General features: G+C 45.2%; 1 protein-coding gene across 1 annotated transcript; it reads right to left on the bottom strand.

Moving 5' to 3' along the window:
- Positions 1–32,956: 32,956 nt before the first annotated feature.
- LOC136657388 (transcription factor E2F7-like) lies at positions 32,957–61,502 on the bottom strand. Its single transcript, XM_066634221.1, has 12 exons — positions 61,410–61,502; positions 55,578–55,856; positions 52,108–52,276; positions 48,383–48,670; positions 47,037–47,195; positions 46,371–46,508; positions 45,363–45,557; positions 43,834–43,900; positions 39,688–40,174; positions 37,293–37,554; positions 34,998–35,422; positions 32,957–33,133 (listed from the first exon to the last, which is right to left on the bottom strand). Exons 1-12 carry the CDS (start codon positions 61,500–61,502, stop codon positions 32,957–32,959), a joined length of 2,739 nt encoding a protein of 912 aa, XP_066490318.1.
- Positions 61,503–72,089: the final 10,587 nt, after the last annotated feature.

The raw sequence follows: 72,089 nt of genomic DNA, 5'->3' as shown, positions 1-72,089 counted from the left end.
ATGGGCCTTCCTTCTTTGCCTCTTAGCCTCCGTCTGTTGGCCAAGTGTCTCTTCAAACTGGGAAAGGTCATGCTGCACAGCTTGCCTCCAAGCGGGCCGCTCAGAGGCCAGGGTTTCCCACCTGTTGAGGTCCACTCCTAAGGCCTTCAGATCCCTCTTGCAGATGTCCTTGTATCGCAGCTGTGGTCTACCTGTAGGGCGCTTTCCTTGCACGAGTTCTCCATAGAGGAGATCCTTTGGGATCTGGCCATCATCCATTCTCACAACATGACCCAGCCAACGCAGGCATCTCTGTTTCAGCAGTGCATACATGATAAACCAATAAAATCACAGCTTGGAGAAAATCAGGATCAGCGTGGACTTTATTTGCTTACAAACAAGTCTCCATGTTTGAAATAAATAAGATTCTAATCTAACCATTCTGTCGGCACATGCTTCATCCTGAGGAAATAAATAACGTGGCATTGCCTGATTGATGGATAAATGCCAACTGGACAAATGATCTCTGACTCCCAAATCTCCTACTTTGAAAAAAAAAATGGTAAAGAAAAATTATTCTTGGGAAGCCAGGGCATTCCCTGCAGCAGACTGTATTTGTTTCAAGAAATTAGCAGATGCTTACTGGGCTGTGATCCTAGATTTGCTTACGGTCATGTAACCAGAACCAGTGATTCTTCAAGACAAGAGGCAGTGCGACTAGTGCTACTTGCAGCATGAATCACCAGCTTAGCCGCCCTTCCTTCCTTGCCTTTGGCCCTTTATGATCTTCAGAGAACGATACTTAATGGAGATAACTGAGAAAGCAACAAGACAGGTGGACATATGAAGTGAAAGGAAAAGGCCCTTGGAAAAAGGCCCGAGTGATGTGCATGGGGGCAGGGTGACATGACTCCTGGCCAAAATATTTTAAATCTTGGTATTTTCAAATTATACCTTCATGTTATATATCATTTGATGCATAATTTCATGCAGAATGCAGTGAAACAAACTGCGTTGAAATATCTCTATTGTATCAAATGTTATAGCCAAAAAACCAGCGGGCAGGGCGATTGTTGCAGCGCAATGCTACTTGGGAAGCACTCAGGGTTTAGAACCTTGGTGCCTGAGGGCGGGTGCTAAAAGCAGAAGCACTCTGAGGGTTTGAAAGTTAGAACTCGAGCAGCAAGAAGTCAGAGCAATGAGAGACACAGCAGACATTCAGAGGGTTGATGCAGGGAGAGCTAAGCCGGAAGTAGGACGGTATGAGATTGAGAGAGAAGTCCGTCCTCCCGGCTAGCTTCCTCAGACTTTTATTCATTCTCAAAACACATGATGACACTAGGGAAAATTACTGAAGGTTGCTGAAATCTGCACTGCTAAGAAACCTGCTGGCTCTGGCTTGACCGCAATACACATTCCTAAGATATGCGCTTCTTCATAACATTCTTTGTTTACAGGCTCTGGGCGAAGACTCAGCAACTGGCCCACTCTGGTGTGCCAGTGGGGGGGCAGCAGGTTTGCCTGCCTACCGGTTGCCATGTTACCAAGGCTAAGCTCAGCGCCTGTGTAGATAACCACTACAGGCGATGGTATAGCAAGGCAGGGCACTGGCCTCCCGTACAGGGTGAATCTAACCCTAGTGATGCCACTGCCTTATGTTTCACACTCCTGTTCTAAACTATCTAAACTAATATCATTCTCAGTTCAGCCTGATTTCTGAAAAAACCATCATCTGTGAAGTGGTGAGGAAATACAGGTCCTAACTATTGACCTTGCCATGCATTTTAGCAGAGCTTGAAATCTATTCTAGACTCGTAGTGGAATGACCTGTGCACCTTTCAAAGCAGAGTGATACAAAATCTAGAGTAATTAGAAGAACTCCAAGAAAAGCAGCGTGCTTCTGGAATGCAGCTTCTTGTATAAGCTTCCTTCAGTTTTGAGGATTTACTGCTAGCACCGCTACTTGATAAATTACACCTTCAACCTCTGTCACACAAAAAAGCGTCCCTTTCATTACAGGATTTAATGACTGCTAAGATTCATTAGCAAAGGTAATTTTGGCCTAATTAGCCTTCTAATGTATCTGTTATCCCTTGCAGGAATATGCCCTCAGAAATTAGTAAAATGGCTTATAATTTATGTTAATCACCTTAATCTGATTTGTCTTTAATTATACATTAAATGGGGGATCTAGTTAGAAAATGAAGGGTATTCTGGAAAGGTCCAAAACGCATGTAAATGAGGGTAGGAGGAGTATGTTTTCATTTTTCCAAAAAGGGATGCAAAATAACTTTGTCTTGAACTTTGCTAGGACTCTGGTTCACAAATATCATATGAAATACCTTAACATTTATATTGTAGGCATATTCAGAGTGTATATTATCTTGTAATAGAATAAACATTCTAGTGCTATTGAATATCTTAGTACAAATGTGTATGTGTAAAACACATTGATGTGTAATTAACATTATATTTTAGCAACTGAGTAGCAAATTCAACCTGAAAATGTGAATGAGGTAAGAGGTAGATAATCCCTGCTTTATTACTGAGCAAGAAGGACTTTAAAGGCAAGTCTGTTGCACAGTTACACATGAGGTTCCTTTGCATTTCTGAAAAATAACTGGGGCTGAGCTGATCGATTAAAGTGCCCGTAGTTCTTCCCTGGAATATGCACTGAATTGTCCCAGATTTACTTACTTACTTACTTACTTACTTCTTTATTTATTTATATTGGATTTGCCAGCTAGGAATGCTTTGAATGTGGCTAGATCAGTGTTTCTCAAACTGTGGGTCAGGACCTACTAGGTGGGTTGTGAGCCAATTTCAGATGGGTCCCCATTCATTTCAAAATTTTAGACTTGATGCTACCATGGTATGTGACTGCATCTGAAGAAATGTTACAGATCTGTACTTTTAACAGGCTACTATATATATATATGCTTTTAAAAACAATAGTAAATGGGACTGTAAATGGGTTACAAGCCATAACAGGTATGTGCAACCTCCGGATTTTAGAAATGGGCTACGTCAGAATGCCAGATGCAAGGGAGGGCACCAGGATGCAGGTCTCTTGTTGTCTTGTGTGCTCCCTGAGGCATTTGGTGGGCCACTGTGAGATACAGGAAGCTGGACTAGATGGGCCTATGGCCTGAGCCAGCGGGGCTGTTCTTATGTTCTTATGACTTTCTCCTGGGTAAGTGTGAGTAGGATTGCAGCCTGGGATTGTTAAAAATGTTCCTGCTTAATGATGTTACTTCCGGTCATGACATCCCTTCTGGTGAGTCCTGACAGATTCTCATTCTAAAAAATGGATCCTGTTGCTATAAGTTTGAGAACCACTGGTCTAGAATAGCTCATTACATGCTATCTGAGCATTGCCTAGATCAGGGGTGTCCAAACAGTTGCCCTCATGCTGAGAGAAGTTGCGTTGGGCCAGTGCGGGCTTCAACAAATCTCTGGAGGGCCAGAGGCTCATTGGAGAATGGGGGCTCCCTGAGGGCCGCATTGAGAGGCCTCAAGGGCCACAAGTGGCCCCCGGGCTGGGGTTTGGGCACCCCTGGCCTAGATAATATGAACTTTAGTCACCAACCTTAAAAAACAATGATTGGGTCTTACCCATTTTTTAAAAATCTCATTTTCACTTTGCATATAATGATCTTATTGAAGATTACTTATTAAAAAGTACCTCCAGTTATAGTTGTCATTAAAATTATAAAGACCTCTAGTTATAATGAGGTCTGAGTTGGGGAGGGAATCAGTGGGGCCTGGGCTTCCAGGGGGCCCGGGCCATGTCCAAACAAACTATACAGTAAAAAACAAAATTTATTACAAAATAAATGTGGGTATCTCAATCTCAGCCTATCCAGGGCTGTGTTTCCACTAGGGCTTTAATCCACTTTCAATGCCCTTCTATTACTGCAATATATTCAGAAGGGGAGAGCAATAATGCATCTTGGACCAGATTATAATATCAGCTGCCCTAGTTATAATATCTGTTGCAAGAGGTATTTCTCAGGTTTCGTTCTCTAGGTGTTTACTGTACTTCAGTATATCAAGGATTAGTTTGGTGTAAGAAAACTAGTGGCCGATTAAGGTGTGTCCCTCCCCCAAAAGGCAACGCCCCTAGTCATGTGAACAGAGCCTACAATTTATACATGCATTGGCTTATCTAGATATTCAACTGAGTGCATGGAGGTCAGGAGTGGGAATAGTGAGCGCGATCTGACATGCACACATTCATGGAACGTCTATATAGGGCACCAGAAAAAGGTATTAACAGTGTAATTGTAGGCATGTTTACACAGAAGTAAGTTCAACTGAGTTCTAGGTAAGTGTTCATAGGACTGCAGCCTGTAAGTCCTTGTAGAGTCTCAAATGATTCAAACTATTGCCATATTGGTGATGTGAAATGTTGCCAATATGAAAAGTGAAATTTTTCCCCCTAAGCACATGATTTTAAGTGCTGGAATCGGTAACAGTGATCCCAAATTGATTTAAGATTAAAATGTGGTGTTATGAACTTACGGAGTATTTTGGCCAAGGAAATATCCCTGCGATTGGTTGCTGCAAATTACAGAAAAGTAGCGTTTAGCGTTGAAGGTTGAATCAACCAGAGAAGTCTTTGCTGTGTTCATAGATGAATGGAAAGAACCTTTCGAATGAACTATATACACATAAAATAAGGAAGCTGAAGAGGTTACGATGTATTGTTTCCTTGGCCTTAAAGCTTTCAGAACTTGGCAGGACTCATTTTAAAGCTTTTTCACATGGTGCCCTTATTACTATAGCTCTCTCTGCAGTAACTGAAATGTTGTAATTATTTCTGCTTCAAGGCCGTGGTTCAATTTGCTCAATAATTTGTTGAAATGTCCCACCTTCCAAGTTGAAATTTTCCAGACCTTGTTTCTGCCTGAGGGCCTAAACAACAATGGTAAAAAGAAGGATTTTAGAGTTGGGGGGGGGAGGGAAAGATCCATCTTCCATCACAGCCTCTCACACTCATGCATGTAGATGTGTACATTTGTGGGAATTTTTGCCTTGAAAGAGGGTGTGTACAGCATGTAATGTAAGATCAGAAGATCATCAGGTGGATGAAGTGGTGTTGACAGTAATTCCATGTTTTGACAGCTGGTTGACAGCTCTGGGAAGAGCAGGGCTGGCTCCACAGCTGTAATCAATCAAGGCCAATGGAGACCCTGATGGACACCTGAGCTTCATTTGACCTTGATGGGACTTTGAATGGACATGGACTGAAGAGATGGCTCACCTGAGCCTAATTTGGACTTAATAGGACATGCAAGGATAAAAGGCAGCTACCTGACCAAGAGCTACCCTGACCCAGAGGGAGAGGCTACCTGACCAGAGGGACCCCAGACCAGATGCTACCTGACCCAGAGGGAACCTGACCAAGAGGCTACCTGACCCCAGACCTACAGGACAGACACACAGGAGTAGGGGACTGCCAGGACTCTGCTGGAGGACACAGAAGAGAGGACTGCCAGGACCCTGCTGGAGGAGACAGTCTGCTGGAGAGGACACAGAAGAGGGACTCTGCTGCAGAAGACTGGATTGGGAAGACTGGACTGTGCTTTGGAGATTAGACCGTGGACTTGGACTGGAGGCTTCAGACCTTTACCCACTGAGTTAAGTGGAGTTTGGGGGAGGGAAAGCCTCTGGACAAGAGGACTTGCAGGGAGTGTCTGTATTGGTAGCAATAAATTCTTGTTAATTGCTCAAGGAGTTCTGTTCATTTCTTTGCACACCACAGCTGTTGGTCCTAGAGATAAAGAGGGCGTTAATTAGCCAAAAAGTGGGCATTAGAAGGGAGTTGGAATATTTGGACGGGACAAATTGGCGTAGTCAGCAGGATTGCAAGACAAAGGGTTCCAGAAAAAGAGCCAGCTGGGAGGAGAGGTGCACTTCAGTATAACAGTGAAGGTAGCCAAGTCATGGGAAGGTCCACCATGATGACTTCCACATGCATGCTTTTTTTTTCCAAATTTTTTTTTTCAGTTATGCCTTTGGGGATATCTGGCCCTGCTGTATATCAATAATAGGCTGAATAACAAACCTAGCAGCAAATATAGTCCTTCGTTTTGGAGACTTTCTCAAGACTGTCAGAAAGATTTAGGGAGCGATGTGCATTAATCAATAAAGACAGCCCAAAAATTATAGTTGGGAGAACTGTCTGTGGACCACCTAACTAGCAGTCAGAGGGAAGATTCAGGCATCAGTTTTTTTTTCAAGAGCATTGTTGCCCAACAAGCTGAATTCTGAGTCTTGCAGGTTTCAAAAGAGCTCTGTCTCTTATGGTGTGCTGGTTATAGACAGAAATTTACATACATATATATTACAGGGAAGTTGCAACAACTTAGTTGCCTCCCATATCCCTGAATCCCATATCCAATGATTCACTTATATGCAAATTGGGTCCTTGGCTCCCCCTGGCACACCCCCTCCGGAGGTGAGAGGAGCTCTGTTCCTCTCACCTCTGGATGGTTATCTGAGCCTAGCAGAGGTAGCAGAATCTATCCACAGCCTCTGCTGGAATCAGACTGAGCCTGACAGTAAAAAAAAAACAACAACCCACTACTTCTGGTTTCTCCTTATAAGGCATTAGGAGGCCCAGGGAAGCCTGGTGGGGGAGGTATTCGCCCATATTTGTGGTTTCACTTAACCACAGGGGGTTCCAGAATGGAACCCCGCAGATATGGGGACACACCTGTATATTGGCTCTCCTATCCTAACACACGTGTTTAATCCCAGCGTAGGGAAATACACAGAAGCTTGAATTAACAGAGATTCCACATGAATGTATATTATAAAGCATGATGGTGAATATAGTGCAGTTATGGCTACCTTTTCAAAATATTGAAAATATTTCTGCATGAACTCATATAAATGCAATGTTGCTGTGATCGCTGCATCCAAAACGCATATTGAAGGAGAAGGAACAAAAATGGCCCTGCTCCCATATGCTTTTATTGAGGGAAATTTAGATGGTTTTCCCCATAGATTTCTTCTTTTATCAGGAAAAGCACTACCTGCTTAATTTCTGAATATGGACCATCTGTCAAAGGTACAGGAGCTGGATCAGCATAAATGCTGGCAACCCTAAAGGACAATTATCGTGTTTGCAATAAGTGTGTAGTTCCATAATAATTTCATTTTGAAATTGCTTCATAATAATTATATGAAGGCAGTTTCCTAATAATTATAGGAAGCATGTCTCTCCTTTGAAAAAGTGTGCAAATCCTATTTATTTAGTGACTTTGGGGCAGAATTCTTTCATTTATTTTTTGCTTTTTATATTAAGATGAAGTTTCATGTTTTGTAAAATGTTCTGAAACCTACTGATGAACAGCATTATATTCATTATATCCCAGTTCTCACAATAGCTCTGCCTTCCCCCTGCTAAGACTGATGCTTGTTTCAGAAAAGGCCGTTAAACCTGATATTCAGCCAGTTGTGGAACTGGCTATTTTGCTCCCTACATGCTCCTTGGGAAACCCACGTCTGTAGCTTCTCAGTGTGTACCTGGGAGTGAAATAGATGTTTATATGATTATTCTCAAGTTACACTTTACTGGTGACTTTTTATTTTTACATAAATCTTACATTTCAGTGATAGCAAAAGCGACCTATGAGCTGGTTCAAAATTAATGCGCTTCAATGTACGTAACTGTGAAACAGTTTGCCCAGGAGGTTTTCCTGAAGAGAACATTTTCCTGTGTTTAAAATGGAAAGTAATGAGATGAAGTAGATTGCGCAATGTGGTTGTGGCTGACTGATCAGTGGAAGCCAGGTTGAGCATTCTTCACAATGGTGTCATCAATCTTGCGTAATTGCAAACTGACAGAATCTTGGAAGTAATTTCTGCGCTGTTCTTTTTTTAATTATTCTGGCATGGTTATCATCATGCAACCTGCTTGTGCTCTGTGTGCACATAAGAGTGGAGCGTATTTTACATGAAAAAAAATCCAAATTCAGCTTAAAGTTTTCATTGTGGACTTTTGTAGAAATAACTTGGGGTTCAGTTCTGGTCTACTTACATGGAATGTTTGAGCTCTTGCCATCTTTGCAAAGTTTCTCAGATATACAGGAGAAGTAAGGAGGAGATATTGGGGAGGGGGAATGATTGATTTCATCAAGTGACTAAAGTAATGTATATTCTACCCATCGCATTATTTCTATCTATAGCAGAGATCAGTTTAAGGATGAACCGATTTATACATGCTTGTGGTTTGATGTCTTAGAGCCAGGCCAGCACTGGTCTCCTGCTCACTGCCCAGGAGATGGCTATCACAAAAGTGCCATAAGTCACTTCATAGCAGCCAGAGCAATGGAGGTTTCGGTGGGGAGGCCAGTGTGGGAGGGCGCTGCACCTTCGCGGGTGGGGGAGCCCTGGGAGCCATCGGTGGTAAGTATCCCACTGAGTGGCAGGGAGGCATTCCAGGGTGGGGGGAAGGTCTAGGAAGGCAGGGAGGGGGTAAATGCGCAGGGGAGGTGCAGGAAGGAAGGTGGTTCAGGCCCAAAATGGGGGTGGGAATGACGACAGAGGCTGCCACCACATCCTGTTCCCTCCTCCACTCCTGAAAGTGCTACGTGGATTGTCTCAGATCTGTGCCAGCAATTTGGCTGGTCCAGATCCCAACAGACCCATAGAGGCTGTTTGACTTAACACAAGGTGAGGGAACAAATATAAGAGGCTACTGCTGGTAGCTGGTATTTTACAACTGGTGAAAGAGAGCGAAGTGATAAGGGAGAGATTACCTTGTCTTTCAGATAAGACATTGCATCTTCAACAAGAGATTTTGTGGTAGGCATGTCTTAGGCCACCTCTATTGTGGCACCCGCACTGTAGATTTCTCTTCTGCAGGAGGTGCAATTGGCTCCCTCCTGCCTGGCTTTTCAAGGCACTAGCTGAAGAAGACTCATCTCCTGCTCAACAGTGGTTTGGCTTACAGTGCAAGTACCAGGACAGCCCAGAAACTCCTAGTGTAAAATGCTCCCCCCCTTAACTGAGAAAGTGCCAGCCTCTGCTCCTCTCACTTCATGGATTGGAAAGGAAAGGGAGGATGAAACAGAAGTCTGCAGGAGAAGAGAGCGGTGGGCTAGAGAGCCTGATGTTCTAGCCAACCACTCACCTCTTCTCAACACTTTCTCTTCCAATCCAAGAAGAGCAGTGGAGGCAAGTGTTTGGATGAAGGTGGGTGTCCCCACCGATCTGCTGCCAGAGGCAACTGTGTCATTCAGACTGAGGGGTGGGCTGGCCCTGGCAAGCGCAATGAGCAGAGGTGGGTCAGAACAGTTGTATCCTTTCGCGGGTTTCAGTGTTTTCCAAAGTTAGAACTGTGTTATATGTTTTTATTCAAAATTTACATTTTTACAGTAATTATACATTATAATCGCTTTAAAAGTGCCCTGGGTAGGTGACAGAGGTGGGATCATGTCAGCAGAGGTAGCCACATGCACGTAGGGGTGCTAGAGAATGGTTTCTCTATGGTTAGAGACTGGTTTCCATAAATGGGTTATGTCAGAATGCCAGATGCAAGGGAGGGCACCAGGATGAGGTCTCTTGTTATCTGGTGTGCTCCCTGGGGCATTTGGTGGGCCGCTGTGAGATACAGGAAGCTGGACTAGATGGGCCTATGGTCTGACCCAGCGGGGCTCTTCTGATGTTCTTATGTGCATCCTGTGGCATGGAGTTCCACAGACTAATTGCACCTATCACTCTGCAAGGGAGGGCACCAGGATGAGGTCTCTTGTTGTCTGGTGTGCTCCCTGGGGCATTTGGTGGGCCCCTGTGAGATACAGGAAGCTGGACTAGATGGGCCTTTGGCCTGACCCAGCGGGGCTGTTCTGATGTTCTTTTATTTTTTCACAGATTTTGCAGATTTGGGGGAGCTTTTTGTTTTTACAAAAATGAGAAATGCAGACAGCAGTGCTGTAAGCTTTTATTTTATCACTGAAAAAATCCACCTCTAACAATGAGACAATGGCAATTCAGGGGACACTTAAAGCTTCTTTGTGACATGGCTTGTGGGCGGGGAGCTGCTTTCACAAGCTCACATCAAATCCCACTTGGCAGGCACAAGTCCCTGAGTGCTCCTAAAGTAGCTCTCTGGATTGTGGCCATGGAGTTGAACCAGACTGAAATTGTGCTTCGGGTCTCTTTCCTTCACTTCTTCCATTTTTTTTTCTTTGCAGAAAAAAAAAAGAACACACACAAATGCTTTCTTGTCTAGTTTTGTGAGACAGGCTCTGCTCAGGAAGTCGGAAACCTGCAACCCTCCTCTGTAATGCTTCCTGCAGCTTGAAAAGATTTTAGGACCTTCTTCCTGTCTTTTCTATCTGGCAGTATGATTTTAACAGAGCTGCCTTTGTTGGCCTGTTCTCCTGTCTCGCTCATACAGGTATTCTGCGTCAAAAGAGCTGGACCTTTCCAGCACCTACAAGGCTCTGGTGTTCCAATTCAGTGACACTTCACACATTTCTAACAATGTGCTAAACATCTTTGCAATCTTCCTGCCACTTGGGATTCAGCTTCCAATTAGTCCTGTGGATTGTTGCTCCTCCTTTTCTGCAAAATGTTTGAGTTTCAAAGCATCATCGACCGGGGGCCCAATCCTATCCAATTTTACATTGCTGGTGTAGCCATACCAATGGGGCATGCACTGCATCCTGTGCTGAGGTCTCAGAGGCCTCCTCAAGGTATGGGAACATTTGTTCCCTTACCTCACGGCTGCATTGCGGTTGCACCAGTGCTGCAAAGTTAGATAGGATTGGGCCCTAAGGCTACAATCCTACACACATTTTCTGGGAGTAAGCCTCAGTGAGTACAGTGGAACCTTCTTTTGAGTAGACATGGCTAGGATTGTGCTGTGAATCACCTAACCAGCGTTTTTACCAATGCAGAGAAAGGCAGCCTTGCAAATAAACTCAGAGGTTAATAGTGACCCCTCACAGTGGTGTATCCAAAGACAGTAGTGCCTGGGGCTGTGATGTCACAGTATTGTGTAATGCCATGACGTCATGTGATGTGCTGATGTCTAATGTTCCATAAGGCAGTTGTGTTTCTGTTTTCTGGTTAATTGGCCCTAACTTTTGATAGAATACAGATATTCAAATAGGGTTTGTTTCATTGCATTCTGCTTTAAATTACCTTTCCAGTAATATACAACATGATGGTATTATTCGTACATACCAACTTTTTTTCACAATTTTGGCCACTGGTGTCAAGCTCAATTTATTGCCCCCCTAAAGCTTGTTGCCCAGTGTGACTGCTACCCCCTGCACCCCCTTAGCTATGCCACTGGGGCTGGGCAAAGGGGCACCCCTGTTGCCTGGCTATCGGTGGTCCCTGAGCAGGAGCTGGAAAGTTGGTTAGGATTAGGATTGCGCCCTAAACCTCATTAAACATCTGGGGGATTGCTTCTGTGTAAACATGTATAGGACTGTGCAGTTAGTCATGATGGCTGCAGTCCTTTACGCACTTTCCTGGGAGTAAGCCCCATTGAACACAATAGGACTTATTTCTAAGTATAGACGCATAGGATTGTGTCTTTAATTAGGCAATTAATTAACTATACACTGGAGCCCAACTTTTTAGTGTCTTATGTGAAATTGGCACCAAACTGTCATCTTGCATCATGTCAACTTGTTTTGATGTGTAACGGGGTAAGGATTTATTTAAGTCTGTAGTCAGTTCCCTATCAAAAGCCTGGGAATGACAATAGATCTGTAAGCAACCCAAACCAGACTGGGGTAGTTAAAATGTAACAGATGCAAAGTCTCACTGTGTTTAGTTAACCCTGGCAACCAAAAGCCAGACAAACAAACATCTTACAAATGTTCTGAAGCAGATTCAGGCTTCAGGATGTCTCTGGGGCAGGAAATTCTGCAGTGTCGGGGTGGAGGCCAGGACCCTGATTGACTGGCATTTTATATCCATTTCACTTTTGGCTTTGCAGATTGCAGTGCAGTGAATCACACTGAAGGAATATAACCATTAACAACTCATTCGGTATAAAGACTCAGTTTCCAGTGCCTGTATTTATTTACCACTTCACGTCAAGGGAATCTTGTCACCACAACTTTCATAGCCGTGAAGATTTACTTTATATTATGTTTCACACTCCCAAGCCAACCCAAATCTATCTCCCTGTGCTTTTCACACTATCACATAATAGAACAAAAAAATGTAAGAAAAGCCCCACTGGATCAGGCCAAAGGCCCATCTAGTCCAGCTTCCTGTATCTCACACTGGCCCACCAGATGCTTCAGCGAGCACACAAGACAACAAGACACAACCTGCATCCTGGTGCCCAACCTTGCAACTGGCATTCTGAGATAGCCTACCTCTAAAACCAGGAACTTGCACATACCCATCATGACCTGTAACCCGTGATGGACTTTTTCTCCAGAAATGTGTCCAATCCCCTCCTAAAGGCATCTAGACAAGGAGATGCTGTGGCAAAGAGTTCCACAGACTAATTGCATGCTGGGTAAAGAAATATTTTCTTTTGTCTATCCCGAGTTGTCCAAAGTTTTTGGCAGGAGGGCCACATCAGCTCTCTGACACAGTGTCAGAGAGGGCTGGGTGAAAAAAAGAATTAATTTACATTGAAAATTTGAATAAATTTACATAAGTTTACATAAATGAATATATTAAAGATGAACTTATATGAATGAATGAAGGTCTTGCAATAGCTCAATGCCTATAAAAGGCCTTGCACAAAGCAAGGCTGGCCTTTCCTTTGCTGCCGCTGCTGCATCACAGATGTGAAAGAGCAAGCAGTGGAGGGAGCTCTCATCCCACAGCTCACACAAGAGGTCAAACAGTCGCCCTCATGCTGAGAGAAGTTGCATTGGGCCAGTGCGGGCTTCAACAAATCTCCAGAGGGCCAGAGGCTCATTGGAGATTGGGGGCTCCCTGAGGGCCACATTGAGAGGCCTCGAGGGCCGCAAGTGGCCCCTGGGCTGGGGTTTGGGCACCCCTGGTCTATCCTAACTCTCCCAACACTCAATTTGGATGGAAGTCCCCTATCAATAGCCATAGATGCTCACAGGAGCAGGGAGGAATATGTGGGTGTTTTTCGGATTCTATGCACTGTTTTCATTTACAGGATATATGAAATTTCTGTGTTCTGATATCAAAATACACAATAGCTGAAGTTTACAAAATAGACACTTCCTTCATTTCTTTGCTTATACGTATATTGACATTCTTATTTTCTAAATGGCTCTTTGGTGATAGGATATCCTTCCTCTCTGCCTCTTTAATCTGTTTGTTTAACTTGGATGTGGAGTCTTGAAACACCAGACAAATGGTTCTGATCTCCCTTTTAACCCTCTTTTTGCCTCTGTACAAATTGTGTTCACCTATTTCTTGTACAAGGGCCCTACAATAGGATGCAATAAAACATGGGTGGCCCAAACAGCAGCTCGTGAGTCACATTCAGCTCTTTGTCATATAACGTACAGCTCACGGAAATATGTTGGATGAGTTTTTGCATCACGATTAATATAAAAGGCAAATAAAAAATGTTCAAGCTTTATAATTATTTTCCATCTAAAAACAGAGAGTCCACTGGATTCAAACATAAGTTTAATGTTCATGGTGAGTAAATATATTTAAGAACTGAAATGCTTCTTAAATATTGTGGCTCTCAATTGTCTCTCTTGTGGCTTTCAAACATCTGAAGTTTACTGTATGTGACTCTTAAGTTAAACAAGTTTGGCCACTCCTGCTATGAAAAGGTCCAAACACCATAGCCCATTGTAAAATTAATCTCAAGTACTTACCATACCAGTTTGACCTTAACATTTGTTTTCTCCTTTTCTGGGTTTATCCATTGTGCATAAGAACATACATAAGAACATAAGAACAGCCCCACTGGATCAGGCCGTAGGCCTATCTAGTCCAGTTTCCTGTATCTCACAGCGGCCCACCAAATGCCCCAGGGAGCACACCAGATAACAAGAGACCTCATTCTGGTGCCCTCCCTTGCATCTGGCATTCTGACATAGCCCATTTCTAAAATCAGGAGGTTGCGCATGCACATCATGGCTTATAACCCATAATGGATTTTTCCTCCAGAAACTTGTCCAATCCTTTTAACAGATGGTAGAAAATTATAATCAGGCACATACATAGATGAATATCTTGTGGGACTATGAAGTAATTCCTGTATTCCATATAGAAGTATCTTTCCACCTTCTTCCTCACCATCTCCCATGGAGTGCTCTTTTTAAAATCCCCAGCGATGTTTGTGTGTGTTTCAGCACATATTCTCTGAAGTGGAATGTTATTAAATATAATCAAATATTCTTAGGAAGCAGGATTTGCAGCTGTGATGGCATCGAACATAACTGAAGTGTTTTAAAATTAAATTTCAAAATTGAATTGTATTTCAGCAAAGTGTGATACTCTGCAAATTGAATAATGTTCCTGTCAACCTGAAACTCGATGCCATGTTGTTTAAAATCTGGCATCCAGTATCCTGTTTAGAGCCAAGAGTGTTTTCCTAGGGTTTGCATAAAGTCTTTTTAAAAGAAACAAACATCAATAGTCATGTTTCTATTAGTTTCACTGCAATACATATCTATTTACACTGCAATACATTATTATCTAATTATAGATCTTTGGCATGTCTGTTAGCTTCCAAGCAGTGCTAGGTAGTTTTTCATGCAGCAAGTCAATGAGAAGTTCATTTTCTCTCATGTGTGATAGTATAACATTTTATATACAATTTATATATTCCTGCCTACTAATTCCTACTACTAAAAAATTATATATTTACAAAACCTGCCTACTAAAGTAGAGCTCACAAATCACCACAAGTGTTTGTAACTGTCCACGCCATTGGTTGCCAGTGATTCCAGGGGTTGGTTTCTTGAGCCTTTGTGCTTTCCATCCCGTTTGTCTTGCTTGACAGCACCAGGAATAGCACCATGGCCAACCACAGCATAAAGACAGGAAAATCAATCTTTTCCACTGCCCGAGGCACTTCACTTAACAAAGTCATGCTCATTAATATCTGCTCTGTGACAAAGAACTTGTTATGATGTTATGTGCTTGATGATGAAAGTGCCAGGAGCAGTTCCCATTGAAGAGGCAGTAACAACAGAGGAAATAAATAAACTTCTGCTACTGGGCCACTCAGCACACCAGCAAGCAGCCTTTTATCACTATTCAGGTGGAGGGTGAGGCGTACTGTCTGGGGCACCACAAGGATTAGATACTATACTACATCTGATCCAGGTTGTGCTTGGGATCTGGCTGCCATTGTTCTCGTGACGCCTTTGCAACTTGAGAGTTACAACTTGAGAGTTACAACTTCTACAGCTCCTGAAGATGACTTGGATGCTGCACACCAGAAATCTCTGAATCTGCAATCAGTTCAAAATGCCATTGTGCTTTTCCTTGGGGAAGGCTGGTGATCGTACAGCACTCAGCATGCTTTGTGGTGCTTACAGTGGCCATTTACTCCTGTGTTTGATGGGCTGCAACTGCCTGCCCCAGAGATGTTAACACAGAATGGAGTAGAGAAAAATGATTGGAAAAGTACAGTGACTTACTGTTACCCTACACATGTCCAATCTCGTCTGATCTCGGAAGCTAAGCAGGGTCAGGCCTGGTTAGTACTTGGATGGGAGACCGCCTGGGAATACCGGGTGCTGTAGGCTTATACCATAGTCTTTCCAGACTGAAGGTTGCCAACCAACCATTGGGTCAAACTATCCTTGAAGGTGCAGGAGCAGAGCTACCCGAGTAACAAGTCCATTGATTTCAGATTAATGCAGTTATGGAACTGATTTTTACCTATGAAACCTTTTATAGCCTTGATTACCAAGTGCTTAGCAAGTGCTTCTGTTCATGTGAACTTTCCCAAACCATTCATAAATATCCACTAGCAAGGCTCTACTGGCACTGAATGCCATCTTTCAGATACAATTCAAGGTGCTGGTGATCCACTTTTAAAAGCCTAACTAACTTGGACCCAAAGTACCTTAGCAAATGCCTCCCTTCTGAAGTTTCTCAGAGTTGCAAATATTTCTATAATCTGAAAACATGACATATTCCATGGAGCCCAGTGAGCAATTTAGCAGCAACTATACTCAAATGAAAGTGTGTCCGTTCTTGTACAGTAACAAGAAAGGAATGTTTATCCGATTTCCTTCTCATAATATCTAGCCAAGCTGCAACCCAGTGGAAAGGAGGCAAGATCTACTGAGGCTGGAAGGAGCTATGGGTGAATCTCGGTTAAGACCCAACCATTGATTCTGTGCTCAAATTAATTTAGTGCTTCCGTCTAGACTACGAAGGTAATAGCACCTGCCTTGCCAGTATGTAGGGAAGACTGATGGATATCTGTGAAGAGCTTGGAAAACGTGAACTAATTTATTGATGTTTTATTTTATGGGAGTGAAAAGGCCAAGCTATCCTTTATAAAATAGTAAGTAGATAGGGTGGGGAGGGAGTGGGGTGTTATTAATGCACTACAGAAAAAGGATTTGAGCATATCGGATTCTTTCACTACTTGTTCAATCAATTTGTGACACAGCCCCCATAATTTTTTATGCCAGATTTTACCTCAGTTTTCTTAGTAATTGCAGCGATTAATTAAAGCAATAAATTACCTGGCTCTTTTTTTTTTTAATCAAGGAAAAAAAACCCAATGCTGAACATAAGCGGGAAGAGCTTCATACGTGTCTCAGCGTGATTTGCGAGAGATTGTTCCTATAGGAAATGATTCATGCATTCTGCAGAATTTAATTTCTCTGGCGACCAGCAAAATCCCATTTAGAACCGGGAACAACTATTAAAACAAAATCAGTTTCAAATGCATGCATTTATCTGGTGCTGAATCTGTGATGATATTGGCAAGAATTGTTATAAAAAGTCGATTGCTGGGCTTCGGCCTTGACGTTCCTTGGCGTGATTTACTCTGCGATTTAATATGCTACTCGTAGACTGTTCCGGCAGGGGAAGCAATAAGAAATCTTGTTGAGAGCTATTGAGCAGAGTAGAATTTCATGGTTGCTAAGTTCAGTGAGCAACTCATAAGAACATAAGAACAGCCCCACTGGATCAGGCCATAGGCCCGTCTAGTCCAGCTTCCTGTATCTCACAGCGGCCCACCAAATGCCCCAGGGAGCACACCAGATAACAAGAGACCTCATCCTGGTGCCCTCCCTTGCATCTGACATAGCCCATTTCTAAAATCAGGAGGTTGCACATGCACATCATGGCTTGTACCCCGTAATGGATTTTTCTCCAGAAACTTGTCCAATCCCCTTTTAAAGGCATCCAGGCCAGACGCCATCACCACATCCTGTGGCAAGGAGTTCCACAGACCAACCACACGCTGAGTAAAGAAGTATTTTCTTTTGTCCTAACTCTCCCAACATTCAATTTTAGTGGATTTCCCCTGGTTCTGGTGTTATGTGAGAGTGTAAAGAGCATCTCTCTATCCACTCTGTCCATCCCCTGCATAATTTTTTATGTCTCAATCATAATTACCCTATATTTGTAACAATGTGGTGCAAAAACATTGACATGCAAGTGAGGCAAGAGGCTAGGGTGTGTGTCACCCCCATGGTGGACCTCCTCCCATACCATACTATACAGAATAAGCTACAATAATATATGCACAACCTAAATGCAGTGACATCATTATGCCAGAATGGGGTGAAAACCCCATTCACTTTATTCATTTATTTAAATATATAGCAGTACAGGTGTGTCACCCAATGCAGTCTGCACCCCTCTGTACCCCCTAGAGATGCCACTGAGTGAGGCTGAAAGCAAGCACTGCAACAGCAGTTTCCAAGAGACTGAGAGTATGTTATGACCCGGAGACTAATGGAATGATGAAGACAACTTAAGGGTGGGCAATCTGTGATTGGTGGGACGTTATTGTTTTGGGCTGTCTCTAAAGAAATCTGTTGGCCTCCAGAGGAGCCAGATATAGTGGAGTTATAGGAGACATTTGAAAACATATAATGACTGGGAGAGACTGGTGAATTCAAGGTGTTTTTTTTCTCCCAAATATGTAGTATGTGCTATGTGAGTTTTGGAGAATGCAATAAAGAAGTTACCATAGAGATAATGCGTCATGTACCCAACTAGATAGAGTACACAGGCTAACCTGGGTGCCAATAACCTTCTCAGTAAAATGCAAGATGCCTTGACCTTTAAAGTCTTAAATGCTGAGATTGGCCTGAGGGCACTTTTAATACTGAGCAAACTGGAACTTGGTCAGAACTTGCCCATACATGTTACTAACTGAGGAGTCCTAGCCCAGCACTCTCCTCTCTTCTCTGCAATTACTCTTCCAGTGTGTTCCCTGCTTGCTTTTCAAATTCAGGGAACAAGAGAAGGAAAAATGGCAGGGGTGGCAAACACTAGATGAGGCAAAGAACGATACGGCATTGAGGTGGTGTGCAGCCTCAGGCACTGAGAGGCTGAGGGTCAACCCTGGACTTTGTGTTTAGCTACAAAAGAGATTCTTGATCATTTGAGATATATGAGATCAGCTGAGTTACTATTCTAGAACAGGGTTGTCCAAACTTTTTGGCAGAAGGGCCACATCATCTCTCTGACACTGTGTCGGGGGCCGAATTCGTTTCCATTTCAAGTTTGAATAAATTTGCATAAATGAATATATTAGAGATGGAACTTGTATGAATGAATGAAGGTCTTGCAATAGCTCAAGGCCTGTAAAAGTCCTTGCACAAAGCAAGGCTAGCCTTTCCTTCAAGGCCACTGCTGCATCACAGATGTGAAACAGCAAGCAGGGGAGGGAACCCTTGTCCCACAGCTCATGCAAGAGATCAAACAGTCATCTTCACACTGAGAGCAGTTATGTCAGGCCAGAATGGGTTCCAGCAAGTTTCCAGAGGGCCAGATGCTCATTGGAGACTGGGGGCTCCCCGCGGGCCAGATTGTGAGTCCCTTAGGGCCACAAGTGGCCCCCTGGGCCGGGGTTTGGGCACCCCTGTTCTAGAACGTTCTCTATTCCAATATTGATTTTAATTTTTGCTTCAAAGTACTGTTCTTGGGAAATACACCAGACTCAGCCAGACCAACGCTACTGCCACAGCCTGTTTCTCCCCACTTCTCCCCATTTGAACATTGCTGGATCCAGCTGGTAGTCTCTGTGGAGAAGTGGGGTTATAAGAAAGGTGGATCAGAGCTCGGCCCATGAGTGGGGGGTGCAGGGTATACATCACACCTGGGTCCAGGGTAAAAAAGGGGGCCTGGAATCCAAAGGAGGGAATCCAGTAATGTTGTGGGATGCAAAGGTCTCTCTTTCTATCTCTATGGGATCTGATATGGCGTATTGGATCTGCTCCCTTGTGTGTGTGTGTGTGGGGGGGGGGGTGCTCCTGCTTGCATCCCTTTGGGTTTTGCTTGCATTCTGTATTTGCAAGCAAGGCAAATCTCACATGATGGCCAGAGATCCTCACTGCTTTCACTACAGTACTCATCATCTCAACAGCAGGAATTAAAATAATTACTTTTCCAATTAGAAATAATACTGTGGCTGCATCTGCTGCCACTGTATCATTTCCCCAAATACAGTCATATACCGTGGGAGCGTCAAGTCTACTATATTAAAAATAAAATACACCTTGAAATGAATGTGGACCCACCTGAAATTGGCTCTCGACCCACCTAGTGGGTCCCGACCCACAGTTTGAGAAACACAGCTCTAGGGAATTTTTGGCCGTTTGTTTAAGAAATTGCACTGGACACCACGGAACTGCTCAGGACCTGCTGTTTTCAATTATGCCCAGGCTTCACTTTCAGAAGTATTGTGGGTGGGCCATAATCTATACAATATGTACAAACACCGGCTATCTTTAAAAAAGGAACTCTGAGATCAGCGTTCCTTTCTGAATATCTTCTGTCCAAGAACCCAAATTCAGAGACAGGATGAAATGGGCTTTCAAAGGCTCCCACACTTCATCACTTCATTGGAGAGGCTACAAACCAGAGACAGTGTTGTGAACCAGACATTAGAATATGATCTAATGAAAACCGCCCTGGGTCCCGTTAGGGAGAAGGGCGGGATAAAAATAAAGTTTTATTATTTATTATTTATTAAAACGTCTCCTGTGCAGGACTGATGGAACAGAATAGGATAAGCATTCCATGGCAAGATTCTTGCTCATGTCCAATTTAAATCATTTTTGCCCTCTCTTGTTGGCATCCTTCAGTCTCGGAAGACTATGGTGTCACGCTCTGAATGGTGGTTCTGGAACAGAGTGTCCTCTCCAGTGCACGAAGCCTGGGTAAAGTAGGTATGGAGGATAGGCTGTTACCCATGCAGCAAATCCCCCCTCTCCATGTCGCTGAAATGGTCCAATGGAAAGGCTGAAGCCAATACGGTTGGTTCCAGCGGCGTCGCAGGAGTTGCCAGAATGTGACTGTGTTCAGCCACGAACTGCCTCAGGGACTCCGGCTCCGGATTTTGCCTCGAGGTTGACTCCTGATGCCTTTTCCATAACTGGATGTAGCCACAAGGCAGTGGAGGTTTGGGATCAGAGTTTTCCTCCTCTCAGATGAGCTGCCTTCCCAGGCTGACGAGTCCCATCTACCCAGTTTTTGCCCAACGTTGCATATAAGCAACAGGGGTCAAATGTGCACACCTATGGGTTGGGCAGAAATGGGTTAACTGCAGTATGATTCCAGTTCATTGGGGGCTGCACACAGGGCCTTGGGGGGGGGTGCAGAGGTACCCACACATGGATAGCCCAACTCTACAAGTTTGGGCTACCAGCTGTAGCTCTTTGCGACTTCCGCTGTTGCAAAATGGCCTCCAATAGCATGCTGAGAACTCCATGGGCAGCCATTTTGGGAGTGCCGCCGCAAGAGGCCGCAGTGCACCCTGTTTGTGGCCACCACAGAAGCAACTGGAAGTGATTTCCAGGTTGGGGATGCTACTTCCAGTCACTTCTGCGGGCCATTCTGAGGTCTGTGGAGACAAATAAAGTGGGTCACTGGCCTAGTGCGAACTAGAACAGGTCTCCAGGGCTTCCTGAAACCATTCCAGCACTACCAGGAGCATTGTGTCGTGACCCACTGTGGAGGACGAGGTGGGTCATGGTGGTGAAAAGTTTGGAAGCCACTGCTGTATGATGTTTACTTCCCACCTTTCTTCAGTACCAGAACTCAAAATACATACAAGTACTGAACAAAGCTAGACCTGCTTTGCTTCAACAAGGTGGGTGCTTTACACGCCTTCAGGCAAGACCCTGGAACCAGGGGGGAGCCTGGGGATGAAGTCACTCAGCTCTTCTTTCCACATTATTAACTGGGGCATCACCTGGCAGGACAAAGTTCCAAACAACACAGTCCTGGAATGAGCTGGAATCCCTAGCATGTATGCACTGCTGAGACAGAGACGCCTGCGTTGGCTCGGTCATGTCGTGAGAATGGATGATGGCCAGATTCCAAAGGATCTCCTCTATGGAGAACTCGTGCAAGGAAAGCGCCCTACAGGTAGACCACAGCTGCGATACAAGGTCATCTGCAAGAGGAATCTGAAGGCCTTAGGAGTGGACCTCAACAGGTGGGAAACCCTGGCCTCTGAGCAGTCCGCTTGGAGGCAGGCTGTGCAGCATGGCCTTTCCCAGTTTGAAGAGACACTTGGCCAACAGACGGAGGCAAAGAGGCAAAGAAGGAAGGCCCATAGCCAGGGAGACAGACCAGGGACACACTACACTTGCTCCCAGTGTGGAAGGGATTGTCACTCCCGAATCGGCCTTTTCAGCCACACTAGACGCTGTTCCAGAACCACCATTCAGAGTGCGATACCAGAGTCTTCCGAGACTGAAGGTTGCCAACAATGATCGTTTACTGCATCCATAACTCCATGCCCAAATGTTTGCAAGCCCAGATTGGTCCATGCAATTATATCTCGGTGCACATAAATTAACGTCAAGGCTTATAACTGTAACAACTTGATTAGAGTGCATCAAGTTGTTAAACAACTAAAATGACATCAGTGGAGCTGATAAATAATTGCAGCTTCAAGCAAAAGACAGAAAGTTGGCCACCTTATACCTTGAATACGTTCCAAAGCCTTTCTATATTCTCCCTGTAACCCACACCAAAAGGCTCTGGGGAAAGTATGATGAATTCTTCTACTTTTGGAAACTTGAACGTGTTATCTTCAGGCTGCTCCCCATTCAAAAGACACTCTGTTGCTCCATGCTGAGCCTATTTATTACAGTTCTTTGGAGACTGATAGCCTTATAAAATATAAGCCTGTTCTTGGTGCTAGTATGTTTGCAATCAGAAACACTGATGCTTGCTGGAATAGTTTACTGCTGCAGAGACAGTGTTTAAGCTGCAAGGGCTTGGCAAGATGGCAAGACGGTGACATTCACATCAATTCACCTAGTCATACTCTGGAAAAATGCCTGAATGGAATCCGCTGGGTACGCAAAATAAGAATTGTTTCATACTCCGGATATTCACATACAACACTATATACACCATATACATAATCTAAGAACAACTTGGGGACGTGCGTTTTGTCTGCATTCCCAGGCAGACGAAGATCTCTCTGCCCCTGGAGGTTGCTGCGCAAGTGAAGACTGTGTTATCTTGAGAAGACACAACTCTCTATTTATAGGACTATGAATAGCCTGTTTCATACACAAGGTAGAGGGAGAAACTGTGAACATCTTGGAGATGATATTGGAGGCACAGGATGAAATAAGTGTTGCCCGGGGAGGGGGGCGTGGAATAGTCAGGAGAGGGCAGGCTGGTAGAAATATTTCAGCACAGAAATATATGCAATGGATTTTATTTGAAGAACTCGTGTTCCCAAGGTATTAATCACTACAGCTCTCCTTCCAAGTCATGTTCCCTTGTTCTTTGTGCTGATGTAAAAGGAGGAGATGCAAGTAAACAATAGACCCTAAAAGTTGGACATATTTACTACTGAAAGTCTTGTGTGAGATCAGGCAGCCAGAATAACCATTTGCCAAGATAGGTCGTCCCCAGATATGTTCATCTATTGCTCAAATGCTGGGCTTTATTTCAGAAATCTGGGCAGTGGCATTGCTAGTGGGGTGCAGGGAGTGCAGATTCCACTGGGGTGTGTGTATGACACCACTACTGGTCAATATTGTGAAATGTTGGCATTTTTTTGAATTGGCACACATTATATATCATTCATTGTGTAATTTAATGCAGAATGCAATGAAACAAACCGCGTTTAATTATCAGTATTCTATCAAAAGTTATGGCCAAATAACCAGAAAAGGAAAACACAACTGCCATATGTAACAAAAAGTGGATTTTTTAAAACTCAAAACTGACCAATGAGCCTGATTGTTCTGAGAGCCAATGAGGCATTATGATGACACAGCAGGGAACCAATGAGGTGTTAGTATGCATCAGTTCTCATTTCCATGTATCGGAGCTAATACTATAACTCTTATTCAGTTGTGTGAGTGTCATCAAGTTGGCCACCGTTGTTTTTTTTTGTTGGTTACTGATTTGTTGGGTGGCTTGTACTATAGCCACCTTCGGTTCCCTTAGGGGGAGAAATGCTGGATAAAAATATGGTAAATAAATAGTGTTATATATTAAAATAAAGTTGATGGGAGTTATACTGATCCTAGTGATGCTGCTGCATTTAGGTTGTGAGTATGATATTGTAATTTATTTTGTATGGTCTGGTATGGGAGGAGGTTCATCACGGGGGTGATACCATGAGCTCCTGCACCAGGTGACACAAACCCTAGTCATGCCTCTGAATCTGGGAGCGTTATGTTGTGCCTGCCCTCTCTTTCTCCCTCAACAGATGAGTAGTGGGACGCCTTGAAGGGAAGAGGGTGTCAATTCTACAAGAGCAGCGGAAGGCAGACAACCTGTGACTGCAGAGTGGTCGTAGAATCTAAATGTTCTTTATACAGAAAAATAATGAATGTTCCTAAATATTTAATGAGTTGACCTAGATGCGAGAACCTGAAATATCTTAATACGAATTTACCTAGCTCACTTTGCAAAAGTGGATGCCTGCCAGAGTATATGTTTAGCTGTTATACTTCCTTATCTTTTATAAGTTTCTCCTATACCTTAAAAAAATTGCTTTTGGCTTGCAGAAGTCTGTACATGGAAACCTATTTCCTTGTGCAAAGTGCCCCTTAGAGCAGGGGTGTCCAAAGTTTTTGGCAGGAGGGCCACATCATCTCTCTGACACTGTGTCGGGGCCAGGGAGAAAAAGGAATTAATTTACATATAAAATTGGAATAAATTTACATTACATAAATGATTATATTAAAGATGGACTTATATGAATGAATGAAGGTCTTACAATAGCTCAAGGCCTGTAAAAGGCCTTGCACAAAGCAAGGCTGGCCTTTCCTTTGCTGCCGTCACTGCATCACAGACATGAAACAAGAAGCAGTGGAGGGAGCACTCATCCCACAGCTCACGTGAGAGGTCAAACAGTCACCCTCATGCTGTCGGGCCAGTGTGGGCTCCAACAAATCTCCAGAGGGCCAGAGGCTCATTGGAGACTGGGGGCTCCCTGATGGCCACAGTGAGAGGCCTCGAGGGCCGCAAGTGGCCCCAGGGCCGGGGTTTGGGCACCCCTGCCTTAGAGGATCAGGGCAAACAGCTGTAGAGCAGCTAATGTTTTTTTTTTTCCAGCATTCTGAATAGCTTAGGCAAAAATCTTAATTACAGCCATTATTGTTCTGTACGTTGTTTTGAATCCTGTGGATGTCTGTCTTGCTTTGTCATATATTTTTACGACCTTGTAATGCCTATAGAAGCTGGAAACCGAGAGGTTCATGATTCATCAGTTTGCAAATTGATTTATGGATTATTGCTGACAGAGTTTGTGGCTCCATCTCCATCTCCACCACCAAAGAATGTCATTACAAGGAATCAATGGGCCAATAAAAGGGTGAGTGGGGGGAAAAAGAGAGATGCGGAAGCATTTTGCTACCTTCAGCTCGTTTGACTGAAATGAGCAGAAATGGTTCCAAGCAATGACAAACACAAATGTACTTTGCCCTGGACCGACTGCACTACAGTTGTCCTGGAAAGTGCATTATGAGGAGAAATTTGGTGTTGCTAGAGGAGCAGACTAGACTATTAAGTGGGTCCCTCCCCCCTCAGAAACCTATTGGCTTCAGAGTTCTTTGTGGGAGCCATTTCTTCTACCAAGCAGTAGTGGCTAAGGAAAAAAAAAAATCTTGAATCCCCTATATGAAGAAGCCCACATTTTGGGTTCTCTTACTGCCTCAAATGGATAATCTCAAAACCATTTCAGGTGCTAGATGAACAGCAGTACAATGGGAGCTACTGGCAATAGGGCAGTGCACCAGTCATTCAGACTGTGTGGTTATGGGTGGGTACTGTGTATTTTTCCTTATGAATGCAAATGGAGTACTGCAGCCACACTGATATCAGTGAGCCCGATTGCATTCCCTCAAGAGCTTCGTCGATGAAGCAGGCAAAACACATGTATTGTAATATCAGCTTTTGTAGCCTACTGTTCAGTTCATCATATGCATGAAATGTTGCTCCTTACTATGTATATAAGGTCCCACCTCCAAGTACACAGATTTGGGGCCTGCGGTTTTAACTAACTGCAGGTTCCAAACCCGTTGTGAAGGTCATACCTAAGCTCCTGGCCCTTAGCTTTCGTCCAGGAGCCTTTCCGAGGCCTGCGGTGGCTGCACATGACCTCTGCGGGTCTCAGAAAGCCCTCCAGAGGTGCTAGAACAGCACTTCTGCACCTCCAGAGACCTTTTTGAGGCCTCTGCAGGCTTCAGAACACCTCCAGATGGTGACTATAGAACATATCCTGTCCTATAATGTATCCAGAACATTTCCAGTCCATAGAACATATCCAGTGGTCCTAGAAACTGGACCCATGGATTTGTTTATCTGCAGGTTTCTGGGAACAGATCCCCCGGGTACCAAGGAAATCCAGGGGGCCTCAATTTATGGCAAAGTTCTATGTCATAATTCAAAGATTTGTTACAGAAAAGGCTCCAGGCATTGCCTTGCTATTTGATGCTACTGTTTATTCCCCCCCCCCCCGCAAATGTTTACCTGACAGATGAGCACACTTCATGCATCTGATGAACTCAAGTCCACAAAAGCCGAGGCTGAAATAAAGTTGCCAGTCTTTGAGGTACTGCAGATGTTGTTTTTGATGCTACAGACAAATGCAGACTACCCCCTCTGGAAATGCTTAAATCCTTTGTCACCCAATGAAACAAAGGATTTAGTTTGCAGCTGACCCTGAAACTTACAGCTGCCTGGCAACAAAACAGATGTGGCAAGGAATTAGAAGCCCACCCAGAAATCCCAAATCAGAAACTAGAGGGAACTTGCTTCTGCACATTGAAAACCTCAGGCTTTGTTGTCACACAAGCGCTACTGCCATCGTGTGGTAAGCCAAAGCAAATCCTTTGAAGGGGGAGTGGTGCAATGGAAGGGGAACTGGGGTCTCTTGAAAAGCTCACATCATTCTTGGTCTGATTAGGTGTCAAAAGATTCACTGCTCTCCTGTTTGGTGGCTGGAGCAGAAAAATGTGTGCTTGGTCCCAAAAGCATGTTACTGGTGCGCATTTCTTTAAGGTATTTGTATCTCTCCTTTCTCTTACGCACGTGGCAGAGATGTTGCGGTTTCACACTGCAGTGACCTGTTAAGTAGTAACCGTCCTTAGCTCAGCCTGTATTTATAAACATTTATGTTGGCAAGTTTAAGAAATTTTGGTCCAAAAAGAACCTCAGATGCATTTCTTCACAAGCCATATATACTCCTTGCAGAAGGATTGTTTAGCATTATTACACATTTTCTATGCTGCAGGTCCATGCCGGTGCCAATTTGCTGGGGGCCTTGGGGGGGCCAAGCCTTGTACTGCCCCCCCCCAGTAGTGTAGCTAGAGGGTGTGCAAAGCACTAAGTTTTGCAAGCACCTGAATGCGCCATGCAAGGGGCCCTGCCCTTTCAGAGCTATTGTTGCACTCCCTCTAGCTTTGCGCCCCCTTTAACTACACTACAGGCCCCTCCCCCCGTGGCACCCTCCTGCCCACTATGAGAGGGTACATTGGGTGTTTCTATTGCCAATAGGCCTGGCTAAGTGGATCATATGAAACATACGGGCACTCAGCCAGTGTCCAACCAAGATGGCCTGCGACACCGCTCCTGCTGCTACTATTAACCCTGTTTTTCTGTGTGAATGTACTCCACAGCAGTAAGCAGATTTTGTAGCTAGCTGGCACTATTTCTTATTTACATTATCAGAAATCATATTAAGGAAATCATATTAAGGTGTCATATTTTTACTGAAGTCCTTTGACAAATTACTTACCTATAAAAGTTCTTTATGATAACACAAAGTGCTACTGGAACCTATTTTTTTTCCAACTTTTTCATTTTGTTCACAAGTAATTTCCAATATGCTTGAAAAAAAGGTGATTTAGGGGAGACCTGATCAAGACTGATAAAATTATGCTGTGTGGAGGGAGGTGTTTCTCTCTCTTTCACAATACTTGTGGAACCAGGAGTCATCTAATGCAACTGAATGGTGGGAGATTTAAGACAAAGATGCCTTTAAAAGGGGATTGGACAAGTTTCTGGAGGAAAAATCCGTTACGGGTTACAAGCCATGATGTGTATGCGCAACCTCCTGATTTTAGAAATGGGCTATGTCAGAAGGCCAATGCAAGGGAGGGCACCAGGATGCAGGTCTCCTGTTATCTGGTGTGCTCCCTGGGGCATTTTGTGGGCCGCTGTGAGATACAGGAAGCTGGACTAGGTGGGCCTATGGCCTGATCCAGTGGGGCTGTTCTTATGTTCAAAGGAAGTACTTCTTTACAAGGCATATAATTGGCCTATGGAACGTGTTGCCACAAGATGCCATAATGGCTACTAACTTGAATAACTTAAAAAGGCAGTTTAGCAATTGTGTGGAGGACAGGTCTATCCTTAGGTACTAGTCATGACTACATGCTACCTCTGGGAGCAGTGGGAGTATGACTACCAGTTGCAGGGAGCAACAGCAAGAGACAAGTAAGTTTTTCTCTTCCGCTTGGGGGCTTCCTATTGGGAACTAGTGGGCCCTTGTAGGAAACAGGATGCTGGGCAGGTCTTTGGCCTGATGCAGCTGGGCTCTTCTTATATTTTTAATATCAACTGAGGCTGGAGGGCATAAGCATAAGGGGAACTTGGTCATGCAGAATCAAGTTTATAGAATATTGTGGTTCAAACAAAACCAATATTTAATCTTGTTCAAAATAAGCACTCACATGTTAGGAAAGACGTTTGTCCCTTATTTTGTTGTTCCTCCAGACCAAGCTATACACAACCTGCTATTATTTCCCACTGACGGCAGGATACAGTAGAACTATTTTGCAGTAGTTTGCAAAACACACTTTACAAATGTTTGTAGTTAGTTTTCTTTTTTAAAAATCTGGCCTCTGCAAAGAGCTTATTTGCTCAAAGCAGGTTGGATGCATTATTCAGCAAAGCATCAGATAATAAAATAATTTTTGAAGCACTGTGGAACCCATCTGTCCTTTTTCCCCCAGCCACAGTCATGCAGTGGAATAGCTACGGGGGGGGGGTGATGCAGTAAGTACTGCAGGTTCTGCAACACACTGTGTAAGTAGCCCCTACCACTCACCATCAGAGCTGTTCTGGGCAGTGTGTTGTCATGGTGAGAGAAATGGCTTACATGTTGTGTTGCAGCACCTGTAGTACTTACCTTACCACTCCCCCTATAGCTACGCCACTTTTCATGCAATCCAACTATGGAGCTCTCATATGTTGCTACCCTTTGAGAGGCTAGATAAGGTGGGGTGTACTGTGAATACCAGTGTCTATCTTTTAAAAGCCCACATTTCTTTAAACACCGGTATGCGGTTATTATACTAGTAACTACAAAAGCGACTAACGTTTTAGAAACACAAAAACAACCCTTTTCATTTTTTGCTATACTTTTATTATTTACAAAGATTAAGCGGAAGTATAAAAAATATCCCCAACAATAGTGTGTACTCTTAATACTATATGAAGAGTGTAGCGAAGAATTAGACAGAAGGAAAGTAATTTCTAAACAGTGAAGAAGATTCACAAGCCGTGGTGAAGTTAACACCCACTAGCAGTGCAATGTTATAAACAGGAAGCAGCTTTACATAACAAAAAAACAAAAACAAAACAGCTTTTTAAATACAGAAATAGCACCTTTTACAAAAAGAATGGAAAAATGTAAACGTGGTAGGTAACATTCAAGTATATAAATCATGCACACGCTCTTCTCCCCACAAACACGTTTGTACCAGAACATGGAAGTTTTGCTAGCCCGGCAATCCTGCACAGTTCCAAGCGTGCGCCCTTGGCTTCAGTGCGAGAGACAGATACGCCTGTCTTACCGGAAGCAGTTCCGCAATTTAAAAAAAAATACAACAGAGTTTTTTGGAATTAGAGACAACCAGTCAATCTGGGCAGCAGCCTTGTAAGCACTTGGTTTCACTGGCCACTGAAACTTACAGCGTCACCCTCTGGCTTCCATTTGCAACAATGAGAATCTTGCCAATGATTCACTATAAAAATGTAAGGCCCAGAAGTTCCACCTGTTTCATCATCAGTTAGGCACCAGGCTCGATTCTGCTCTCATTAGCCCCGTTTCCACCTCAGTTTATCCTAGTGTGTAGACTATTAGAATCTAGCCCATCGTGATTAAAATCTAACTCGTATCCGATTCCACCAGTTCATGCAACTACTACTGCCCCTCTCCCCAAACTAATACCAGAACAGGCCGTGCTGACTGGTCTCTTGAATATGTGATGGTAGAACAAGTTTACACAATCCAGAAGCTTCTCCTAAACTTCCAGCTTGGAGTTCAAGTGCACAACTACAATGGGGAAGAATTGATCTGAAGCTTCTTCTCTTCAACCTGGGTGGGCAGGAGTTCGTAGATGTTTAACAATGTTAAATATGTATATTTAACAATCCTTTTGTTTAAATCCGACATAGTTTTCTGAAGTTGCATGTTCAAACAAATTTGCTCGTCAAATGAATTTGTGCCCACAAAAGGAATAAGACCTCTTTCCTTTTCTGCCTCCAATTCCACGTGATCAGCGTAACAAGGTAAGCGGTTTAGAAAGTGTCATTAGTCAGTCATGCTTCACAGCTCAATCCTACACTTACCTTAACCCAGATCAACAGGTGCTGTGCCAGCCCAGGATGTTGCAAATGTGCAATAAAGCACATTCACAGCACCTGGTGAGTAGGCTGCACCAGCCAGCCAGAAGGCCTGCACCAGCCAGCCAGCACCAGTTTCGGATCTGTGGCTGATGGAGCAGGTAGGTAGGCACCCCTGTGGTGCAGGGGTGGCTGGAATGGGGCAGAACAGGGCAGAGGGGTTGATCAGGCCTGGGAGGGGGAAGAAGGCTTATGGCATATCCTTTTCCACCTCCCAAGCCTTTTCCCTTGAGATGAGGCTACTCAGACTTGCACCAGCAATTTCGCTGGTTCAGATTTGAGTAGCCCCATTGGGTAGGCAGAGGCTAATGTCCCCTTACCTCAAGTAGACCTCCAGCCTACTCCTAATTAGTATATGTTACTGGTTGCTTGGTCATATGCTTGGCCCTGCTGTGCTGGTACTGGTTAAGATTGGGCTGTTAGAAACAGAGTAATAAAACAGTGGGACTTTCTCTTTAAGGATCGGCTCTTGACAATCACAATCAGGAAGTAGGGGAGCCTGATTCCTAGTCAGCACCACTGATGACCTTTCAGTTAATTACAGCAGTCTGCTTTGAGCCAAAATTGGTTCCAACTTAAACTAGCTGAGAAGGGGTAGGCACATCAATTACCCAGCCACCTGCTACAGTTATGCTTGGCAATAGTTGTGGTGCTAACAGAAGATTTCATTTCCCTTGGGAAAACTTAAATGCAGGTGTATTAAAAACAGGTAGAAGTCACTTAAGCATGCAAATTCTGTAGTGTACAAACTTTTTACAGCGTAACAGTAATCGGCTTCTCTTCATATTTTAAATCTTCTAGTGAATGGTTTTAGTGCTGAGGTTGAAAGAACACATCTTCTCTTCCTCCTTGTAAGGCTGTTACTGGTCTACATCTAACATATAGACAATCCCAATTTATTTTGCAACTCCGCTAAATCATAGTTAATTTCTTTTTAGTAACATAATTCAAAACATAAAATAATCTTAAACACACTAAAACCATACTCCCCCCCAGACACAGTCCAATGACATCAGAACATATCTGACCTCAAGCAAGAAACGCAGAAAAATGAGTACAAAGTCATTAAAAAGATCAAAAGACCCCAGGATTTAAAAAAGAAAGAAAGAACTGATGATACTATCCATTTACTTGATAAGAAACTTAGAAGTAACATGATGATAGAAGATTCTTGTAAAAATCAGCACATGCCATTTTATGTTATTAAACTGGTAATGTAAACTCAACATTTGTACTCCCCAATCAATCTATAGAAAATTGTCCTCAAGTGCCAGTATACAAAATTTGGGGGCAATGCAATTAAAATGCATTTTCTATTCCTATGTCCTACTTTCAACAAAGAGCAGCTTACTCATTACTCAAGATTTAATTTAAACCTTTTAACTAATCACTTCATAATTTTGGCTTCCATGTGCGAGTCTACAAGTCCTCCATTCCTTCCCCATGCGTATTGCATGTGACTACAGCCACGGTTTATGGTGTTCATACCATAAACACTCTGCACTGTGTTATTTCAATGAAAATATGATAGCGTAACATAACTTATGCAAGTCCAATGTGGACATGGCAAGCTGATCGTTAACATTTCCTGCAAGGGTCACCTTTGTAGAGCCTACAGGTTCCATCTCGAGAGTCCTGGTTCAGGAACAAACTGGATGGGACTGTAGCTCACATGTTTAAAAGGAGGAATGAACTGATAACATGTATATTTTAGAGTGTCATAATTCTTAAAATAACCTGCCAGTTTCAACAGTTTGGGGTACAAACTGTTGCGCCAACTGACAATCAACGTATATCCTTGTTTCTGTGCAGAACATAAAATAGAAAAGTTGCGAAGTCCATTAATACAAACCCTACTGAAAAATTTAAAACTTCACAGTTATTTTGGTCTTAAGTTTTTCACATGAATACATTCATTTGTACTGTAAATTATTAGACTTTTGCTTAACAAGTGCAGGGACAATTGTACAACAGTCAACCACATTCAAGTACTCTGCAAAAGCCTGTTCTGACATTGCGAGCAAATTTCTACTAAACTGTACTCTTAATATGCCTGGTAAAGACACAGATGCTACACAGCTTCATGTAAAGATCTCCGCTGCCTACAAAGCTCATATACTGATGCAGGGTATATGATAATCTTAACACACTTTATGTGTTAACAGAGTATGTGTAAATATAGTGGTTCTCTATACACAGATTCGGAACCTGCGGGTTTGACCCACTGCGGGTTCCGAACCCACAGCTTGAGGACTCACAGAGGACCTCTGGTTGCATCCAGGAGGTCTTCTGAGTTGTGGGGAGGCCACGTGTGGCTTCCCTTCGCCTCAGAAAACAGGTCAGACTGCAGATTTCATGATCTGTGGTTTTTGGCATCGTGGGGATTCATGGAACAGAACCCTTGTGTCCCAAGGACCAACCTGTACTGTGCCCCCTATATAAGTGCTAGCAAGCTCTCCCTTTTTGGATTTTGGAACAGAGACTGGTGCACCTCGTCAAATATCACAAACAAAATTTCTTTTCTTAAAATCCCAAAGCAAGATTTGATGTTTCCTCTCTTCAATCGACATGCACGCAATTTAATTTCTAATCAATAATAAAATTTACTTAACTGGGTTGATTCACAAGGGAGAAAATTAACCAAAATAGAGGATCAGTGTATAGTGGGCCAACACGGAGGCTCTGCTTGAAGCTGCCCATATCCCTGCGGTGTGCTGAATCAGTCCGAGCTGCTGCTGGAGATTTCTAATCTTCGCTGAACAGAACTGGTCGTTCTGCTTTGGTTCCCTTCATTCTTTCGACACGCAGCAGGGTCTTCGAGGCTGCCGGGTGTTTTGAAAAATGCTTCTTGGTGTGTGGGACGAATGCTCTTGGGAGTCAGGGGGGCTGAAGAAGGCTAATGGTGAAAGACAAAAAAGCAGTTCAGTTTTTGTTTTTTTAAGATCTCAAACCCAGTTCTTCCTGTAGCTAAAGAACTTTCAAATTGCAAGAAATCCTCAGCTTCGTAGAAAGGAATGGGATGTTGACCATTGACACGGACGGAACTAGAATTTCACTTTGAGCTCCTGATCAATCCGTGCCTGCCCACCTGAATAACAAGATGGTCAGGAGGGACAATAATGATCATCTTTTTGGAAGGGGGCAGAATCAGTCCTCTCTTCTCTTAAAGAGATTTTTTGTCTGGTCAAGTGCTGGCAGTATCAATCCTCTTGAATGGAGGCAATTGCCGGCACCAAGGACTAGTTAAGAGCCTGGAACTGGCTATATTGCACATGCTTTCATACTAACCGCTGCTAACTGGGTAAGAAGCACTTTTTCAAGTGGGTGCTCCTCTTTTATTTAGCAGGGAGGTGAGTAACTGGCCCTCCTCACCCCAGCAGTATCTTTTCTAGTGGCTGTCCACTGGTGTGTTTTTTTATATCGGAAGCCTTTTTGGGACAGGGAGCCATTAGTATTTGATTCTTTATACTTTGCAACGTTGGGCAGAAGTGGCTTAAAGCCAACACAAAAGTCTATGCAAATAGGCTACATTACAGCACATCCTGGGCTCTGGGGAAGGAGGAGGGAATTCAGTGGGATGAAATGTGCCTGAATAGATGCTGGATTCTACTCTCATTTATAAATAAGCATCTGGTTGGAAGATTTCCATAAACAGGAATCTCTGTTCATGATAATAAAACATTTCACAGTCTTAGGCTGCAATCCTAGGAGACTAAGCTCCACTGAACAACATGGGACTTGTTTCTCAGTAATGGTGCGAATCTAAATACACCAGGATGGTCTAGTGCAGTGTTCTTCAACCTGTAGGTGGGGTTCCTCAACGGGGCTACAAAACCTCATTTTGGGGGGTTGTGGCAAGCATTTAAAGCCCGTGCAAGTGGAGGCTTGGATCCAATCCAATCATGGTACTGCCTTATCAAAACCAAGTTCTTGTTATAATTCTCCACAGCCTCTCCTTGTAACTCCTGCCCTTCTCAGGCTGCTACCTCATGAGGTAGGGCTAATTATTATTATTATTATTATTATTATTAACAGTATTTATATACCGCTTTTCAACTAAAAGTTCACAAAGCGGTTTACAGAGAAAAAAATCAAATAACTAAATGGCTCCCTGTCCCAAAAGGGCTCACAATCTAAAAAGATGCAAAAGAACACCAGCAGACAGCCACCAGAACAGACACTGCTGGGGTGAGGTGGGCCAGTTACTCTCTCCCTGCTAGAAAAAGAGGAGCACCCACTTGAAAAAGTGCCTCTTACCCAATTAGCAGGGGTTTACCCAATTAATGGGACGGGTGGGGACAGAGTGTGAGCAGCTAAGGGGACAAGGTCTGGGAGGATCAAGTTCAGGGAGGGGCTGGGATCAGTAGTCTCATACTTTAGTTATTTATTTATTGGGGTTACAAAAAAAGGTTGAAAAATCACTGGTCTAGTAGTTTGGGTGTCTGACTTAGATCTGGAAGATCTGGGTTCAAATCCTGGCTCAGCCATGAAGCTCCCTGAGTAACCTTGGACCAGTCACTATCTTTCAGTCCTCACAGGGTTGTTGTGAGGACAAAAGGAGGGGAGGAACTATGTCCACCACCCTGAGCTCCTTGGAAGAAGGGTGGCATTAAAATGTGAAATAAATATGCATATGATTGTGCTGTTTGACTCGTTAACTGCCAAAAGTGCATTGAATTTTTGCAAATTGAGTTGAACAGATTCTTTGGACCATCTCCGAGTCTTCCACCCTTGCGTTAGGCTAACCTTCTCCTTCTCACCTGCTGCAATTTCAGAAGGGTGACTGGGTGGCCCATGCAAACTGGTGAGTCTGTTTTCATGGAACTGCAAGCAGATCCTAGCACTGGGCTCAGGTGAACAGCCGAAGGAATCTGCTGTGGCGGTTCCCGTGACGACAGCTGTGATGAATTTGGAGTAACCATTGCTGGGGTCCCAATAAAAATGGGTGTTGTAGATGCCAGGCCGGGCATAGTGAGGTTCATGCAGGTGACGTTTGGGAAGGAGCTGGCAGGAGCAGAAGAAAGCTGGCTTGTGACTGCTGGGGAATAGATCAGAGGGAAAGGTGCCAAGGCTGTTGATGGAACCATCATACAGGGAACATTAACTGAAGGCAAGCGGCTTGAAGGGAGGCTGACAGGACCAGGCGCTTGATTGGCAGGAAACAGGAAATTAAAACCATTTAACCCTAAATGAAAGAGAGAAAAACAGAGACAGGTCCTGCAATTAGATAAGAAGGCCCTGGATGCCCTTCTTTCAAGACAGGGAGACATAGGAATGTGATTCCAATGAGAAGCAACAATATGCAACCTGGCTTCCCTACAAACTGAATGTGGCTAACCAACATCCAACATCACAAATGTAGGGGGGGAAAAAAAAAAAAGAAACCTTTAACTTCCAGGATAATTGGTCTCCCCTTTATAATTTACTAAAATCCCCCAATGGAAAATCTGCCAAACCCAATTGGATCACAGCATTTCATTGCTTTTTAAAAGCCCTTTTGAGTTGACAACATGTGTGCTCCGTGTTATTGAGAAGCATATCTGAACTCACTTGTGTTCATGGATTTGGTTGCATATTTACATTGTTTCCTGCTTTGCTGTTTGATGTCTTCTATGCTGGAATTCAAAAATTCTAATGTTTTTGTAAAAACAAGCCAAAGAGACCACCGACATTAACGGGAGCTTATTCTCTGTTGCTTGTGTGCTTACTGAATACCAGGCTATTGCCAGAGTGGGAGCTGGGGGTTAGCTATTAGTGGGTCAAGTTCAGCAATCTCGTATCTGCTGCACAATTCAAAGAATGTGTACTCAGCGTTTTAAAACAAAACAGATTTCAAGCACTCTTTGTTCCAGAAAAAGCCTGAACGTTTTAAGAACAGCACGTAAGGTGCTGTGGGTGTTCGGTGGGGGGCTCTGGCAGTGAGCTTCAAACAACGTACTCCTTGCACTATCACAACTGCTTCCAGCCTTCTCTTTGCTGCAGTGACACATGCACCACCTGTAACATGGCTGGGTGATTGCAGCCAGGTCACAGCCTGACACAGCAGAGGTCCCTAGTGTACCGTTGACATGATCTCAGTCCCAAAGCCAAACTATACAAAATGCAGAAGAGGAGAGGCTTTTTCTTAAGAGTAGTGTGCATGTTTGTGTGGGGATGTTGTATAAACACTGTGGTGCTGGGGAACTGGGTTTAGCCCTATTGCCCCATTTTCCTGATCCAAATCCCTCCCAAAGCTGACATTTGTCACTCTGTACTTCCTGTATGTGTTCCACACCAGGTAGCAGCTTCGGCAACAGGAGAAGAGGAACACATACAAATGGAAAATGGTGTGCTGTAGGTTTAACAGCCTTGGTCCAACCAGTCTCATATTTTAGAGCAGGGGTGTCCAAAGTTTTTGGCAGGAGGGCCACATCATCTCTGACACTGTGTTGGGGGCTGGGGAAAAAAATTAATTTACATTTTTAATTTGAATAAATTTACATCAGTTTACATAAATGAATATATTAAAGGTGAACTTTTATGAATGAATGAAGGTCTTGCAATAGCTCAAGGCCTATAAAAGGCCTTGCACAAAGCAAGGCTGGCCTTTCCTTTGCTGCCGCTACTGCATCACAGGTGTGAAACAGCAAGCAGTGGAGGAACCCCTCATCCCACAGCTCACGTGAGAGGTCAAACAGTCGCCCTCACGCTGAGAGCAGTTGCATCGGGCCAGTGTGGGCTCCAACAAAACTCTGGAGGGCCAGAGGCTCATTGGAGACTGGGGGCTCCCTGGGGGCCGCATTGAGAGGCCTCGAGGGCTGCAAGTGGCCCCAGGGCCAGGGTTTGGGCACCCTGTTTTAGAGAAACAAACACCTGGAGAGGTGATCAGGGATCTCAGACATCTTGTCTAGTTTGGCTCTTGGTTCAATTCTTTTAGAAACCCAAGTGACTTTATTGACTTCTTAGGAATACCAGAAGTCTGTGTAGGAATTCCTTGCTATTCTTCAGGCACTTCATTTGAAAAAATATACCATCTGCACACAAAGTCAGTGTCTAGATCTCAGAGTGGTCCTTACCAGCAGCAGGCTGTACGTAGAGATACTGTGGAAGGAAAGACTGTTTGCCATTTTCTTGAGAAGGCCGTTCATTTTCCTTTGCATTTTCTTTCAGATCTTTGCTCCTGCGTGGCTTTTCTTGCTCCTGAATGTCTAAAGGCTTCGCTGTGGCGGCTTCCACACCAGCAGGAGTCTCCAACTTGAGCCGAGAACCTCTTAGATGATCGATGGAATTGCATTTACTCTCAGGGGAAGATTCTGCATTCATTGGCTTAATAGTCTTCTAATGAAAAACAAAGCAGAAAAGAAAAAATAATCCACCTTTCCTAAGTGAGATGGCCAAAAGAGGAGTTCCGAACAGCTTATATGTTATCTTTTTAATGAAACTGCTTTCTTGCTAAAGCTTTACTCCCCACTTCCTTGGACAGCCTGCACAGGAACATTGCTTTCTATCACAGAACTGTCTGGAATTAGTTCATGGACAGAAAGTGACAAAGCGGCACCAATTAGCAATCTGTTCATGAACAAGGAATAGCAAGCACTGCCACAGTCAGAGACAGGGAGCTGGGTGGTGTGGTGATGCACTCAAATAATTCTCTTGGAACACGCTAGAGTATACAGTGGGCCCTTGGTATCTGTGGGGAGATCCATTCCAGGAGCCCCATGGACAACAATTTCTGCAGATAAACAAATCCTTGGGGAGGGGGGCCTGCCAGGAAATTGGAAGTGCCTCAGAAGGATCTGGGATACCTTTTGAGGCACAGGGAGGCCACGTGCAACTTCCCCATGCCTCAGAATGTCTCCCAGATGTTTCCGAGAGGCACTTCAGGTTTGCTAAAAAACTGGAAGTGCCTTTCGGAGAGCTTCTGAGGTGCAGGGAGGCCATGCACAACCTCCCTGTGCCTCAGACATCTCCCAGACGCTTCTAAGATGCCCATTCCAAGTTGAATAAATAGGGCCTTCTTGGGTGCATAGAGGGTTAAACCCACGGATAAGGAGGGCCTAATGTATCTTCAACCAAACCCAACTGGCCAGAGATCCTTCTTCAGCAGAGTGAGATTTGACTTTCTGAAATGTCTTTGAGCTAAGTGTTGAGAATGCCGATCTGTGGGAAAGCCAATAGCTAGGTGGTCCTGTCTTTGCGCAGATGTGGGCGCTAGCCAACTTTTTGGTTCTTTCCTCCTCTAAGAAGCTGCAAAAGAAAAACCACCACCCACCACTTTCCCATCTCAATACAGGGTCCAACCACACTAAGACCCCAATCAAACATACCAGCCAACATCAGGTTGGTCTGACCATAAAGCAGTCAGCACCAGCTGCAAAAGACACTCCGTCAGTGAGCTACATAGCGCACTGCTGGGAGCACCAGCAGGAAGGCCTGAACTTTCCAACCCACGTTGAAACGTCTCCTGCTGATTGCTGATGGTCAAAGATGTTTGAAAATGGTGTACTTTTCTTTACTCAGAAGTAAGCCCATTGTGTTCAGTAAGACGTGGGCTGCAGTCCTGTTTTATTCACTGGAAACAAAGGCTGCAATCCTAACCATACTTTCCTGAGAGTAAGCCCCATTGAATAAAATAGGACTTAACTTCTGAGTAGACCTGGTTAGGATTGTGCCCAAACACTTCTACTGATGGAGATAAGTCAGTGGGAGAGGTAGGAGGGTGGAACAGGGGTGGGGAAGGCAGGACAATTAGGTTTTAGGAAAGGGATGGGATCTTTGGCACCAGCACTGCCAATATCCTAACCCCCTTCCTGGACCCATTGTTCCAGCGCGGGTCAACATGGACTTGCAACAGCTATTTAGCTCTTGCAGGTCTGAGTAGACACCTCTGAACCATGGAGACTTACTTCTGAGTAAGGGAACAATTGTTCCCTTACCTAGAGGAGGCCTCTGCAACTGCCTCTCTACTACACCACAGCAGTCGCTATTTTGGCACTACTACACCAATGGAGGTGTGTGCGTGGAACGGATAAGATTGGGCTGTAACCAAGATACATCCCTGCTTGTTTACTATGTGTCTCCACGGTGACGACTGTAGCATGTGGAAAGGTGTATTTATACAGTGAATACATGACCTGGGACTATGATTGTGTATAATGCATTTCTGAACGTTTTCCATGTGTTACACCGACCTTTGTTAAAGCATACAGGAGACTAAGAGGAACGAGTCGTTCCTAAACTGTGCAAAATAGCCCTTTGGATCAGCTGTCCGTCTTCAATAGGCACATTTGTGTACTGCTGAGTGCACAGTGAGAGAGAGAGAGAGAGAGAGAGAGAGAGAGAGTGGCATTTCTCTAATTGAGAAGGTCATTGTAATTTCATCCAAGAGTTATTTGTAGCACAAACGTTTCATGTCTCCCGCTGCAGTCGTAAGCACAAACACTGGATATTGGTCAAATGAACTTCTCTTACCTTAGACAGCACCAGTGAAATGGGACCTTCACCCTGCTCCATGCTTTGCCGCTTCACATTTAACTCTTCATCTGCTGGAGTCGCACACTGCTGGAAACTCCGCTTCCGACAGTTAATGGGAGATTCAGCAACTTCTGGTACGCGAGGCGAGGACTGGCCATCAAGGCCCCCGTTCCTCTTTTCTTCTGTACTTTGAGGACTTTCCCTTGACACACTTTCATGAAGACTCCCGCACAGCATATACAGCGACGGAGACGGCAAATAGACAAAAGGCTGGTGGGGAAGCAGAGTGGTTTTTCCAGTTTCCATTTTGCAAGACGGTGGTAGAACTCGGTCACTTGGTCGAGTCAAGGGTGACGTATCCGAGTTGGCATTTGCGGTGAAGGAAGGGAAGGTGTTAAGACAATCTGAGTCTCCAGGAACAGGATGAACCGAGAAGGGGGAGATTACACCTGTGTTCCTGGCTGCTTCGTTGACAAAACCGTTACTGTTGAGAAAGAAACCAGGGTTATGGCACCACGTCTGTTCTCATCCTACTAATTTGTTCCAATGGTTTTGAAGGCAGTAAACTATCTAGATCAGCAGTTTTCAACATTTTTCTTTTCATGGCACACTGATCTCTATGGTCTTCCCCTCTTGTGACATCACCAAGGACTCTTCCAGGTTCTGTGGCTCTGTTTCTAGGGCAACTGTAGTATCAAGTTGTCTGTTCCTCTTCAGGAAGGGGGACTGACAATTCTTTACTACGAGCAGTTGCCCTAGAAAGAGAGCTGCAGAACCTGCAAGTTTTTTTCAGTGATTTTCAACCTCCTGTGGCACACCTGTGAACCTTTCGCGACACACCAATGCGCCATAGCACACTGGTTGAAAACCACTGATCTAGATAAAACAAAGGTTTGGTATACGGTACGGCTATTTGCTTCAGCTGAGATGACTGGGAAACTAATAAAGTGAAATAAGCAGGGAATTCAAATAATAGATAATGAGGCCTGAACAAGGCCTCAGAATTCAGCAGTTTTCAGACAGATTCACTGTGACAGTGTGCACATAAGAAAATCCATCAGATCCACACAGTGGGTTATGAATGTTTGATCATGTCAATTACAAGCCCCCCCTCCGTACCGCCTAAGCAAACCTCTTTCCTTGAGACCCTTGAAGTCAAGACTCTTGAGAAAGAAAGCACTAAGGGCCCAATCCTATCCAAATTTCTAGCACTGGTGCAATTGCAATACAGCAGTATGAATGTTTCCATGCCTTGTGGAGGCCTCCGTAACTACCCTCCCACCACAGGATGCAGCACACATCTCACTGGCACAGCTACATCAGAACTGGAAAGTTGGAAAGGATTTTGCCCTAAATCATGACACCACAGAGACCTTTGCTGTTGGTTTGGTTCCTCGCTTCGGAACATTGGCTAATTAGCACATTCTGGTATAAGTTACATAGATGAGTAGAATTCGCCAACTCAAATAAAATAAGAGAATTTAAGTTATGTACTCCACTTAAAAAGTGAGCAGCTGTGACATTCTAACGAAGCACGTTAACAGTATTCAAGGTGACAAGCGTCAAAGCCTTCAGTGTCCCTGAATCTTTTATACGCATGACAACCCTCAGAGTGAGCACCTGTGATTTACGAACTCTCATTTGCTTCATGGAGTGAGCAGAAAAATCCATATCATCTTATCAATTTGTTGTTTCTTCAAGATGGCATTTTGTCTCTGCCACATTTAAGTTTAAGGTGGTGGCTCAAATATCTGCTCAATCTTACAGCTCAAATTCCCCCCAGCCAGTGTGTTTGTGCCAAAAAGGCTGCATCTTGAGGGGGAGGCAGACTGGGAGGCTTCAACCCTCTGCCAGTGGCGTCGCTAGGGGGGTGCGGGCCGCACCGGGTGACGTGCTAAAATCGCGCCTTTACGAGCTACTGCGTCATGCTATACCGCTGGATGTGGAATGGCCAGCAGAACACAGTGCAAAAAACCCCATTGAGATAGCTCCTTTCGTTCAAAAGTTATGGCCAAAAAACTGGAAGGAAAAAATGCATGGAGCCCTATGGAAAGTGAAATTGAGCCGTATCGCACATTTACTTGCGAGTAGGCATACTTGCCATAGTCTGTCGGAAAGGGCAGGCTGAGAGGACTTCAACTAGACCAGAATGGTCCCGATCCAGTAAATGCAGCCCCCAAAAAACACCGGAGAAGGAGGTCCCTATTCAGCCCTATGGGAAGCAAGCGAAACCACGTGTCTGCGCTTACTTGTGTGTAGGCACACTTGCCTTAGTCCATCAGAAAGGGCAGGCTGAGAGGACTCCAACATCAGAATGGTCCTGATCCAATGAGTGCAGCCCCAAAAACACCTGAGGAGGAGGTCCCTCCCCCCAGCTGCAAGTGTATGGAGCCCTATGGGAAGTGAAGCAGCCTCATGTAGCATTTACTCATGAGTAGGCAGACATGCCTTGGCTGGTGGTCAGGCCAGGCAAAGAATGCGAGGACACCAGAATGGTCCTGGTCCAATGGGACTGGAGCGCAACAATGCCCCAGAAGGCAGCCTCACCCCCACCCCACTAGAAAGGACCAACAAAGAGGCTTGAACTGGTAAGGGGAAAGTTTTCTATTTTGTACTTGCAAAGTTTCCCTCACAGCCCAATCCAACCCACACTTTCCTGGGAGTAAGCCCAACTGACTCTAATGGGGCTTACTTCTGAGTAGACATGCATAGAATTGGGCTCTGAGGCTGGACTCCTACCCCCACTTTCCTGGGAGTAAGCCCCATTGACTCTAATGGGACTTCTGAGTAGAAAGGCATAGGATTGGGCTCTCAGACTTGTAAAGCCAGGTGGGTCTTTGTATTGATGTGCTTGAAATAGAAGGACTTTGAAATGTGCTTGAAATAGAGGGACTTTAAACTGGGCACTGGGGCGGGCTGAAGCTCTCACTGATTCTTTTGGGGGGGGTGTTACTGCAGGCAGACTACAGAGAAAACTCACTTGGTGGAACAGGACTGGCTCCCCCTTATTTATTTCTTTTATTTTAATTTAACTATAATTATTTTAATTTACTTGATGATGTCACTTCTGGCCATGACATCACTTCCAATGGGTCCTGGACAGACTGTCATTCTAAAAAGTGGGTGCCAGTGCTAAAAGTATGAGAACTGCTGCAATAAGGTGTTAGCAAGTTGACACGGGTGTGTGTGTGTGTGTGTGTGTGACTCCACAAGTTTTCAAAATCACTAAAATCGGAATTTGGAGGAATAATACCATCATGTAGTCATATCAATCAATGAAACAAACCATATTGAAATATCTGTGTTCTTTCAAAAGGTACAGCCAAAAAACCAGGGGGGTGGGTCAATGGTACATCACCATGCCCACCACCTGGGGCGTTGCCCCGCCCACTGCATGGGGTGACGCGCAGGCCTCCCGCACCGGGTGATGCGAATCCTAGTGACGCCACTGCCCTCAACTGCCAATGGGTCTCGTTGGACCAGCTTTTTAACTGGCACAAGTCCAAGGAAAGAAAGGGGGCTTACTGGCTCCTGTCAGAGGCGACAGCACTTGGTGCAAGTTGCCCACGCCAGGTGCCACCTTGTCCTACCTCCATCATGCCCCCCTATTCTATCTCTCCTGCAGGTCTACCTGATTTAGTGGGCACTCTATCTCCTGCTGCGGAATGGGATGGTGATGGGGGGGGGGGGGAGAAGGGAAGATGGTAGATCAAGCCCAGGAAGGGGAAACACAAAGTGGACTCAGTCTCATTTAAGTTCAACTTCTGTTAATTTCTGGTTCTGTATTTCCTCAATATAACTCACAATTCATAGGCAATTCTCTCCATGACTCTTAATGCAACTGACACACACACACACACAGCAAAACAAAAAAAACACAGTATGAGCTTATTCAATTCTCTGTGGCTTGTGCAACCATTTGTACATTTGATCACAGACAAAATTTAGTCACACCTAAGGTATAACTGACCCAACATAGCTGCAGAGCCCCACTGAAGTGTCCATGAAGCATCCAGGGGGCATGCTTCCCCGTGGTTCCCCTCTCCCAACATAATGAAGCCATGCAGTAGCCATGCTTTAACTGAACCCAGTTTGGATGTGGTTTTGTTTTTTGCAGAGTATCAGGTTTAAATTGTCATATACCTTTTGTCATCTTCCATTTTCTGGCAACAAACAGATGCTAGATTTATCATTTTGGAGCTGTAGTCATCTGAAGAATGAAGGGGGGAAAAAAACCATAAAATACTGAATTAATTTTATGAGCAGGTTTGCTCTTTTCTAAAAGAACCCCCAAAGGGAGAGCCAGTGAGGGCTGTGAACTCAGGGAACAGAAGGGGACAAGCAGCTTGAGGTTCCTTTGACAACCACTTTGCAGAAACCAAGTGTGGGTCTGACTATTAGTGATGTTCCAGAGTCTCTCCCATGTTCATCCTTTTGCCTTTTAAGGAGTTCTCTCATCTCCACTCTTAAGCAGCTCTTGGTCTTAAGAAACTTCTTTGGCTTGCCACATCTATGCCTGCTCAGGCTGTATCTCTTGGCAGTCCAGTCAGCATGCGCTGTGTGGGGGGGCTCACTGTCTCGTCTTTCTTCTACCACTTTATATCTCCTTGGTCCCCTTAGCATAGAGGGCTTTGGCATCCTATATTTTTAACACAGATATACAGAACATTCTGTATGAACATGCAAGAGACCTCCCATGATGGCTTGCCTCAGTAGCTGACATGTCTCCCCCCATCAGTGAGATCTAGAGCTGCACTGAGCATCCTACAAGGGCAGTGCAATAGGAAGATTCCCTCTCCCCCTCTGATTTTAAGAGAAGGGGTCAGACTTGCCTGTGTCACTCTACTTTTCCAAAGCACAGTATGAACTTCAAACCTTCCTTCTGAGCTGGAAAAGGGGAAGTGAACATTCACATTTCGGAATTCGGGTTTTCGGAATGCGGCTGAAGAGCCGTAACAACATGACCAAGGCTGCAATCCTAACCACACTTTCCTAAGAGTAAGCCCCACTGAACAAAATAGGACTTGACTCTGAGTAGACCTGGTTAGGATTGTGCCCTAAGCCTCTGTTCTCCTTATGAGTTTGGAGTTGGAGAAGGAGTGCGAGTCCCCAGTGTCACACAGCATATCTGAAGTGCTGTATGACTGTGGCGACGGGTGAGGCTCCCTCCCCAGCTTGTCATGGTAGTGGCTCAATCTGCAGTCAAATTCAGAACGATCGGCATTTCATAGCTCAATTCCTCCGTTCCCACCGGCAGTCATGCACAAGTAACAGCGCAAAAATGCTGCAGCTAGAGGCATGTAAGTCACAATGTTCCCTATAAGCTGTGCACTGAACACCACGTGTTGGACCCATTGTCACAGCATTCTAGTAAGACCTTCAAATCACTTTATAAAACTTTACAGCGCTTAAAGTGTGAAAGGACTATAAACAGGATTGTTCCAGTCAGCTCCAACTTACCAGCAATCATAAAATAATATATTCTCTTCCCATTTAAAGAGCTTTCAACTGCCTGTGCCGAATTCTAACAAAAGGAGCAGTACAGGAGTTGGAGCTGGTGGCAAGATGATGATTTATCAGACAACGCACAAACCCATGGCTGTCAAGCTGCTACTAACAGAGCCGGTGGGCTGCTAGAGAAAAAGATGACTCCCTTCTTACTCCCCGGTTACCTTGCCTCCCTCTGCGTGGGCTACTGGGTTCCGAGCTGACCTTCCTCTTGACTACTTGGGAGGGCTGAGTTGTGTGAAAAGAAGCATGCCGCGACAGCCGCTCTTTTCTGGATGCGCCAGCCTGATGCGGAACGCGGACGGTCCCTTTAGCTTCCGTTAAAGCGGCACAGGTCGAAATGTCCACCTTTGCATCATCTAAAACAAATGCGTTCTCGTTAATGAATGATCCAAAGATCAGCCCACTGCCATCTGCACAGCTCTCATCCCAGGTTAGGTTCAACACACATACAAATTGTGTACAGCACGCATACAACTGAACAGTATGCACCTGCAGATATTCACACGTATTTGACGCACGTCAGTACCCTTGGTTTTCTAGGGGTTCAGATCCTGTGCAGACTTTTTAAATGAATGCAACATACAGAAATTCATATCCAGGTCATGCCTCATTATCCACTGGGGTTCCATTCTGGAACCCCCAGTGGATTAAAAAAAAAATAGCTTTAAAGACGCACTTCCAGATTTCTTGCTCTTCCATTGTTGCCCCAGAATGCATTAATATAGACTCTATTCTGCATTCAGCCACTAGATGGGGTGAATAATCAAATCTAATGAATTGAAATTATTATTATTTAGCAGCGCAAAGTAGGAAATAAGATATTGTTGCTTTTCTTTTCCTTGCTACAAGGCATTTAATGCTGGACCCCAGTACCAATGGTGAGTCAAATCAATGGATGACGAGGCAAGACCTATAGAAACATTACATGTGCATAATGTAACTTGTGAATAGCTTTAATGTCATTGATATCTATAACTTGCTGATGCCCACTGAAGGCTACTGTATGAGGTCTGGATGACTTTCAGGTTTCCCATTGGCCTGTATCTAGACGTTATCCAGCCTCTTTTACATAAAATGCAGAAGACATTCTAAGGTTACTGAGAAAGGCCAAGTAAGCTACCAGGAAATTCACAGGAAGAGCTAATGAGATGAAATAGAAAGAAAATTACCACTATCTCCACTGAATTCCATAGGACCAATCCACTTGAAGGCTGGTTTGCGACCTCTTTCCTCTGTCACGTGCACTTTTTTAATAAGCCCCAGGCTTGTCAGAACATTGGCAATGTCATATAGTCTTCGTACCTTTGCTGAAGAGAAAACAAGAGTCAAATCGGAATGAATGAATGGATAAATACATGTAACCAACTAGGCTAAAGAACCGTTGCTAGAAAACTCCAATAAATGCCATTTATGACTTTTGAAGGGGCAGTGGTGGGGTTTGAACTTGGGCAACTGGATGGCTTCCCCAATAAAATTAGTGTAGTGTACATGAAAGGGTTAAAGTGCGATTGTAGTCCTCGAGTCCAGAGACTCTTGACCCTATATAAAACCAACCTATTGGAAATATACCCGTATCTATGAGTGCAAGTGAAATAAGTAGTTTTAGTACCGTGTGACTATCACCAGTGATAAGCTTTCTTATTTATTCTTTGGTAGTCTGTTTTCAGTGCACATGTATAAGACTCATGATCATCACCCACATATTTTCTCTCATTCCATCTGAAACTGCATTCTAGAATTCCCTGAAAACCCAAATACGCTTTCTAGTCCTGTCAATATGGCCACTTTCCCCCCAGTGACCAAATGATCATTCACCCCACAGAAATAAACCTTACTTTTAAATTTGCTGTGATCTGCTGTATCCTGGCTTTCTTCTATCAATATTTTCGCCGCTATGTCGAGAGTGACTATCTTGGTCTTGGACACGAGGAACAGCATGACAAATTTTTGGCTCATAATCCGCAACGATTTGTCCTTTCTGCTGTTTGCTGATGCTGTATTACAAACACAACCCAAGTCTCAGCATGTTACATCTGTCACAGCCAAGAAAGCATTTTGAAAGCTTCTCATGTGGGGGAAGGGGGAGGGAAAAAAACCAGTTTCCTTGTTGAAAAGTAGTTGGGTGTGTACGTACATGTATGTACGAGTGTTTTAATGAGTAGAAAATAATTGCCTATGAGAGATGGACAACTGCACTTTAACTCTCTGTGGGAAACAAGAACGGACAGCAAAATTATATATCTTGAAAAATCCCACGGGAAAGTGAGACAGTCGGAGAAGAATTTAAAACTCATATTATTATTATTTTACTGGAGCAAGTGATAGCAATATTAGGCTATGTGGGCAGCATTTCCAAAAGTGATGGCTTGCAAGAAGAAGCGGGAGAAAGTCTGTTTTCAGGTGGATTGTGCCAAGGTGACAGGAAAGACCCACCACAGGAGTTAGGGTGTTATTTCTTCCATGTAGAGAAAAAGATGCGTGTGGGCCGCACCAGTGACATGCACATGGAGGGGTGGGGTGGGTGATGCACACTAGTGACCAAAATAGCTAAAATTGCTGTTTCTGGGAATAATACCATCATGTTATATAGCATTCGATGCGTAATTTACAGCAGAATGCAATGGAAAAAACCAGAGTGAAATATCTCCATCCTATCAAAAGTTAAGGCCGAAAAGCCAGAAAACAAAAACGCAACTGTCTTACGCAGAAAGTATATTTCCTTAATTCTAAATGGACCAATGAGACCGACTGTTTGAACAGTCAATGAGATGTTATTATGACGCAGTGTGGAACCAATAAGGTGTTAGTAAAGTGACACCCTGGAAGGGTAATACCATTAGTGACCAAAATAGCTAAAATTGCGGTTTAATACCATCGTGTTATATACCATTTGATGCTTAATTTACAGCAGAATGCAATGAAAAAAACCATGCTGAAATATTTGTGCTCTATCAAGAGGTATTGCCACACCCACCACCTGGGTTACTGCCCCCCCCACTGCATGGGAGGAGGTCCATCATGGGGATGACACAAACCCTAGTGATGCCACTGGCAAAAATGTCCGTCTAGTTTGTCTTAGGCTGCAATTCTAACCACACTTTCCTGAGAGTGAGCCCCATTGAACAAGTTAGGACTTACTTCTGAGTAAACCTGGTAAGGACTGTGCCCTTAATTAACTTACCAGATTGACAGTCTGTCTCTGAGAATTCAAGCACCTGTCTGTCTTGGAAATCTAGAAAGTTCTCCTTTTTCTGATCTCCGAATCGGCACTCAAGGTCTAGCTCTTTGTTCTGGAAATAAGCCATCAGTTCCTCATACTTCTGGAGCTCTCCTATTTCCTGGAGGTCCTTCAGAGTCTGACTCAGTTTTTGCTGGCCATGCCAACAGTATTGATTCTTAGCCACTCGGCTAACCAGATGAAGGGACTCCAGGACATTCACGATGTCGTAAATCCGCCTGCGTTCCACTCCTGGATGTAGGTATACAAGCAAAAGATTGCAAACAACATTTGTGCATTACAAGAAAAGACACAGAGATTCTTCTTCCAAAACAATTAATAGAGTTATAATCAGTGGTTCCAACTTCTGCTGTTTTACATTCGCATAAAACGTGGGCTTAAAAGGTGTCTAAGGACAACTATTTTGACCTAGTCATATTAGCAGATGCATTTTGTACGCAGGAAAAACAACATATTGTGCAGGAGAAAATGGTTCCTCCAGGGTCACTTTCCATATCACAATTAAGAACCACTCCCCATGTTTTGTTGCCCTGTCAGAACATTTAGGACAATGGCATTAGGCTTGAGCCCTGTGGATCAGGAACTGCCCGCTGACTCCCTGATTAAATGTCGCTGTGAGACAGTGGTTCCCAAACTGTGTGGTGTGGTGCCCGGGGGTGCTGTGGGATGTCCTTGGTGGCTTCTTCCTAGGTGCCACCATTTGGATTGCATGAGATTTGCATGATCTAAGATAGTGGTGCCTGTAGGAGGTGGGAAGAAGAGGCCACCACAAAAGAAGGGCATTGTGACTATGGTAAGTTTGGGAACCGCAGTTGTATGGAATCAGACAGTTCTAGGGAGTGCATTCACTCTACAGCAGCAATTGACACTGCTCCTAGCCTGGGAAGTCAATGGCTAATTTGGTGCTAATGGCTTAAAAACAATGATCCCAGATTACATCCCTTTCCTCAGTTTGTGTGTTACAGAGGGAGACCACCGAGTCCTTCTTGTATCAGATGCCATTCTTCTGCACACTTGATTTCGATCTTTAGCCTCCTGCCCAGCTTATATCCATCCTAAAATATGTCCCATGACCATAACATGATCCAGAAGCTTGAATAAGGTTAGAATTTCACTTGGAGACATGCTACCTAGAACCTGTGGTCTAGGTTCACCCACCTAATATACATACTCCATGGGAAGATTTACATCAGGGACAAGATACTGTTCTTGTGCCACCACTAGTGGACAGCAGAATTCGTTTACAGCCCTATCCCAACAGGATTGCCTGTGTAGCAATACAGTGATTCTGAAACAGCCCGCCGCAGTATCCCACATGGGCAGAGAGGCAGCCAGAGGTCTTTGAGATAAGGGAACATTTGTTCCTTTACCCCGTTTTGAGCCCCAGCCTGCTCAATGAGGCTACTCAGATCTGGAAAAGCTCAGTTGCTGGCACACGATCGAGTAGCTCAGTGTAGAGCTTTCAGGCCTGGAACAGGGGATAGGATGTGGTGCCATTAGTGTATTTATTGATTTAGTTTATCACTCTAAGGCACGGGTGCCCAAACCCCAGCCCTGGGGCCACTTGTGGCCCTTGAGGCCTCTCAATGCGGCCCTCAGGGAGCACCCAGTCTTCAATGAGCCTCTGGCCCTCCAGAGATTTGTTGGAGCCCACACTGGCCCGATGCAACTGTTCTCAGCGTGAGGGCAACTGTTTGACCTCTCGCATGAGGTGTGGGATGAGGGCTCTCTCCACTACTTGTTGTTTCACGCCTGTGATGCAGTAGTGGCAGCAAAGGAAAGGCCAGCCTTGCTTTGTGCAAGGCCTTTTATAGGCCTTGAGCTATTGCAAGACCTTCATTCATTCATATAAGTTCATCTTTAATATATTCATTTATGTAAATTTATGTAAATTTATTCAAATTTCTAAATGTAAATTAATTCTTTTTTCCCCCGACACTGTCAGAGAGATGATGTGGCCTTTCTGCCAAAAACTTTGGACACCCCTGCTCTAAGGTATTATTATTATTATTATTATTATTATTATTATTATTATTAATTTATTAATAATTTAGGGAACTATAAAAATGGTGCTGACATGTAAGAAATCTGTAGGTTTATTGGTTTGGCAGTAGATCTGGGGTTGCGAGTCTATAATGGAAATGACATATCGCTCTACTCACGTTCTTGATGCTGTCACTTCTTATTACATTTGTCATTAGATACCCTCTACCAAAGGGCTACACAAATCTACCCTAACACCACTATGTCAAAAGTCTATTTTAAGAAAATCTCCACAAGCAGCAAAATGAATAATAAGTTGTGGTTCAACTTGCGGTGAAGAGCTAATGGCTAGAGTGACACTTGATTCCAAGTAAGGAGTCCTTAAAATACCACTAACAATCCAGTTAAATAAAAGAGTTTGATTTAGTGCTGCAGAAACCAACTGGACTTCCTTGAATCTACTAGAAGGGAGTGCTGAACTGAACTCTTTGGGAGAGAATTTAACTAATGGATTATAAGAAAGCCGGAAAAGGAAAACAAAAACCAAATTAAAGACAATTAGTTCACTTCCAGCTAGGAACATTGCACTTTACGTGCAAAATATATCCTTGGTTGAAGTCACTAAACCTCTTCAAATGACTGAAGCTCATCAAATGAATGAGTTGTGTGGGAACATCAATGTCCAATTCCACTGCAGCCTATGTACTTTCACAAGATAGTGAGGACAATCTCAGTGTATGCATAGGGCCACTGAGTGTGGTTTGGTCACCTAAAAAGGGATTAACTGTTGGGCAGCCCAATCCTATCCACTGATGTATCTTGCAACATGTCAGTGGAAGTTGCTGACTGAGAGTTGCTCCATGGTTCTGTGGGCTGTGGCCACCAGGTCAAATGAATCTCCTCCACCCTATGCTTCTGTTGGGGGGGGGGGGAGAGCCAAGCCGGAAGCAGTAAGGTCCAAGGAGGTCACTTGGAGGCCAGGTTGCTTACAGGGAGGTAAGTAAAAATCTTTTTTACTTGCCTTCCCAAACTGTCTGATTGTGCCCCCACCCCATAGCATGGAGCTATAGGGTGCTTTCTTTGGGAACAGAAACTCCCTCTGGGAACAGACAGAGCATTCTGATCACACAAGGGTCCTTTGGAATTGAACTGGCCACCCATAGAGGCCACTCTCAGGTGCTATTGGACAGACTCCCCGACATCCCAATCCTCACCAACTTTCCAGCACCGATACAGCCACAATGCAGTCCTGCAGTAAGAGAACAAGCATTCCCTTACACTGAGAACGACCTCCACGACTGTGCCCAGATCTCAGGTTGCAGCACACACCCCACTGGCATGGCTGCACTGGCACTGGAAGTATTGTTCAGGTTGGACTATTAGATATGAACCTCTGAGTTACAGATGGCTTTTAGTTTTCTTCCAGTGTTTTCACTCACGACTACTTTTGTAACAATTCTTGTGCAGCGATATCACACACACACAAAAAAGTTACAGAACTACCAAGCAGCACCATCTCCTAGGCAATCCCCACTGAAAGGCGCTGGCACAGCCGCATAACTCCTTTTAAATGAGTTATGAGAACACAGGAGCAGTGCCTGCTGGGTCATGCCTTACAAAAGCCACAACATCGTTCATCAGGAACATCTGTTCTTGCAGAGAATATCGTTTCCTCGCATACATACCAAGGCTAGAAGCCACTTCATCCAAAGAAATGGTTGTTTTTTCGGCTGATAGAGGGTGACTGGGGTAGCGAGCTAAAAATTTTTGGCATAACAGCCCCAGGCTTTTCTGCTTTCTGCTGGGTCTCTGCTTTTCAAATTCATCTCCTGTACCATCATCTCCCGCATCGCACTATTAAGGAAATAGATACATATTCTTATAGCACTCCATTCATTGCCTCTTGTGAAATACATGGCACACAACTCTCCAGCAAAAGAAGTACATACTGCAGCTATCATGCAAATCTAGACAGTTAAGGCGGGTTGAGCCGCTAGATCATGTGAACTGACATATCATCCCATATGCTTTCCTCAGGTCTATTCACATTTAAGAATCTACCTTCAGGGTCACATTCTTGTGTCTAGTGCACTGTTCCTTAAAGGGGTTGAAACACAGTCAGGCTCTACAATCCTTTTCTCTTCCTTTTCCCACTTCTCATTGAAGCTGGTAGCAGCCTGGCCCTGGACATCAGTAGCCACTGTGAGAAGGGGGCCGATATACGGAACACACGACAGACCTGAACGTGGCAATGTTGCAAGTCGGAGATTGGGTTGCTTTGGTGCTCAGGTTAATAAGCACACTGGATGTTAATTTGGGTTGGAAGGCTCTCCAACTGTCTCTGAAGAGGCACGAAGACTCTTTGGGATCTATTATTTTGTTAGCAGATATATATATATACATACAGGTGGGTCTGCATTATTCACACGTTTGGCACCTGCGGATTTCAGTATTCACTGGTCGGACACACATGGACCCTCTGGAGGCGAAGGGAGCTGGGTTTGGGGGGCTCTGTAATCCCCCAGAGGCAAGGAGAGCTGTGCTCTTGTTGCCTCCAGAGGCCTTCTAAGGCCTTTAGATATCACTTCTAGCTTTAACGAAAAACTGGAAATGATCTTCTAAGGTCTCCCAGAGGCCTTAGAAGACATTCTGAGGGCTGGAGAGGCTGCATGCAATCCTCTGGAGGATTACAGGGTCCCCAAAATACACTGATTCCACAAAAGGGAATTTTCAAAGCCCCATACTGTGGTATGCTTAGTTATTACTTTACCGTTTTTGGTCTCTGGAGCCCTTTACACTCCTAAACAGAGTCTCAGGGAGCCATACTGGTACATGCGTGAAGTCTTGGATTGCTGGCGCATGTGTGTAGTGGTGAATCAGCAAGCAGAATGCTGCCTCTTATGGTGTGCTTGTGGAGTGCCTAAAGGTGTTATCAGGGAGACCCAGGGCTCCTAGGAGCACACTTTGAGAAACACTGTTCTAAGGAAATCTTAAAAGAGATTGGAATGGTTTTACTTCCATTTACCTCAAGGCAGATACATTGTAACAGAAGTCTCTTAAAAGGGACAATAGCCCCCAAATCTGAAAGGGAGTAGCACATTCAGAATTCCCAAAAAGTTGAAGCTACCTTTAAGCAATAATTAGGGGTTATTGCTATTGTTTTGAAAATAGTTTTAATTTATGCAGATTTCGCAATTAATAAAAACATGAAAAAGGCAGAAAGCATCATGTATTCCAAATTCTCATTTTTTTTTTAAATTTTAAATGCTTTAAAAAGTTTACTAGGTAGCGATATAGTGTCAGAAGATGCAGCCACAGTATTATTTCTAACTGGAAAAGTAATCTATTTTAGTGTCTGGAAAATACCGTAAAACACTAAAATGTGGTGTTTTGTGTTTTTATGTTGTTATCAACAAAAACCTCTAAAAATCAATTATGGAAAGCTGTTCTTTCTGAAGGGAAGCTGGGAGGGATAATGCCCAATAAGTTTTCATCATTCCATAGTTTACAGTATGTACTCTATGTGTAATGAACCAGGAGATGCATCAGAATCAATGTCCTTGCCGATTGAACGATATTGTAGAAGTGCTATTGCTCATCCATGTTTTTAGGAAGTTATAAACAGGGCTTAATGCTTACATCAAAAGGAGAGCAAAAGTAATAAGGCCAGTGAACATATCTAGTACTCTGAATGCCTCCATCAGAGGCATATTTTAACTATACTTAGAGAGGAGATGGGACAACATCCATTGCAATTACATTCTTCCAATTTGGGGGAGTTGTCCACAAAGATTTGAGGTACCAGATGAGAAAGTAGGAAGATGCTAACCCAGAATAAACTGCAAGTAATTTGAAGAAATGAAAAAAAGCAACATGAAGTCTGGTGTCTTGCAAGACTTCAATGTCAAGACTAGTCTCGTCCTTCATCAAGGGAACTGGCTAGGGCCAGAAGCCCTGCTAAACCAGGCAGGGACCTAGAGATCCCTGGATGTTTTGTATGAATGATCAGGGATGCACTGACAGAAAGAAGCAACCTGTTGTACTGATGAGCCCAAAATGTGATACAGCAATACCTTGGTTGGGGACCAGAGCGTGGAGCAAAGTAAAAAATGGATGAAAGTCAAAGCAGAGCCTTATTGCAAATTTATTTTGGCTGGTAAAAACCGTATCTACATAACGTATGTGAATGCACACAAAACCTAAATAAACAGAAATAAGAACAAACAAAAGGACATTGACGAACATAGTGAAAGGTTGGATAAATTGGACAAAAGAGGAAAGCTTGTGGACAAAATTTGAAATGAGGTTAGAACTGAAAATGACTGAAAGAGCAAGGCAATGAAAGTCAAGAGGATGAAAGTCTAGTTATCGGTGCATGTCTGTTGCTGAGGACTATAACTTAAAAACAGAAGAGTCTTGAGGGGCTAGTCCTAAACAGTGCACACCAGCTTACCACCAGTGCACACTGTCGCAAACATGCCATAAGGCACATCTGTGGCCCTCAGCGCTAGTGCTAGCTCAGCGCCAGCTGGCGCTGGGCTTGTGTGGGTGGACTGCTGATGCTCCTTGGTCATGCGGACTACCGGGCAGTGGAGAGGTAGGTGGGGGCATGGGGAGGGAAGGAGGTGTGCCAGGGAGCGGGGCGGGAGGGAGGCAGGCAAGACCCATGGAGCTTTGCTCCACCAGATCCTGAGCTTCTATGTTGGGCCACTGGACCTACATGGAGGCTCTTGATTCTACAGGGACTCTTGGGTCGCCGTAGAATTGAATAGCCCCATTGCAGGGCTACTCACCTTACCTGGGGGAAGGGGACAAAAGAGTTCTTCTCAGAGGAGCTGCTGGCAGTGCTTGGGTTGCACTCAGGATGCAGCAGCAGTCATATTTGGCGCTGCTGCAGCACTGCACACTGAGAAGCTCAAGATTGGGCTGTTGGTCCTTTGTTGAGGCCATAGTCTAGAACTAGAAACTCCTCAACTCACCTAAACAAGCAGAGTGAATTTTGAAGAAGATGGTGAAGAAGCATGGGTTCCCAATTGGGTCAAAAAGAGCAAATAAGCAGTTAGTTCACAAGATTAAAACAGAGCATTTTACTTTAAGCAGGTATCAAATTATTATTAGTTCTAAACAAATTTGGGGTGACCTGCAAATTTCTTACCTGCAAGGAGTCAGGATAAGCATCACTAAATTCATTATTTTCAATGGGTCTGAAGAGTTCTTTCTTCTTCTCTCGATCCCGCATGTCAGGGCTCGCTGCACTAATGAGCATCTTCAGGTTAGCCGTGGGAGTCCACGGATCTGCCAGGGGCCTATCGCTCAGCTTCACAGGTGTAATTGGACTTCTCTCGGGGGTGCATGTTTTTTGCTTTGACAAATCAATGGGCTCGTTTTTCATGGGAGTCTTCGGGGTCATTCTAGGTCGATCAAATATGTTTTCCTGTTAGAAAGACAAGACAAGAGAAACAGCCAATCAATGCGCTTGTTCTTTTAAACGTTACATGTTGAAAAGCCAGTTCCTGAAGTCTTGTCGCAACAAGCAACGGTGGCCCGGTCATTTCTCAGTGGTTCCCACTGAGGTTTATCAGTTGGAGGAAACAGACTGGAAATTGAGGCACAGATGAGAGGGAATAAATTCTGACCCTCACTTGGTTTGCAAGGGCAAGGAGGCAGATTTAGATCCTGCTCACGTCCTAATACATGCCTTCGCTTTACTCTTCCGGGTTGGGGGGGGGGAAATGAAGAGTCAGACTTGGGACAAACGCCACCCATTGTCCCCAATACTAGACAAGCCACTAGGAATGGACTTTGGCTGAGGAGATCAGAGTTCAAATCCCTACTGATCCATGAAGCTTAATGGATGACGGTGGACCAGTCACAATCTCTCTCAGCCTAAGCAATCTCCCAGGATTGTTGTGCAGTTAAGGTGCGGCTGCCCCATCTACGCAGCCTGAACTCACTGGTGTGAATAATAAAATTAGTCATAGATGCCCCACCCTCCACCAACAGATATTACCCAGAGGTGAAATGTTACACTACTGTGTGTCAAGCAGAACACACAAACACACTGCATGGAATCTCCCCAGTGGCGTAGCTAGAGGGGGTGCAAAGCACTAAGTTTTGCAGGGAGCCTCAGTGCTGCATGCAAGTGGCCCCTCCCACTCGGAGACATTCTGGGTGGGGGGAGCAAAATGGAAGCATTTGCCTCAGTTTTGCTCCCCCTGCCCAGAAAGGCTATGAAAGGGAGGTGCTTGCACGCAGCACCGAGGCTCCCTGCAAAACTTAGTGCTTTGCACCCCCTCTAGGTATGCCACTGGAGAGATTCCATGCAGTGTGTTTCTGTGTGTTCTGCTTTACACACAGTCGGTTATATGTGAGTGTGGCTTAATAAAGAAGCTGGCCATTTTTAATTTTTATATACAGAGAGAGAGAGAGATGATCTGGGTTAATGAATGATTGAAATACCTGACAAGATCAATTTTTCAGCTGCGCCATGCTTTCAGAAGAGATGGCTACAACAGCACATTGATAAAATAATTTGCTGACTCAGTATTGCTTTGCATTTGCAAAGCACTTTTTGTGTGCAAGCACAAGACTCTTGAAACACTTATAACAGTTCTGCAAGATGTTTAAATGCAATCCCCTTACAGCAGCTAGGGAAAGGAGGAGAATGAGTGGGGGCCCAATCCTATCCAACTTTCCAGCTCCAGCGCAGCTGCAATGCAACCCCATGGTAAGGGAACACATGCTCCCATACTTTGAGGAGGCCTATGTGACTGTCCCCCCACCGCAGGATGCAGTGCACACCCCATTGATATAGCTGCACTGGCCCTGGAAAATTGGATAGGATTGGGCTCTGGTTTGCCTAGGGACCCAGTGAGTTCACGCAGAGGCAACATTCAAACCAGGGAAGCCCTGATTCACGGCTTAGCTTCTTATGACCCAATCCTATCTCATTATCTGCCATCATAAGTCCTGGGCTGAGGGCACGAAAGCCACTCTGTCATTCAGTGGGCTGGCCATGCCAGCACAAATGGCCAGAGGTGTTACGGGATGGCATGTTGCATTTTGTGACAGCTGCAAAGTTGCCAGAATGCTAAAGGCCTTGTTAGCTTTGGGCTGTTAGTCACTACATTACCGGTGAACAACAGCAACTCCTTTCTGCTTCATATAACTGTAAAGTTACATCAAAGAGAATAACCAATCCAAGAAGCCAGAATGATTTTTACAGCTTCCAAGAACGTGGCATTTCATAATTCTTCAAGGTGAAAGCTTCATCCTGAAACTCTTTGCTAAAATAAAATTCAGAAAATCTTTACTGAGTAACTCAAGGTGACTGAGATCCATGTGGACACAAGAGGACAAAAAAAATATCTGCTGTAATACTCTCTGCCGAACAACTGGCTCATCCTTGCTCTGTGTGACAGATCATGCTGAGTCATGTATTATTCAACCAGTTATTAAATTATTTGGCAGGGATTTAACCGACTCACTAATCTGGGCTTTTGTATATTCAGTTTGCCATTAATTCCAGAGACGCCGAATTCCCTCTCAACTGTGCTCCACACTGCCGCCTGTATCCTTCATTCCACAAAACTCAACGGGAGCCACAATTTGAGAGGGCCAAAAGTTGACTACAACTCACTGTGTGCAACACCTGGGTTTTGTGCCCCATATCTCACAGTACCTGTTGTTCACATGGATCTGTCAGTGTGAATTGCTGCCTCAGTATAAGACTTCTTTACCTAAATTTTGTAATATTGGTGAGCGTGGAACAGGTTATCTAGGTTGGAACCTTACTGGAATTAGTCTCACCAAGACGCCACTGAGGAAAGTACATTGCAGTCAACTGTTTTTTAGACTTGTACTGCCAGTTTGACTGGCTCATTTGAGAGATTGACCGTAGATAAAGAAGTGATGACAGAAGCTCTAAGTGAACTTGTGCAATCAGACAAGATTGAAACCTGTAATGTTGGTTTGTTTTTTTTAATTTTGGGAGGTCGGGATATGCCAGATTTAGGGCAAGCCATTTGTTTCTTATCAAATACAACCCTGGAAATCAATAATAATAATAATAATAATAAATAATAATAATACAGGTATTTCTATACCGCCTTTCTTGGTCTGCAGATTTATCCTCAGACTTTATTCAAGGCGGTTTACATAGGCAGGCAATTTTTAAATCCCCGTAGGGATTTTTACAATTTGAAAGAAGGTTTCTATCTTTCAAGAAACCACAACATTCTGATGTTTCTTTCTTGATCTGGGTCGCACATTCTGGCCTCCATCCTCCCACGCTCAGAGCAGATGGAATAGCTCGACTCAGCTTGTCAGCTGCTTCAAGGTCACATGGTGCCAGTGGCCTCGAACTGGCGACCTTCAGATGTTATCTTCAGGCAAATGGAGGCTCAACCCTCTATAATAATAGACTATTTACATATTTGCCGACACTAAATTTTCTGGATGCTTACAACATGTTATACTGAATTAACACGTTTACAACATGTTACATGTATATTTCCAGGCATATCTTTCCATTACAAAGGCTAGATATTCTTTTGGCAGATGGAAAGTGCTACACAACAGCTTTACATTGTTTATCTGCTCAGTCAGGAGACAGAGCACCCAATCCTAAGTGTGTCTGCTTAGAGCCAAGTTCCATTATGATCAATTGGACTTATTCCCACTTAAGTGTTCACAGTACTGTTGTCTAACTCAAGCTTGAAATACAAGACATTGCTCATAGACTCCAGGAAGAAGTGCTGTGATCCAGGGCCAAACCTACATCACAGTCCTACACGTGTCTCCTGAGAAGCCTTTTAGCACAACCACAGAGCGCTAAAAGGAATTTTCTCCCATGTAGGTGCGTATTGTACTAAAGCCCAAATGTTAAACAGGAGATTAACGATTAGATCTTCTGACATTTTTGTTTTTGCTATAATGTAGTGATGGAGGGCTGCAAATTGGATTGAAGCCGCACAATTTAATAATATCCAGAGGGGTAGCAAATTTAGGGCCCAATCCTAACCAACTTTCCAGCACCTGTGCAGCCACAATGCAGCCCTGAGGTACGGGAGCAAATGTTCCCAAACCTTGAAGAGTCCTCTGTGACTGCCTTCCCACCACAGGATGAAGCGCACACTCCATTGTCACAGCTGCACGGGCATTGGAAAATTGGATAGGATTGGACCCTGTGTCAGTTACAGCAAAAGCAATAGAGTCTTGTAGCACCTTAGCCTTTTCTGCCCAATGTTGCATATATGCAACGGGGATCAAATATGTACACTTGTCAGCTGGGCAGAAATAAGTTAAAGATAAGCATTTATTGATCCACGAAAATTGAGTGTTGGGAGAGTTAGGACAGACAGAAGAAAATATTTCTTTACCCAGCATGTAATTAGTTTGTGGAACTCTTTGCCACAGGAAGTAGTGATGGCATCTTGCCTAGATGCCTTTAAGAGGGGATTGGACAAATTTCTGGAGGAAAAGTTCATTACGGGTTACAAGTCATAGTAGATATGTGCAAGCTCTTGGTTTTAGAGGTAGGCTGCCTCTGATTGCCAGGTGCAGGGGAGGGCACTGGGACGTAGGTTGTGTCTGTTGTCTTGTGTGCTCCCTGGGGCATTTGGTGGGCTCCTGTGAGATACAGGAAGCTGGACTAGATGGGCCTTTGGCCTGATCCAGCAGGACTTATGCTCTTATTTCAGCAGACGCTTTCATGACTACAATCCACTTCATCCAATGGAGTGAAATCCTCAGTAAGCAAGCAAACACAGAGGAAAAACACTCATGTATGTGTGTGTTTACAGAGGATCTTATCTCACTTCCCAAGTAGATTGTAACCCCTGGGTTTCAGGGACCTCTCTTTTTCTCTCTGTATAAAGTGCCACACACATTAATGGGGTATATAAATAATAATAATCTGATGAGGAGGCTGTGGTCCACCTAAATTTTTGCAGAAACTGGCTAATCTTCAAGATGCTACAAGGCTTTGTTTTTAATGAAGCCTAACATTTTATAGTGTTTTCTGAGTGCACAACGTGCCTCACCTGTATGAACTTGATGAAGTCTCTAGAGCAGTAATTTTCAACCAGTGTGCCATGGTACACTTGTGTGTCACAAATGGTATGCAGGTGTGCCACAGTCCTTTATTAATACAGCCATCGGGGGATGGGAGCCCCCCACTGGCAGCATGGCGTGCCAATTGTTAAAATACTGATGGTTTGCTTTGACAGTATTAGCTCCTTGGCACTGTGTGGCGAGATGAAAAACATTGAAAATTGCTGCTTTAGAGCAGCCCGGTAAGGTAAGCAAATATTGCTCCTTGATTAGTTTTCCGTTCTTGGCGCAAATTGAGAATTTAGCAAATTGGAAAGAAATTTAAAATTGAGTGTTGGGAGGGTTAGGACAGACAAAAGAAAATATTTCATTACTCAGCATGTGGTTGGTCTGCGGAACTCCTTGCCGCAGGATGTGGTGATGGCATCTGGCCTGGATGACTTTAAAAGGGGATTGGACAAGTTTCTGGAGGAAAAATCCATTACGGGTTACAAGCCATGATGTGTATGTGCAACCGCCTGATTTTAGAAATGGGCTATGTCAGATGCAAGGGAAGGTACCAGGATGCAGGTCTCCTGTTATCTAGTGTGCTCCCTGAGGCATTTGGTGGGCCGCTGTGAGATACAGGAAGCTGGACTAGATGAGCGGGGCTGTTCTTATGTTCTTATAAAGGGCTAATCTGAAGACCTTTTTTGGATTTTATGGAACAACTATAAGCCAATGCAACAGTAGTAACATTTGATATACATTTTTGAATTCCTGCAATACCACAGTTAGGCTTTACTCATCGGGAACGCATCAACTGGGAAAATGAAACAGAACATCATTTCAATCAAAGCAAAAACCACCATGAATGGGATTGGGGGAAAAAATGGTCTCATTAATGGTGACAGACAGGGCAAGCAGGTGGGAAGGCACTGGGGCTCCATCTTACCTTTTGCGCACTTTCCCCATCTTCAACTGAAAAATCTACCCTGGGGTGCCTGGGGCTGATCAGGTCTTTGAGTGTCAAGCAATTCCCCTCCATCTGCAAGTTTCAACAAAAAGTTGCAGAAGACCTTCAGCATTTCAGATCAGATCACACACACATACAGACACAAACATTGCAATAAAATTGATGATCACCTGATGGTAATGTGAACCTCCTCAACTCCCAGGACTTCCAAAGTAATCCGGATCACGCCTCCCCCCCCCTTTCCTGGTGTAAAGATCCTGCCAAGGTTTTTGGGAACCAGGGAGGGAGAGAGACTGGCAGAATCTGTCAAGGGAGTGCCGAGAGTTCAGGGCAGGGATCGGTTAGTTTTGGCGCAAAGAGGGAACCTGGGAGGAGAGGAGGGCTCATCCCTGCTAGCAATGAGTGGGGCTCCAAAAGTGTGCCCACCTCCCAGCTCAAGCAAGGAAAGGGGGGGGGAAGGAGGGCAGGATGGTTGAGGCTGCAATCCTATCCACACTTCCTGGGAGTAAGCCCCATTGGCCATAACGGGACCGACTCCTGAGTAGACATGCACGGGATGGGGCTCTCAGCCGTGCTGCCCCTATCCCCTTGCACCCTCCGGGGCAAGATCGCTGGTTGCTGCAGTGGGGCAACCCCCGAGTAGCCCCAGGACTTACGCACCACCAGGAAGCAGCCTCCCTCCTTCCCGCCCCAAAGGCTGCGACGCGCACTTTTCCCGGGAGTAAGGCCCGCTGAACGCAATGGCACTTACTCCCGAGGAGACCCGCCTAGAGGTTGGAGCCGTGGCTGAAGTGTGGGGCACTCACGCCGTCCGGTGTCCGAGGGCGCGCTCCGCTCCGGAGCCTGGGCGCATCGGCTCCGCACCAGCCTCCAGGCGCGCCCTGCCCCGCCTCGGCCGCCCGACTGCCCAGCAGATGCCCGCACTGGCGCTAAAAGTTTCTCTTCTGGCGCCTGCAACATATTTGTACAATCCGGCCAATCAGGGGCTGCCCCCGGGGGGCGTCGCCCGGCCCTCCCGCCAATCAGCTGCGCGTTCTGCCCGCAGACTTTGGCGCTACACTCGGCGCGCTCGGCTCTCCGTCCCGCGCCGCTCCTGCTGGTGCGCTCGCTCCCCGCCGCCCTCCCGCCCACCTTGCGGGCACCTGGGCGCACAGGGGCCGCCCCGCTGCTTTGTGAGGCTGCGGCGGGCACGGCTCCAGCGGGAGGCACAGATGGAGCCGGGAAACCTGATCTCCAGGGAGGAGGAGGAGGGTGGGGGGCCAACCCCCTCCCCCCCACAGTCTGCCTTGGGGCTGCAGCACCATCCCCGCATCCCTCCCCACCGCTGATGCCCACTACAGCTCTTCCCACCCAACTGGGTGTGAGAACTGGTGTGGGAGGGAGGGGGACGCGCAGGGAGGGGGACCAAGCCCACGCTTGGCACGGGGAAAACCACCAGGTTCAGTGCAGGTAGGACTGGGAAAGACACCCCCCCCCCCAAAAAAAAAGAGCTGATGTTACCACCAATCACTGGAAAATTAATCTGTGGAACTCCTTGCCACAGGACGTGGTGACTGCATCTGGCCTGGGTGGCTGTTAAAGGGGGTTGGACAGATTTCTGGAGGAAAAGGCCATCACGGGTTACGAGCTGTGATGGGTATGTGCTACTGCTACTGTTGGCAACCTTCAGTCTCGAAAGACTATGGTATGTGCAGTTTCCTGGTTTTAGAAGTAGGCTACCTTAGGTCAGATGCAAGGGAGGGCACCAGGATGCAGGTCTGTTGTGGTCTTGTGTGCTCCCCGAGGCATCTGGCGGGCTACTCTGAGATGCAGGAGGCTGTACTGGATGGGCTTTTGGCGTGATCCGGCCAGACTTTTCTTATGTTCTTAAGAGCATAAGCCAAGCAGTGGCATAGCTAGAAGGGGTGCAAAGCACTAAGGGTGCAATCCTAACCCATTCTCCAGCTCTGACATAAGGACAATGCAGCTCCGAGGTAAGGGAACAAACATTGCCTTACCTTGAGGAACACTCCATGATTGCCTCCCCCCCAACTGCAAGATGCAGCACATGCCCCACAGGCACAGCTATGTCAGTGATGGAAAGTTGGTTAGGATTGCGCCCTAAGTTTCTCAGGCGCCTCAAAGTGCAGTGTTGCACCCTCCTCTCCAGAGCCAGGCATACATACACCTCAATTTTGCTTCCACTGTCCGGAGAGGTTCTGAAGGGGGAGGGAGGGCTGCTTACACAATGATGTGTTCAGGAGCCCACAAAACTTAGTGCTTTGCACCCCCTCTAGCTTTGCACCCTACTGAATCCAAGCCAGTGGTGATTTTAAACCCAAGAAGTGCACCAAAAGTGGCCACTTTCTAGATCAAATCAGGATTGCAGCCTAAAGGACAGTATTTTAATTTTTTCTAATCATGCTTTCACATCCACTAATTTTGCACCCAAAACTACTTCCCCCTGGCAATTTGCAAAGTCATATTTATAAAAACAGTAGCCATAGGCACAAAGGTCACACATAAAACACTACACAAAGCAGATGACAGGGTTTCATTAATTCATCATTTAGAACTGTGGCATTCAACCTTTTTCATGCCACAACCCAATATAGAAATAGAGAATGAGACTGGGGACCCCACTATTGAACCACCCCTCCCATCCCAGGACCCTATTCACTTACCCCCACTCCAGTTGCCACCCACTGTCTGTCCATGTTATGCCCTCCCAGCACAGTTCACTGTAACCAAATATTATTATTGCATTGTTGGCAACCTTCAGTCTCGAAAGACTCTGGTATCGCGCTCTAAATGGTGGTTCTGGGACAGTGTCTAGTGTGGCTGAAAAGGCCGATTCGGGAGTGACAATCCCTTCCACACTGGGAGCAAGTGCAGTCTGTCCCTGGTCTGTCTCCCTGGCTATGGGCCTTCCTTCTTTGCCTATTAGCCTCAGACTGTTGGCCAAGAGTCTCTTCAAACTGGAAGAGGCCATGCTGCACAGCCTGCCTCCAAGCGGGATGCTCAGAGGGCAAGGTTTCCCTCCTGTTGAGGTCCATTCCTAAGGCCTTTAGATCCCTCTTGCAGATGTCCTTGTATCGCAGCTGTGGTCTACCTGTAGGGCGCTTTCCCTGCACGAGTTCTCCATAGAGGAGATCCTTTGGGATCTGGCCATCATCCATTCTCACGACATGACCGAGCCAACACAGGTGTCTCTGCTTCAGCAGTGCATGCATGCTAGGGATTCCAGCTCGTTCCAGGACTGTGTTGTTTGGAACTTTGTCCTGCCAGGTGATGCTGAGGATGCATCGGAGGCAGCGCATGTGGAAAGCGTTCAGTTTCCTCTCCTGTTGTGAGCGAAGAGTCCATGACTCGCTGCAGTACAGAAGTGTACTCAGGACACAAGCTCTGTAGACCTGGATCTTGGTATGTTCCGTCAGCTTCTTGTTGGACCAGACTCTCTTTGTGAGTCTGGAAAACGTGGTAGCTGCTTTACCAATTCGTTTGTTTAGCTCGGTATCAAGAGAAATAGTGTCGGAGATCGTTGATCCAAGGTACACAAAGTCATGGACAACCTCCAGTTCATGCTCAGAGATTGTAATGCAAGGAGGTGAGTCCACGTCCTTAACCATGACCTGTGTTTTCTTAAGGCTGATCGTCAGTCCAAAATCTTGGCAGGCCTTGCTAAAACGGATCATGAGCTGTTGGAGATCTTTGGCAGAGTGGGTAGTGACAGCTGCATTGTCGGCAAAGAGGAAGTCACGCAGACATTTCAGCTGGACTTTGGACTTTGCTCTCATTCTGGAGAGGTTGAAGAGCTTTCCATCTGATCTGGTCCGGAGATAGATGCCTTCTGTTGCAGTTCCAAAGGCCTGCTTCAGCAGGACAGCGAAGAAAATCCCAAACAAGGTTGGCGCAAGAACACAGCCCTGTTTCACTCCACTTTGGATGTCAAAGGGGTCTGATGTGGAGCCATCGAAGACAACAGTGCCCTTCATGTCCTTGTGGAAAGATCTGATGATGCTGAGGAGCCTGGGTGGACATCCGATCTTGGGGAGAATCTTGAAGAGGTCGTCCCTGCTGACCAGGTCAAAAGCCTTTGTGAGATCTATGAAGGCTATAAAGAGTGGCTGTCATTGTTCCCTGCATTTCTCCTGCAGTTGTCTAAGGGAGAATACCATATCAGTGGTGGACCTGTTGGCTCAGAATCTGCACTGCGATTCTGGATAGACACTCTGCAAGTACCTGGAGCCTCTTTAGTGCAACTTGGGCAAACAGCTTTCCTACAACGCTAAGAAGAGAGATGCCGCGGTAGTTGTTGCAGTCACCCCTCTCACCTTTGTTCTTGTACAGCGTGATGATGTTTGCATCCCTCATGCCTTGAGGTACTCCGCCTTCTCTCCAGCAGAGGATTTCATGCAGCTCGGTGATGATGATCTCTTTGCTCTCTTTGCAGCACTTTAGGACTTCAGCAGGGATGCTGTCTTTTCCAGGTGCCTTGCCAAAGGCAAGGGAGTCCAGGGCCACGTGAAGTTCTTCTAGGGTTGGTTCACTGTCAAGCTCCTCCAACACAGGCAGGCACTCAATGTTGTTCAGCGCTTCTTCAGTGACTACATTTTCTCTGGAATATAGCTCAGAGTAGTGCTGCACCCAGCGTTCCATCTGCTGCGCCCAATCCTGAATGACCTCGCTTGCAGCAGACTTCAAAGGGGCAATTTTCTTCTGTGTTGGACTTAGGGCCTGCTTGATACCATCATACATCCATCCCCTTTATGTTGCCCATGTCAGCTGCTATTTGTATCTGGGAACAGAGTTGGAGCCAGTAGTCGTTAGCACATCTCCTGGCAGTCTGCTGGACTTTGCTGCGAGCAGCTCGGAGGACCTGCAGGTTGCGCTCACTGGGACAGGCCTTGTATGCTGCTTGAGCTCTCCTCTTTTCCTCAATGACTGGTGTCAACTCCTCAGAGTGGGCTTCAAACCAGTCTGCCGTCTTGTTGGTCTTCTTGCCGAATATGGACAAGGCGTTGTTGTAAACGGCATTCTTGAAATGTTCCCATCTGTTGGATGCGTTTGCGTCGGCCGGGCCTGGAAGAGATTCCTCAAGTGCTCGTGCAAATTCCTCCACTTTTCTCTGATCCCGGGTCTTGTTGGTATCAATACGAGCTCTTCCTTTTTCATGTGATACAGTCGCTTTGTTCGCAGTTTCACTCTGCTGCACACCAGGGAGTGGTCAGTGTCGCAGGCAGCGCCCTGATAACTCCGTGTGATCTTGATGCTGGGAAGGCTGGAGCGTCTGGTGAGAATCAGGTCGAGCTGGTACCAGTGCTTTGATCTTGGGTGTCTCCAAGAGACTCTTATGTTGGGGCTTCGTGTTGAAGAACGTGTTCCTGACACATTGCTGCTATTGACCCAGCACCCCCCTGTCCCAGGAGCCTGTTCACTTACCCCCACTCCAGTTGCCACCCACTGTCATGTTATGCCCTTCCAGCACAGTTCACTGTAACCAAATTTTATTATTAGAGAGAGCAAAAAAAGGTACCATGAAGCCTGGCACTAGTGAAAGCTATTGTAGCACAATTGCTAAGAACCTGAGCAGGGCTGGAACATAATCTCCTGGTACCTGAAGGAGTACCTCAGATGTCTCCCCTTTTACCTGGTAATACTCTAGTCTCTAGTGGTCTTCAATGTTTTTCATTCCTGTAAGCAGTGGCATACCTGGGGGGGCAAGGGGGGCAAATGCCCTGGGCTCCAAGCTGGGAGGCAGTGCTGAGCCACCTTCCGCATTCCCCAGCAGCCCTCCCGTGTCACTCCGATATCAGTGTGTCAATCTGAAGGTCACCCCCTGAAGGCCACCCCTCAGAGGCTTTCTGAGGGTTGGGGAAGTTGCACATGGCCTCACCAGCCCTCCAAAGACCTTGTAAGGCCTTCTGGGGGTTGAAGATTGTCATGTCACATTTTCAGCCAAAGGCCTTACGAGGCTTTTGAAAGGCCGGGGGGCTGCATGCAGCCTCCCCAGTCCTCAAGAACACCTGGAGGGGGGGGGAGGCAGGCACCTCCAGGTGAGGGGTGGCACCCCTGGGGATGTGCCCCGGGAGGCACTGTGGCCAGGAACGCTATTACCTGTAAGTTGCCGTGACCCCACAACGGAGACTTTGTGACCCTACTGAGGGTAGGATTGCAGCCTAGGATTGTAAGAACTCTTCCTGCTTGATTATGTCACTTCTGTACATGACATCACTTCTGGTGTGTCCCGACAGTTCCTTGTTCTAAAAAGTGGGTCCTGGTGCTAAACATTTGAGAACCACTGCTTTACCTCGAGGAGGCCTCTGTGGCCGATCCCCCACTGTGAGATGCAGCACATGCCCTGTTGGCACAGCTGCATCAGTTCTGGAAAATTGGATAGGATTGTGCCTTTAGAGTCCAATCCTAAGCATGTCTACTCAGAAGTAAATTCCATTATAGTCAATGGGACTTACTCCCAGGAAACTGTGGATAGGATTGCATCTTTAGGGCACTGGAAAAGGGAAGCCAGGAGGCTTGCGTTTTAACCAGCGCAGGATTGTGGCCAGCAGCGGCTTAGCCAGAGGCAAGGGGAGACTCTTCATAACTGCCAGATCCCAGCCCCACCTCCCACTCCCCTCCCGCCCCGGGGCCGCCCATCGGCCTCCCTCCCCCCCACCCAGGAATGCCTCCCTCCCTCCTCCTCCCCGCCCCCCACGCCTACCTTTTCCGCTTGTGTCGGCCCTGCGGCCCTTCTCGGAGTGCCAGCCTGGCTTCCCCTAGAGGAGGCGCAAACGTGCTTTACGTTTGACTTGGGCCTTGGGACGGCCTATCTACAGGTTAGGATTACGCCCTACATCATTTAAAACTCACACAATTACAGTGCAATCCTATGAATATTTACGCAGAAGTAAGTACCACAGTATTCTATGGGGCTCACTCCCGGGAACATGTGCATAGAATACCGGCGACGTTTTCTATAATTGGGTGTCAGCTCTACAAATAACGGCAGTATCTGTGTCCACGTAGCTGCTTGGTATTGATTGATATTTTCACAGCTCAAACCAAATAAAGTAAAACTAAAAATATTCTACTGCTGCAAAGAATCTTCTGTGCAGTGAAAGCCCAGTGAAATTGCTGAACCAAAGCTTCTTATGTGAAATCCTTTGGAAAAATGTCCAGAAAAAAGCTGCGAACTGTGGTGAACACAGGTGAACTGTGGTGCGAAGAATGTTTGCTTTCAGTTTGTTTTTTTTCACTTAGCTTTCCAGTTTGCCGCCTTCAATGCAGTTCTGCTGATTCAGCATTCAGTTATTGTGTTCAACAGGTTCCCAGCATTGCCGTCTCAAGTTACGTCTGCCTTTTTGAACCGGCGCTTTAACTTAACTCCATTTCAGGCCACTAGGCCTTAACAAATTGATAAAATATTGATTTTTTGGAATAACAATTCCAAAGTGATCAAACACTTGTTTTAAATTGAGCTGAATTGAACAATGCGGCTCACTAAGGAGAAAAAAGTTAAGGAACATGGTAGGGAATAGTATAGATTAGATTTTTCACACAGCTGTTCCTTTTGTTTTGTTAAACTAAAGCCCTTGCATATTCTGCTGTGGGAGGGCGGGGCAACTTGGAAGTGAATGTCATGGTGTGTCTGTCTGGGTGTGTCCAACACATACAGGTGTGTTATGCAAGCCCTGCTTCCCCTCCTGTACCATTCCAAACAGCATAATTGTTTGAACTGCCTCCTCACAAGCAATTTAAATACTATAGCAGTGGTTCCCAAACTGTAGATTGGGACCCACTGGTGGGTCGCAACCTGATTTTTGGTGGGTCCTGTAGCAGGTAAGCAGAGCCACCAATGGAAAGCTCAGATAACTAATTGCCTCAAGCACTGAGGCTATTCAAAAATCAGACAGAACAGTGGTTCTCAAGCTTTTAGCTCGGGGATCCACTTTTTAGAATGAGAATCTGTCAGGACCCAATGGAAGTGATGTCATGACCAGAAGTGACATCATCAAGCAGGGAAATTTTTTAGCAATCCTACCCACATGTACCCAAGAGCAAGTCCTATTTACATATACATCATGTTGGCAACCTTCAGTCTCGAAAGACTATGGTATCGCGCTCTGAAAGGTGGTTCTGGAACAGCGTCTAGTGTGGCTGAAAAGGCCAATTTGGGAGTGACAATCTGTTAAAAGTACAGATCTGTAACATTTCCCCAAATGCAGTCACCTCCCATGGTAGCATCAAGTAATATTTTAAAAATAAAACATTGAAATGAACTGAAACCCACCTGAAATTGGCTCGCGACCGACCTAGTGGGTTCCAACCCATAGTTTGAGAAACACTAAGTAAATGCTAATTGTCTTGCAGAGAGCTCCAATATGGAGATAAATGTTTGAGCATCTTTTTTTTTCCCCTGGCTATTTTTATTTGTAAAGAAATAAAAAAATAAAAAAATTTCTTTCTACAGTAGATCTCCTTTTGAAAAAAATGTCTCATAGTTTGGGAATCACTGTACTACAGAATTGTGACACTCTGCCTGCACATGATGACATAAATCAGACCAGTGAATCAGGAAGAAGAGCAAGAACATGCACTGATCATGGATGACTGACAGTCAGATATACTGTTGAAACATTACCGCATATCAGAAAGAATGCATATTTCTATTTGAATGGAAAAAACCGCAAAGATTTTTTTTCACATAAAGGATGAATTAAAAGCTGTGGTAAAATGTTTTTTAAAGTCAGGATTTCTTGCTCTTGTGGAGTATGTGTGTGAATTTATCATGATTTCCCAGATTTTTCCCATTTCACTGCAGCCAATGAAGGATGCCCTGAGATTTTCAGGTCATGCTCTAACTTGTGCCTGTTGGTCTACCTCCCTTTTGTTTCCCTTCTCCCTTGTTCCCTATAAGGAGCAAGAGAGATTTAACATGAAATGGGCTCAGCTGAGTCATTTTGGACCTTCCATCATCACAGAAGGTCACATGGTCAGTCTTCCCTAGCTTTTTGAAGATTGCTCATCTTAGCAATAGATCTTAGTCAGCCTACCTGCTGGCTTTGATCTCTGCCAGTCCATTGGTCAGGACCACTCACCTTACAAGAAGTTTCAAGGTGACCTGGAGTTTCCTGCCAATCACAGCAATGTGAGATGGTGCCTGAGGAAGCCCTTAAAAGGAGTGGATGAGTCTGAATCTGGGCATGTCTAGGCAAGCATTGACAAGAGTCATCACCTGTTCATAGCTGACAGCTCTCTGGCTATCCCATGCGGATGAGTGAGGAGACTGCAATGAAGTGTTTCATTAGGCAGGGATTACTGTCTAAGTCAGGCATGTCAAACTCATTTCATACAGGGGGCAGAACTTAGCATTCTGTCTGCTGTCTGTAAGCAGGAAGTGACATCATTAAGCAGTTGATGGCCAGAAGTAAGCACTTTATTCTCACATAGAAACTCATTAGCTGCAAATAACCAATGAGAAAATGTGCAAATATTGTTCATATTTTCAAGATATGAGAGAACCCAATTATCACGCTGGGAGAGCCCAATTCTAATAGGGGCAGAAGCTATCACTCTTTGCCCTAACGCAGGGTTTGGCAACCTTCTTGGCATAGGGGCCAAAGGCCATGTCTGTGAGTGGATGGTGGGCCGACGTGTCGCGACACCACTTCTGGGCATTTGGAGATGACGTTGCCAAACTTCTGGGTTGCCAGGCTGTGTGCTGAGCTCAGCTGCATGTCTGAGGGAACAGAGATGGTGAGCAGGCTGAAGAGCACGTGGCAGCCCAGCTTGCAAAGTACCAGTCTTTTTGACCTGAGTGCCACAGCAGCACCACACCACAAAGGCCATAAGATTTATCCTCACAGCACACACACACCGCCACCACCAACTCATTGTCCAGCTTGGTGTTCGCATTGCACTCGATCACAGGCACAAGCAGCCTGTGCCTCCCATCCAATTTGCTCAGCACTGGACAACCAGCGCAGGCTCATGGAATCCTGGTGCGTCTGTCACTGCAGCTTCCTGGGGAAAAGTGCCAACTGCACTCTGCTGGAGGCTGGATGCGGGCAGTCCAGATTTGGCCTGCAGGACATGGGTTGCCTACCCTTGTCCTAATGGCTTCTCTGGGCTGTCTCTACCAAGGACAGGTGTTCGTGCTTAGTGTTGAAATACAGGCACATCGCCACCTGCAGGACTCTGGACTGTAGTGTCCAGATGCCGGACACCTTCACCTTGTCCTTTGTAGTAACAGTAGGAAGTATGTCCTTTATGTAACTTCTTCCCTCCCTTCTCCCACATCCTGAACATCAAAGGAGCAGCATCCAGACTTCTGAGCTTTGTCCCTGAATGTGAGGGGGGCAGCCATAGAGAGCCAGGATGGTGTAGTGCAGTGGTATTCAAACTGGGGCGTCGCGACACCGCAGCCTGTGGGTCCTGGCCTCTGCCCCCTTAAGGGGTGGGGCAGCCAGGAGACAGGGGGAAGGCAGCAGCGCGATCTGCAGGATTGCACCGCTCGGGGGGGCTGCAGGGGCTTGGGTGCACTCACCAGTGCCTGCATCAGCCATCCCTGTGTGCGGGGAGCCCTGCGCGAGCGCCTACAGGGCTCCCCAGGTCAGGGAAAGGGAGAGTGGGGCGATCGCGCTCCGCTTCTGCTTTTGCAGAGGCATAGCAGATCGCTCC

The sequence above is a fragment of the Tiliqua scincoides genome, chromosome 7 (genome assembly GCF_035046505.1).
Source record: "Tiliqua scincoides isolate rTilSci1 chromosome 7, rTilSci1.hap2, whole genome shotgun sequence".
NCBI lineage: Eukaryota > Metazoa > Chordata > Lepidosauria > Squamata > Scincidae > Tiliqua > Tiliqua scincoides.
Note: the sequence above shows the minus strand (reverse complement) of the source record. Positions and strands in the feature narration are given on the sequence as shown.

Bases quoted from the DNA above. Each gene is read 5' to 3' on its own strand.
- LOC136657388 (XM_066634221.1), bottom strand. From the start codon at position 61,502: ATGGAGGGGAATTGCTTGACACTCAAAGACCTGATCAGCCCCAGGCAC. The intron at 55,857-61,409 runs GTAAGATGGAGC...TCTTTCTAACAG, and splicing joins ATGGGGAAAGTGCGCAAAAG to GAAAACATATTTGATCGACC. The intron at 43,901-45,362 runs GTAACCGGGGAG...TTCATTCTTCAG, and splicing joins CCCACGCAGAGGGAGGCAAG to ATGACTACAGCTCCAAAATG.